The sequence below is a fragment of the Polypterus senegalus genome, chromosome 9 (assembly GCF_016835505.1).
Source record: "Polypterus senegalus isolate Bchr_013 chromosome 9, ASM1683550v1, whole genome shotgun sequence".
Classification (NCBI taxonomy): domain Eukaryota; kingdom Metazoa; phylum Chordata; class Cladistia; order Polypteriformes; family Polypteridae; genus Polypterus; species Polypterus senegalus.
In genome coordinates this window covers 122,219,299-122,291,387 of record NC_053162.1, presented here as the reverse complement: position 1 = coordinate 122,291,387, position 72,089 = coordinate 122,219,299, and the positions used below count along the sequence as shown (strand labels likewise).

Genomic DNA, 72,089 nt, shown 5'->3' with positions numbered 1-72,089 from the left:
GAACTCTGAAAAAATGGCTGAACTGACTTCTGATATTTGTAAAAGTAGGTTTGGCGCTATTGTATCTCTGGCAAGAGATATAAAGGGGCTTAAAGAAACATAGGGTTTTGGGGAACTTTAGCAGAGAAAAAAAATTCTGTTAGTATTGGGAAGTGGCTTTCTATATTGTTTATTCAAGAGTTATTTATGATGCCACTAGCAAAAAAATAGCACAATATGACTGCACTAATTGATTCACAGAAAATTGTATTCGCTTCTTTCTTCTTCACCAGTCAAACATTTGAAAATTACCACTTAACTTTAGTCCGTGAATACTCTCGATTGATGGGACACACATTTCAGAGGGGTACTGGAATGTGTCTCATCACCAATTTCAGTTGAGTTGGGGCACCACATTATAAATCTGCTATGTTTTGCTAAACTCACTCATTCCACAGTGTTTTTTGGGCGTCTGTTGATTGAGAAAACATAATTTTCATACCGATTAGTAAAAGGGCGATATTGTTCCTTTAAGCACATTTTTATAAGACCCTTGCTTCCATGTGATTTCTCAGATATTAATATCTTACCTCTGTACCTCTGCATTGTAATGCCTAGTAGCAATTGCATAGAAAACAGCAAGAAAAAGATACTGCTTCCTTAAAGGGCCCTGACTCTGAAACACCACCTGATCTCATTGCAGCTATTTCTTCTGTATGTATAGGATGTTTCAAGAGAGCTGTTATGGTATATAAAATCTGTACATTTTGGTTTCCATTATATTTTGTTCAAGACAAGACAACAGATGAACTAAGAAAAATTAAAGCAGGTTTTCTTCCCTTACACCTTACTTTTTGTTCATAGCTTAGTGTTAATTTGGTTTACAGCCTGGGAAAGAATGCTGAGCTGATACATCAGGCTATTGATTACTTTATGGATGCACATCTGGAACAACAGTTTGGTTTACAGCCTGGGACAGGAAGAACTACTGATACCTCAGAGTACATCAAAGGTTTTGTTGTGTGGGAAAACGGACAGTGAATTAATTCATCAATCATTATGACAGCCAGCCAATCAGGTGAATGTGTTGTGAAACCAAGGCATGACATTTCATAATAAATATGCCTTGGTTTGAAAGGGTTGGCACCCTGCAAAGGATTGGTTCCTGCCTTGTGCCCTGTGTTGGCTGGGATTGGCTCCAGCAGACCCCCGTGACCCTGTATTCGGATTCAGCGGGTTGGAAAATGGATGGATGGATGGATGGATGGTTTGAAAAGCAAGTTAGAGAGAAGTAAAGAAGAAGAGGAACGGACGAAGACGGCCCTGGTCGTCAGAAAGGCATCATGAAGATCGATTGCTAAATCAAATGCCTCCCTGGGACATTCATCCTTGTCATCTGTAACTTTTTCGTAAGCTTTTTCTAAAGACTATATATATTCAGACTTTCCTATCAGTACCTATTTTCTAGTATTCTTTGTTCTTGTGGTATTATTATTATTCTTGTAATAAATGCCATGCTGCTTTTAACTTTCAATGCTTTGTCTTAATGTCTAGAGTGATTGAAGTAATAAGTTAGATTTCTTTGAGCACCTGGTGACAGCCGGATTTTTGCCATTATTTCTGTGCTGCAAGGTTTATAAGGCTGAGAGTGAGAGCGTTATACTCAATAGAAGGGACAAATACGTGAAAGAAGGTATTCTTGGCTGATGAAAGTCAAGTCAAGAGTGCCGAGTCTTTGTATGTTTAAATGTATTCTTGTAGACCAAAAGTAATATTTAGGTCTGAGATATCACTAAAACATTGTATTGTTGTTTGTGCCGAAAATAAGTAAGTCTCTTGAAGTGCTGAATGACAGGCTGTAAAGTGCTAAGGGTTAATCAGCGTGTGTGTGTCATTCATGGGGCACTGTTGTGGTTAGGGTCTGTGTGTGTGTTTATTTATGTGTGTGTGTGTTCATCTTAAAGTGCAACAGTAGACCAACCCGATAACGAACTTGATGAGAACACTTACCCTTGAGGAAACAGGTAAAAGGGCAAGTAGAGGGAAATACCACGATAATACAAGAGCTGTGTGAGATTTTGTGCTAGTGGGATTATTGCAGATTTTCTAAATGTACCAACATGTTCACATGTGGTTTCCTTCTGGCTGCTGCACATTACACTGGAATCTAAAAGTGGAATATGGTAAGAATGGATGCATGGCATAGAGCAGTGGAAGTCCAAGGCTGCAGAAGAGATTCTGAAGTTCAACAGTTCAGGTAAGTTGCAGAGACAGGCAATTTAACAATGATTCACTCTTGGTTTTTAGAAGAAGATCCTCGATATCCTGTCAATGTAGTAATCCAAATAAAATTGTATCCAGCTTTTGCCATTTCTGCATATGGTTCCTGTATGGTGAGAAACACGTGCAACAACCATAATCAAAGAGTTGAAGATGGGTGATGAGAACCTGTCAATCAGCCATAGGACTGCGAGGCACAAGTGGTGGCCATTTGAGAAAGGGCACTGATGCCCCAAGAAGCATTCCGTGTTTTTTATGGATAGGGGCAGGAGAACACCTTCAAGTGTCATTATGACAAGAGGTGCTGCAGTACAGTGAGAACATTTGATGGCAGTTGTTCATGGTTGGCTTATTATGCCCATTTCAGGTTGCTTGCTGCTAATAAGAAGTGGGGACCAAAGCAGCCAGTATTTTTTGCCCGCATTGAAAGGAAAGGCCTTAGTGATCCTGGTTGATGTTGTAAAACTTAATTAACACGGGTTTTGGTATTAATTGTGGCTGTATCCTTCTTTAAAGGAACCAGGACAGAGCTGGATTTCTGCAGTGGTACTCTGAAAGTTGGAGAGGGTCTGATGCTTCCACTGTTAGGCCAAAATCATTCACCAAAGGCCACTGCTGTCAAGAAGGCATTCTCACTCTGCTCCTCATCTTATATCACATCCTCAGCAGAAAACCTGAACAAAACAGTTCTTTCCAATTGCAACAGTTTAAATTTGTCCCAGCAACAGCTAATAAAGAAACTCCTATAAGAGTGCAGTGACTAGTTTGCCACTTGCCCTGAGAATGCCGGACCGACCCTGATTGTGCAACAGTATGTGAGTTCAGCATCAAGGATGCTCATCCCATCAAGCAATGCCCATTTCATTCCTCTGGCTTGTCAAGCTATGGCAGAGAAAATCAGCCAGGAAATGAATCTAGAAATTATTGAACCATCGGAGTCTTTCTGATCTTCCCTTGCTGTCCTTGTCCCAAAAAAGAATGCAGAATAAAGATTTTGTGTGGACTATTGAAGTCTTAATGTCATTAATTAGAAGTACTCAAATCAATGAATCCCTGGACTTGGTTACCTGTTAAAGCTGGTTCTACTTTCTTGATCTGAAAGTGGTTACTGGAAGGCGGCTCTGGCTTGGGATGCAAAGGCTAAGACGGCATTCACTAGTGGAAGTGGCCTCTGACAGTTCAGGGCAATGCCTTTTAGGCTGTGCAATACCCCCGGCAACATCTGATCATCTGATGGACAAGGTACTAGCCAGCATGTCTCACTCCTGCTGCCTTGATCTTAATACATGATTGGTCTTCTAAAAGGTGCGCTGAATTTGCTGAGATATGTCCTGCAAAGATTTAGAGATGCCTACCTGTAGCTTCACCCTGGTAAGTGTCATTTACTGTGCTGAGATACATCTTTTTTGGGGCTACGGAGTGAATGGACATGGCATCCAAATAGAGGAGGGCTAAATTACTGTGGGGGTATAAATGGCCAGTCTTGCAGAGTCAGTAATAGGTGTGACAGATTTTGCAAAAGAAGTACTAGAGAAGATTTGTAACAAATTTTGCAACTATTACAGCTCACTTGTATTAGATACTGTGCCACAAAAAAAATTTCTACTGCGACACTCAAGAGGCAGTTCCCCAAAGGCTGAAACATGTCCTATGCAATCCACCAGTTCTTAGTTCACCAGATACCACCCTACCCTTTCTACTTAATACAGATAGCAGAATGTGGACATTGGGGTAGAATTGTCCCAATAATATTCAGAGGGGGAGAGTGTATTGGCTTACAACAGATGAGACCTTAGTAATGCTGAGCAGAACTACTGAATAACCCGGAGAGAGCCGTTGACAATAGTAGAAGTGGTGAGGCATTTTTGTCACTACCTCTGTGGTCTTCTGTATGTAATGTTTGTGATCCACAGTGGGGTAATTACTCTCTATCAAATAACCAGATGTTCAGATTGCCAGGAGAAAAACAAGACAAAGCATACTCATTTTTGAAGAGATCCTGTACAGAGCATGGGTGCCAGTATTGTGTGCAACTGAAGGTAAGGGAGAAGGAGTAACACTAGGATGCTGAACCATATTGTCATGCTGTGGAGGTGCTGGAGAACTGCAGTGGATAGTATGTTTCTCAAGAGGTTTTTTTGTCCAACTTGGCAAGATGTTCCACCAGTCACTGCTAATTAAATCCTCTAGTCTGAGTGGGACAGCCTTGCTATTCATAATGGGGTCTTGAACCATAAATAGCATGATCCAACAACTTGAAAAGTAAGCTGTCAGATTGTAGTTCCCAGAACCCGGAGGATAAAGTATTGCAGCAACAGTCTTTGATGTCGCTTAGGCAGTAAAGCAGTAAAGCAAGGGTTTTACGAGGCTTAAGCCCCTCATATATTTTGGCATGCCCCTGAAATTTGCATCTGATTTTTATTTATCTATTTAGTAAATTTGGGGAATCTTCATCACTCATAGAGGGGTTTAAAGACTCTTATACCATCAAATCTTAGAAACACCATGACAGTTACTGTGGGTGCTGTCCTGTGAAGGAAGAACCCTAGGGTCAGTCTGCGGTACTACTGCAGCAATATTTGGTGGGGGTGCCAATAGAGCAAGTGGGCATCAATATACTTATCCCTTTACCCAAATTCAGAAGAGAAGACTGTTATGTATTGGTAGCTATAGACTACTTCACCAATGGCCAGAGGCATATATGCTGCAAGACCAAGAAGCATAGACTGTGACCGAGGTAATGATCCATTGACTTGTCTTTTGATTTGGGGTGCCTTCTGACTAAGGCCAACATTTTGAGTCAGGTGATGCAATACACGTGTGAACAACTCAGCATATGGAAGACCAGAACCACACCCTTGCAGAGCGATGGTCTTGTAGAAAGGTTGATTCCAACCTTTACTACTCAGCTTGCTCTTGTTGCAAGCCAGGACCAGAAGGATTGGGACCTATAATAACTCCTGATCCTACATTTCTGGAATCCACATACTGCACTACTACCTTGTTGTTATTAGGGCATTAGCAAGACCATTTGGAAGTGCCCCATCCCTTTGCAAGAGACTGCTTGGACACTACTGTCATGGCACAAAGTGGCATTATGACCTGTAAGTAAGAGGCAGCCACTACCAAACTGGAGATCAAGTGTTGTTTATGGACCAAATAGAAAAAGGGAATAGTTCTCAAAGTTAGAAGGCTCCTGGATGGGTCCCTGGCATGTGTTGGAAGTGCTATACTAGAAACACCTGTTATTGGCTGTAGAGTGTTCTTACATCAGGACCTCCTGGCACCATATGTTGCCTGTACCTGTTCTGAAGGAGGCTCCAAAGTCTTTTCGCAGTGATCATCTCTGAAGAGTGTACTGTAAATTCCTTAACTGCTATCCCTACTCCATACAGCCTGATAGTGGTCCAGACAGATTTATTGGTTTCTAACCACCCTCCTAAAATTCCCAGATGGTCTTCTTGGCAACACAACCTATCCAGGTATCTACAAGATTTCCTGTTTACTCAGGAGGCAAGGAAGGGGCAGTATAATGTATGGTGGTAGCCGCATACAAAATGGCAAGAAAAGACATTGCATCCTTAAGGAGCCCTTCCTCCAAAATGTCACCTGTTGTCATTGCAATGGTTTCTTTTCTATTCCTAAGTGGAAAGACGTCAAAAGAGAGGACTTTAATGGTGAGGGAAAGAGGGCATTTTGAATGGGTTTTAGGAGTACTGTGAAAGATTTTATGAGAGTGAGATTAGGGCAGAGTTTTAGAATAAAAAGTGCCAACAGGCATATCAAACTTACTGAAAATTCTTTGAGTGGTCCTCCTCTATCTACTGCACATTGAAACATCATGAATAGTATTGATCAGCAAATTTTGACAAAGCATTATTTTCAGTGAATTTGCCACATTTGTGTTTGCTCTTGTTCATTGAATTATTTACTGATAATTCAACCGGTTTAGGAATTTTTTTTAATAGCGGCTCCCCCTAACCCCCCCCACCCGGTATATAATGCTGATCATTTGTATTGCAGACTCTGTGTGACGAGTTTTCTGTGCTTACAGCCAAATGCGCAGGTCATTCTTTGAGTTCTACATCAATATAAGAGAAGAAGGTGCATGGCCTATGCATGCATAATAATTAACCACGTGGCACGGCGAGAGTAAAAACAAAACATGAAGGAGTCTGACAAACAGAGGAGGCTCTGTGAAATAATAATAACAAAAAATTATTAATATTTGCAATACCTTTGTATCTATCTGATTGATTAAAAAGTACAAAGCATCAGCACAGACAGTTTAGAGAGCCTTCAGCATGACTTCAGAAAACAGAACAAGCCAGCAGTTTCAATCATGATACACCACTTTGAATTTCCTGCCTTTAAAAGACCTACACCATTTTTCTGACTTTTGACTACCATTTTGGCATTTCTGCTTTGTTTTATTGAATTATATGTTTGCATGTCTCTGACTGCGTTCTTTTTTCTTTGATCTCACAGAGGCACAGAGGAACATGGTTGGCACAACTGTCGCACAGCTCAGGTCACCTTTAATAATGAAAAATATACAGCATAAATAATGAGTTATCTGCTTGTAAAGTTGTAATGTATTAAAATAAACTGTTATGATTTTAAAATATTTTATATTGTGTCAATTGCAAGTATCCAAAATGCTTGGATAGACCACTGCATAGAGTAGGTCCAACTACTTTTTTAGTCACAACTGACGTCTTTAACTTGCCAGCTATCAGCAGGGTTTGTGAGCAACTGTGAAGATGGTTTTAAATGGGCCTGACATCATCATATACTAGACAGTAAAACCATTTGACTGAGACATGTTAAAAACCATTAAGCAAATACAAGTTGTTACCAGAACCAAAAGGCTAAAACCATAACTCAAGTTGATAAATGGAATGCTAAGAGTCATTAACCAGAAAGTTTGTTCAAGGTTTTTTGCCAATGTGCAATTTGATCTTTGAGTGGTACATTAATATGAGAGAAGGAGGTGCCCTGTGCATGCATAATAATTAGCAACATGCAGATATAAAACAAACCTTGAAGGAATCTCTATGAAGGATTCTATGAAATAATAATAATAAAAAAGAGTTTATTACTATTTACAAGACATTTCTATCTTATTGGTAGAAGAAAAAGTGAAAAACATCAGAACAGACAGTTTGGAAAGCCTTCAATGTGACTTCTAAAAAATAGAACAAGCCAGCAGCTTCAATCATGACATGCCACTTTGAATTTTCTGCCTTTAAAAGACCTACATATTTTTTCAGATTTTTGACTACAATTTCAACATTTCTGCTTTGTTTCAATGAAATCTATGATTGCTGACTGTATTTTCTTCTTTGATATCACGGAGGAATGGTGGTGCATTGGTTTGAACTGCGGCTACACAGCTCAGGTCACCTTTTTGGCCACAATATTTGGAACAGTATAGTTGGCAAACATTTCCCTATACCTCTGGGACACTTTAAAGACAACTGCACCATTATAATCCAGTCAAATATAATTCAGTTAGTCCTTCCCCATTGACTTTGATGCAGCTTGCCAAACAGCGAATAACGCAAACATTTCTGTGATTTCAGGGAACTCATTGTGAAGTGAACTTGGCAATGTTTGCTCATTACTAATCATGAATTTCATGATTTTAGCAATTGTAATTAGCCCTATACAGGAAATATACAGCAATTGCTCAATTGAATTACTACTTGACACCCATTACCTAAAAAAAGTTTTTTGCCCTTTCTAAAACTGAGATGGAGACAAAGGAAAATTGTACTGAAGATAACTTGAAAAATGGCAACATAATTGGAGGCCATCACACTACTTCTATTGACTAAGGATTTTTTTGTAGAAAATAAATAAGGATTCAATGCCTCGCCATTGATTATCGAGAATTAAACCTGATAACTTTTTAAAACAACTTTCTTCTTCCACTTTTTTCATCTGTACTTAATCAAGTTACTGTTCCACCATTTTCAATAAGCTTGCTCTTCGGAGTATGCATAATTTAATTAGAATTAGGGAAGGTAAACAATGGAAGACAGAATTTAATACAGCTAATGGTCATTACGAACACAGAATAATGCCATATGGTTTAACATATGCACTATAATAAGCCGAGTTTGCAGACAGTTTTAATGTAGCATTTAGTATAGCCATTTCTAGCTTTTCATGGTCAAATAATTTATAGAGTTAAAAGTTACTTACCTGTTATTTTAGCACTCTAGTGAGGCAGAACATGGTGACAGGGAAATAGCATACCTGTGTTTGGTGTCCCCTTCCAAGTCGTCCCAGTGACTTCAAGGCCTGTGAGTCAGAAGGCTTCTCCAGGCTTGAACAGGCTCTACGCCAAGGCATGTGTCTGATGACACTATATTTTTGACAAACATGGTTTCAAATTGAAGCGATCCATAAAAGCAAAGCATGTGCCCAAAGGCGGTGTGGGAAGGAAGAATCAGTGTGCTGAGCTTAAGAGGTCGGTGGCAGAGAGAATATGTGTGTAAAGAAAGAAAGGACTGAGTGAAAATACATGTGAAAGTTCACTGTGTAATGTATCTGCAGAGGTGAACAATCAGCTGGTGTGATGTACACGCATGGAGAAAGGTGGACATTCAAAACAATGACACAGCACCTAATCAGAGTAGGATGTTGGGTGCATGACTCACCATCTCTTGGTATTGGGGGACCTGAAAAGATATGAGTAGTGATTGACTAGGCAAAAGGGCTGGCATTATAAAACTGAAATCCAGACTGCCAGGGTCATCTAATGAAGCAGCAGGAGGAAGGAGAGGCTTTTGTCTATGATTTTTGGATTTTTTTTATCATCACTTTTTGCTTTGGAGTCACTGTAATTGTATGTAACACCTGCATTTGTTTTTCTTATTTTTGTTAATATTCTTGCATTGGACTGTGTATATATTTGGAAGACATTACTGTAAATGGTTACTGGCCCATCTTGATTGAACCAGAACTCTGTTTTATTGAAAAGTTATCATTGCCTGTGTCTCAGTTCTCCCATCCCCTTGTTGTTTGGCTATAGCTTCAGCTGCTTGCAGTCTGAAACTGCACAGTGGTGCCAACACATGGGGCACCACATGCATCAGTAGTAATCCAAGACTTTGTTAATATATATTTCATGATTATGTGTTTTTTCTTCAGCGCTCTTTGGAGCTCTTCCTTGTTTTCTACGTACTCCGTTCACAGTCAGTTCACGTGATTACGTGGGTGGCGTGATGATACGACACGAAACTCCGCCTCCCGTGGCCATCAAGCTGCAGTCTATTATATTATATGGATAAAAATAGGTTCAAGTTATGACCATTACGCGTAGAATTTCGAAACGAAACCTGCCCAACTTTTGTAAGTAAGCTGTAAGGAATGAGCCTGCCAAATTTCAGCCTTCTACCTTCACGGGAAGTTGGAGAATTAGTGATGAATGAATGAATGAGTGAGTGAGTGAGTGAGTGAGTGAGTAAGCCAGTGAGGGCTTTGCCTTTTATTAGTATAGATTGATTGTAAGTAGGGAGTCTCTTTCAAGAATCTCATGTTCCACATCATCGCAAGACGGTTCTGGGTCAATCTCTTGGCACAAAGTCTCATGTTTAAGGTCCTTGCAAGATGCTCTGTGGCCAATCTCTTTCATTTCACAGTTTCTTTTAATTGTCTTCCGTGATCTCCATGTGAAGAACACGTCATGACGTCCTAGTGTTTCTCTCCAGGATTGTTTTTTTTATAATAGAGAGATATACTTGTTATTGTTGATTGCTTTTCAAAATATGCCCATTTTGCACCTTTAAGAAGTAGCCTTCCACAAAAAAATTAGCAGATGTTTTTCAAAAAAACATATTTAACACATAATTAAACTTTATTATTCAAGCTAGTATTGAGAAAAAGTTTCTATGTGGAAGTGCCCCTATTAATATGTCACCTGCTGAATATGGCCTATTTTAAGAATGAACTGCTGTTTGCATCACATGCCAGCATTATTAGCAACATTAAACAGTGACCATGAAACCACTGCAACAGACTTGACACAGAAAAAACACCATAGCACAGCAAACTATAAAGAGGCAGCAGCACACAATACTTAACAATAAATAATTAGCTTAATAAATTAAATTGTTGTGCTAGTTATGAGACTATAGAGGGGCCCAACAATACTCTAACAACAGAGGTATCTACCTTGATTATGAATTGTTTAGTGTGATCCAGGTGCCATTGTAGTAATTAATCTGTCTCGTTATGATATTTTTTAATAGTTGTGAAATTTGGTTTTTATATCTTAAAGTAATTAAGCACATTTAGCAATGATCACTGTATAATGTAAAGGTGTTTCCAAGTAACTTAGGACAGCTGAAACGTGATGCAAGCAGACTACATTGGGCTGTCGGCAGGAAACTATATGTTTATTTACTGTATGAAAAAGGCAGCTGCCTTCAGCTTCTGTGCTAATAAAGAAAAGAGCTAAAAATGGCAAAGCAAACACGCCATGCTGGACATTGATGATCTACATGTTTTTGCTGACTGTGTTAAGTTATAATTTAGAATGGTTCATTATGCCCTGTGTTCAACTAGCAACTGGAAGCAGCCAGTGATGATGATAAACTTTGTAAGTGATTTAATTCTGTACCTTTTACTTGAATATAAAAAAGACGAGGAGGTTCAAAATCCGCATATTAAGTAAGAGAAAGTTTGTCACACCCGGAAATAAATTAGTCGACTGGAATGCAAAATTCAGACTTGAGGATCTTATATCAGCTGTTGACAGAAGGGGAAAAATATTAGTCGACTGGAATAAGATATAAGGAGCTCCTGGATAAAAAGAACAACAGGTTGGGAACCTTGGGTGAAACAAATAGTCTCACGGGAAAAGGACATCCTGGGGTAATGTTTTAAAGGCTGGGTTTGTGAGTGTGTCTGTATATAGTGATTGGCCGGCAGTGTGTTTGAAAAAAAAAATTTGTAAATATGATATTGTGCATGGCACCAGCATTGTGTGAAAAATAAATAGATAAATAAGTATATAAAATGAAATTATACACATATATATATATGTATATTTGTATATCAGTGTGGATACTGTATATATACACAGTGGGTACAGAAAGTATTCAGACCCCCTTCAATTTTTCACTCTTTTTTTCCTCATTAATGTACACACAGCACCCCATATTGACAGACAAAAAAAAGAATTTTTGAAATTGTTGCAGATTTATTAAAAAAGAAAAACTGAATTATCACATGGTCCTAATTATTCAGACCCTTTGCTCAGTATTTAGTAGAAGCACCCTTTTGAGCTAATACAGCCATGAGTCTTCTTGGGAAAGATGCAACAAGTTTTTCACACCTGGATTTGGGGATCCTCTGCCATTCCTCCTTGCAGATCCTCTCTAGTTCTGTCAGGTTGGATGGTAAACGTTGGTGGACAGCCATTTTTAGGTCTCTCAAAGATGCTCAATTGGGTTTAAGTCAGGGCCCTGGATGGACCATTCAAGAACAGTCACAGAGTTGTTGTGAAGCCACTTCTTCGTTATTTTAGCTGTGTGCTTAGGGTCATTGTCTTGTTGGAAGGTAAACCTTCGGCCCAGTCTGAGGTCCTTAGCACTCTGGAGAAGGTTTTTGTCCAGGATATCCCTGTACTTGGCCGCATTCATCTTTCCCTCGATTGCAACCAGTCGTCCTGTCCCTGCAGCTGAAAAACACCCCCACAGCATGATGCTGCCACCGCCATGCTTCACTGTGGGACTGTATTGGACAAGTGATGAGCAGTGCCTGGTTGTCTCCACACATACCGCTTAGAATTAAGGCCAAAAAGTTCTATCTTGGTCTCGTCAGACCAGAGAATCTTATTTCTCACCATCTCAAAGTCCTTCAGGTGTCTTTTAGCAAATTCCATGCGTGTTGTCATGTGTCTTGCCTCTACTCAGTGTGTGGAGACAACCAGGCACCACTCATCACTTGTCCAATACAGTCCCCGCAGTGAAGCATGGCGGTGGCAGCATCATGCTGTGAGGGTGTTTTTCAGCTGCAGGGACAGGACGACTGGTTGCAATCAAGGGAAAGATGAATGTGGCCAAGTACAGGGATATCCTAGATAAAAACCTTCTCCAGAGTGCTAAGGACCTCAGACTGGGCCGAAGGTTTACCTTCCAACAAGACAATGACCCTAAGCACACAGCTAAAATAACGAAGGAGTGGCTTCACAACAACTTTGTGACTGTTCTTGAATGGCCCAGCCAGAGCCCTGACTTAAACCCATATGAGGATCTCTGGAGAGACCTAAATATGGCTGTCCACCAACGTTTACCATCCAACCTGACAGAACTAGAGAGGATCTGCAAGGACGAATGGCAGAGGATCCTCAAATCCAGGTGTGAAAGACTTGTTGCATCTTTCCCAAGAAGACTCATGGCTGTATTAGCTCAAAAGGGTGCTTCTACTAAATACTGAGCAAAGGGTCTGAATACTTAGGACCATGTGATATTTCAGTTTTTCTTTTTTAATAAATCTGCAACAATTTCAAAAATTGTTTTTTTTGTCGGTCAATATGGGGTGCTGTGTGTATATTAATGAGGAAAAAAATTATTTAAATGATTTTAGCAAATGGCTGCAATATAACAAAGAGTGAAAAATTGAAGGGGGTCTGAATACTTTCCGTACCCACTGTATATATATATATATATATAGGCGGAACGGTGGCGCAGTGGTAGCGCTGCTGCCTCCTAGTTAGGAGACCTGGGTTCGCTTCCGGGGTTCTCCCAGCGTGGAGTTTGCATGTTCTACCCGTGTCTGTGTGGGTTTCCTCCCACAATCCAAAGACTTGCAGGTTAGGTGGATTGGTGATTCTAAATTGGTGTGTGGGTGTGTTTATGTGTGTCCTGTGGTGGGTTGGCATCCTGCCCAGGATTGGTTTGTGCCTTGTGCCCTGTGTTGGCTGAGATTGGCTCCAGCAGACCCCTATGGCCCTGTATTCGGATTCAGTGTGTTAGAAAATGGATGGATGGATATAGATATATATATAGGACAAGATAAATATATGTAAGTATGTTATGATTTAAGGGTGATATTCAAAATCTGTTATGGAAGGAGTGGTGTGTGACTTCCGGAATTATTATAGGTACCTAGGAACAACCACATGTTGGCAAAATTTGATATTTGGAGGTATTCTAATATAGCTGTGGGTCCCAGTTAGGCATGATTGGAATAATATAAATGGTCAGAAAAGGCCGAGATATCAGTTTAAAGAAACCTGGGTGGTGTGAAAGAGCGAAGTATATGCATTGTGGTTGACCAACAGGTATGTTTTAATAAATAAGGTTTGCTGAGAATGGAATGGGTAGGTGAGTCTGAGAAGGGAAAATACATTTACATTATAATCTACTGAACTTTGTTCCACTAGTGATAATAATGGAATATATTATTAGGGTTCAAGTATTTGACTGGATGGAAAGTGAAGGAATGTTGGTTATGAGCATAATAAAGGAAGGACAGATGTTTATAGAACAATGTGTCTGTGAGTTAGTAGGAGTTTGGAACTATACATACCAAGGTGACATGTTAAGGTTGAGGGTTATTAGATGGAGAAGTGAGGACTAACCTGACAAATGAATATGTACAGTGTCCCTGTGGTGACTCATTACTGCTGAAGAACAAGATGACAGCCGTGACTGAGTTTGTGGAGGAGGCTTTACAAGGCTTCTTGGGGAAAGATGTGGACATAGAAGTGATCACAGGGTCTACACTAGTCCCATTACGGGGCCACTAATTATCTGTTGCTAGTAGAAAGAAGTGTGTCATTTGTGATTTTTGCTGAGTTCTTCAGAAAGACTGTGTCTGTCTCAATGTCTTCCTCCCTGACAACGTGCATGCCTCCTTATCCAGTGACCCCTGCCTCAAAACTCTTTTAAAAATTTGCTGGCGATTGTCTCAGCTGTGGACCTGATCTCCTTTTCCAACCACTGTACTATGCTGGACACTTTTTTTGCATCGTACCAAACGAGACTGTGCCACATCTGGATTTGCTCCACTCTCCAGATATGATAAGCCTGCTCGGGTCTAATGTTGCATGTCTAATAGGGTAAAGAGTTATTTAGACATAGTGGAAGGATCCAGGTATGTGGGCAGTAGGTTATGCATGTTATATTAGGTGTGAAGGACAAGCTAAAGAATAAAACAAGAAACTTCATTAGGGCTAGTTTGCTCCAATGTACATTACAAGTGGGGGTACTTCTGAGGTTGTTGACTTTTCATCTGTGGCTTAATTCCCTAGTCCACTTGTTCTGTTCTCTGGTAAATTAATAATAATAATAATACAATTCCCCTATATTATACGTTATTACATGTTATCAAGTGTGTTAATTCTCAGCATTATATACATGATTTGCAGAAGGTGAAGGATACAATTCACTCCCAGGTCGCTTATTGTGCCGTATGTCGCAACCCTCCTGTCCTCCATTCCATCTGCAGTAAACCAGTTATCTGTTACTGAAATTGAGTTTTTTCTTCCATTGTCTTTTGATTTCTGATTTTGCTCATTACTTCACTTTACATTTCTTTATGCGTGTCAAGTCCCTTTCGTGTGTGATATTGTAGTGTTCTTATTTAGTATGTAGATAATCTGTTGCTTTGCTGTGATTCAAAGAATTACAAAAAGGACACTAAAACTTTTTACTTTTCCTTCTCGCACATAATTGTCAAAGTTTCTTGTTCTAAATTCCATCTGGTTACTTGAAAGGGAGAACAGCCGCTTTTCTACTACCGTATCGAGGTTAAGATTTATACCTCATCCTTAAATTAAGCAATAGTTGCTATCTTTTTTCACCATGATTGGCTAATGCCAACAGTGTATCTTAAAAAAGAAAAGAACAAGCACTGACGTCAGCCCCTACATTTGTATTAAACTGAATTTTTAAGTAATTGGCTAAAAATATATTGTGCACACAAAATGTAGAAATATCTGATATCAATCTCTAGATCTCTGAATTAATTTTGGGTTACAATGAGTTTTGACTGTGTGATACTTAGTAAAGGGAAATGTCTCCACTTTGCTTATAAAAATGCTTATACACGTACATATTTCCTTCGAACGCTGATGAAGTAAAAATCTTCTTTTAATAGTGATAAAATACAACTGAGACAATTTCTTTCAAGAATAAAATTCTACTTGTGATCCTTTTGAGAAATATAGAATATATTTTGAGCATGGATGAATGTAAAAACACTGTTAAGACATGGAAGTATGGTAATGCAGCGATTAGCACTGCTGCCTAACAATAGGAACGAATATTCGGCTTATATACTCTCTGTGTGGAGTAAGATGTGAGTGTTTTTACAGTTTAAGTGCCTTTGAGTAAGCTTTCCATTATGTTGAAGAGAATGCATGAAAATATGTGTAGTTTGAATGAATGACACTATTGATAAAACTATGCATGACATTGAGAATATATACAGTGGAACCTCAGTTTGCGAGTAACTTGGTTTATGAGTGTTTTGCAAGACAAGCTAAAATTTTTAATAAATTTTGACTTGATAAACGAGTGATGTCTTGCAATACGAGTAGTGTGGATATGCTTTGTCTGCTGAGGGTCATGTGATCACAACTGAGCTGATGTGTCTTCTCGCGTGCATGGGTGTGTGTGTCTCTCTCTCTCTCTGCACGCGTGTGTGTGTGTGTCTCTCTCGCGTGCGTGTGTTGTGTGTGTCTCCTTGCGCATGCGTGTGTGTGTGTCTCTGCTACAGCACTGGGAGACTGCGATTGCTTTGGGACGCTCTTCCGCGTGTCGTCCCATTGGGTGGAATCCCACAAGAGTTTAGAAACTCACTCACACCAGCCATGATTCTTTTCAAAGGTAAAGTGTAGGTTATTTTGTTTTATGTATTTTTACTTTTTATTTTGTATTAATCATTTTTATATAAATAGTTTTGGGTTGTGGAACGAATCGTCTGAGTTTTCATTATTTCTTATGAGGAAATTCACTTTTACATACAAGTGCTTTGGACTGCGAGCACGTTTCCGGAACGAATTATGCTCGCAAACCGAGGTTGCACTGTATTGTTGAAATTGAGAGATCTCTGAATTCAAGCTGAAAATAATATAATTAGGTGTAACTATCTGTGTAGCTATTTACACAGATTCTTGATACACCTTTGCATGTTATGACCACGGTTTTTGTGGAAAAAATGAAGGTTCAAGACCAGTACTGGCAAACCAATTCAGCAGCATACTTTGGTGAATAATTGCTTGATGCGATTATGGAACCCAGTCAAATTGTTGCAGTAAAATGCCAGGCACATATGAATAACCAATGTCGAGTGAGCAGAGGGAATGCGCAAGTGGATTATTGTGCCAAAAATACTGCATGGAGGCCCAAAGCACCTGTTTACCATGTAATGCTGCTACAACATGTACCCGCCGTGCCTGCTGTGCCAGTGACTGAATTTTTTCCTTATAGCCCAGTGCAATACCCACATATATTCAGACTTAGAAATAAGAAGGAGCTGTCTAGGATGAGGATGATATATGACTCCTCCATCAGATCAATAAACATTTTCTGCCTAAGTCTTTTTTCCAGGCTTTGGAATGTTTGCTCGTGGAATAGATCATGCAGCTAAAGACACGATGATGTCACATGAGGTAAGCTTTTGAAGAACTCCAGTGTTCTCACTTAATGCCACAGCGTACTGTCAGAAGTGTGTGGTACATATGAAACATAGCAAAGGAAAAGGACTGAACGTAGGATAATTTGTCATATCTTTACCAGATGGCCCTTTTGATCATTTGCAGGTGGATTTCATTTAGATGGCACCCTCAAAGAGGTATACATTTTACTTTCTTATAAAACTCGTGTGTTTTATGGATGGGTAGAAGGGTTTCTCTATAGACATGCTAATGCAAAATCAGTGGCAAAGGCCTTGGTGCGTATCATCCAAAGAGCATTGGAATGGGGGAAAGGGCCAATTCAATGTTGAAAACTGAAATTGGCTAAAGTACATGGCCAGATGCCCCTCCACTTGTCCTGGCTGCAATGCGTAGCAGGACCTACCACCAAATAGGACTGTCACCCTTCAAAGTGCTGATGGGACAGCCAATGCAGGTCCTAAAACCTGAAGGGCGGGTTGAACTGGAAACTGTTGATTGGGATTTCTCTCATTTCTTTCAGGCCTCCAAAGAATGCTAAAAGGTGTGCACTCCCAAGGGAAAAGAGTCCTGGAGAGTGGCCCTTTCCACTGAGATACCTGATGAGAGGATCCATCCTGGAAACTGGGTTTTGTTCCAAGGCAACCGGCGAAAGAATTGGCACCAGCCTTGGTGGCAAGGCACATTTTAAGTCCTGTTGGTTACCCTGCATATAGTAAAGGTAGAAGACTCCTGGATCCACCAAGTGCATTGTAAGAAGACCGCCTTTCGAAACTGAAATGAGAATCAAGGTCCTATTCGCAGTTTGAGCAGTGTTCTTTGCTTTTTGGACTTATCTGTATTGGCTACAGACTAAGAACAGCGTATCCAAGGTTGACAGGTGCGCTCTTGAGACAGCCATTTGGAAGCTTGCATAGATTGAAAGTGGGACCTGATGAACTTTTCTGTTACTTCAATACACACTGAATCTTGTTATGTTTGTTCAAAACCTAAACTCTCTCTGCCTCCTAATTCATCTTCCTATAATCAATCTACCTGTTTTACTTCTATCGTAAATATGTCTTGTGTGTTTGTTAATCAGATGTTTCTGAATTGTGTCCTCCTTCCCTCCAGGGATGTCCTTGATGAAAATGTTTTTTTGCGAGCATTTTAAATGCTGAAAAGGGGGAAGTGTGGTAATTAATTTGTCTTATGATATTTTTAAATAGTTGTGAAGTTTGGATTTACATCATACAGAAATTAAGCACATTTAGCAAATTTCACTATATAACGTAAAAGCATTTCCAGGTAACTTAGGGCAGCTGAAACGGGATACAAGCAGACTACATTGGGCTGTCAGCAGGAAACTATGTGTTTATTTACTGTATGAGAAAGGCAGCTGCCTTCAGCTTCTGTGCTAATAAAGAAAAGACCTGAAAATGGCAAAGCAAATATGTGATGATGTAATGATCTATGTGTTTTTGCTGGCTAGCAACTGGAACTAACCAATGATAATGATAAACTTTGTATGATGTAAGTGATCTAATTCTGCCCCTTTTACTTGTGTATAAAAAAAGACCTCATCTAGCAGAAAAGGTGTGCATCTTGTTACAGAATGCTGTGTGCATTTAATTACAGTGCCATGTAATAGGAGAGCACCCTCTTGGAAGAGAAGAAATGGTTATTGGCTTAAACTTCCTCCTACCTGTTTTCTCTTAAAGGTTTTGGGTCACCTAGTGGGTAACGGTCATTACTATCACACCATAAAATTGGAGCAGAAGTGAACAATTGTTTAAGTGTATCAAAACACTTGGTAAGCAGGAAAACAACCTGCAGTAGTTTACAAAGCTCACAGATATCTTTACCTAATTCACACTCTTTGGTGGTTCCAATATTAGACTGCTAATATCTTTATTTTGTCCATTCTCAGACAAAATCAGGATATCTCCTAACCCATAAACAGCACAGTGTCCATATGAAACTTTTAATGTTCAAGATTCATGTAAAATTTGTTTTATTGTAGTCTTTCCAACAGTTCTGTAATGTGAGAAATATGTTCATTAACATTATTAGATAATATCAAGATGTTATCAACATAAAGTAAAAGTGTAATGCCTGATAAGTTATGTGTAATGTCATTGGAATACTTTTAAAAAATTGCCAGGGCATTAGCCAGCCCATATGCCATTACCTTACATTCATATTGTTCTGATATTGTGTTAAAAGCATCCTTCCACTCATTCGCCTCATCACAGAACCTTTGACTTGATACAGTAATGAAGAAATGAATGCAAGTAAATCTCTGCAAGATCTTTAGTTCAAAAATGGGTGATACACCTGTCAGTTTTTGAATACTTGATTTTGATTGGCTGGGCGATAATTTAACACAGCATACCTCATATACTACTCTTCTATGTACATACAGCACTGAATCCAATCCAACTAACTATCAATGAAAAAACAAACACATTCACTACCACAGGCACAGAAGCGTGTGAGCTGCACCTCCTACTTTCAAAACTAAGAGATCGACAAATAGTCTAGCCCATCCCCTTGAAGTTTCCTCGCACACATGCACATACACACACGCACACACACACGCACATATAACGAAGAATCGCTTTTGTTCAGAAACAATAAATTTAAGCAGCCCTTGAGAATAATACAGAACAGACAGGAAGAACCTAAACACATTTTACCTGATAAGACTGTGCTCAGTTTTATTAAGTTAATATGGACCAGAGGTAGCTACGGAGCCATTTAATTTATTGAAATTTATTACTTTATATACTTACTATTGCATATTTATAGCTTTTTAGATGAATTAATAATCATCTAAGAATTGGATTTTTAACCTCTAAATATGCACCTGATTTGCAGTTTTTTGCTGTAAATGTATCAGTAGTACTTAAGAAGAAAGTATACCTTGTTTTCTTATTTTATGAAATTTTGAATTACCTCAAAATTACCTAAAAGCACAAACATTATAACTGCTATGAGGGTGTTTCTGAGTTTGCTGATTTGCCTTATGGTACTCTTGTACTTCAATGCATCTTCAGAGGTAAGAACCATTAGTTTCTGTCTCTTCTTTGTATGTGCGTTCTTGCTGCATATACCTTGTTGCAGCATGGTGCTCAGCCTTGTTTTATTGCACTGCTCAAAAGTAGTTAAAATGATATTCCAGGTAACGTGATTTTTTTAAAATCAGCCCTAGCCCGGTTTCAGTATGCAACACTTTGAGAATGGTTGGCTGTAAAGACAATTTAATTAATGCTGGCATCTATTTATCTATTTAGCTCTAGTTTAATCTTGATTTTTTTGTAGCAAATATATTGGAAACACTGCCTATTAATTAATTTCTTCAGTCTTAATCTGCAGACACTTATGTACAGTAATTCAATTTCCATTTTCAGGGGCTTGAACCTATTTAATCACAATTAAATTCAAAGAAGATTAAGTCCTGGACAGATTGTCATGCATGACTATACAAAGGCAACTTGGTTGGAATGGTTGTCTTGCACCTGTAGTAGAAACTGTTCAAATGCCAGCCCAGTCACATTGCAAATTCTTCATATTCCTGTGCTGATTTCTCTCTGAATACACTTCTTATCCTCCCATATCCCAAACAAACAGTATGGGAATTATGCTGAATGACAATTTTAAACTGCATTTGAGTGCCATTTTTGACAGCATGTTGCCTTCTCCAGGGTTCATCCCTGACTTGTGCTGATGCTGCCAGAATTGACTTTGGTAACTCCATAATATGATATGAGAAAAGTAGGTTAAGAAAATAAATAAATAAAAAAATAAAATTTTAAACTTTGCTAATATAATGGATGAATGGAAGGATTGATAGATGAATGAAAGAATATTGCAGATATAATTTATGATTGCAATATTTTACTTTGTAAAATGATATAACTTTTAAAAGATAGTGAAACTAAACCTTCCTAGTGTAACCTAGTACAGTGCTGATAGAAACTTCAGTTTTAGTTTGTATCAGCCAAGCGATAAGCTACTATCATGGTTAAGCAAGCTGCTGCCGGAAATCTGTTTGAGTGTTACATGCATGCCAGGTAAGAAGGAAATAAAATCTTGTGGCTTTTTTTTTCATTGTGCAAGTGCACAGAAATGTATATATTCATGGTTATTTTTACGAGAATAGGCTGTATTAGCATATTGCTTGTGACGGCAGTTCACTTTTATATTTAAATTGGCTGAAGAAATGAGATCTGGAGTCTTGCAGTTCTGGTCAAAAGAGGTTGAAGGGAAGGAAGGATGGGTGATGGGGGTCACATTAGCTGAAAATGATGAATGCAGTTTCTGTAAGCCCAGAGGATGTTCCTAAAGTGGAAAGTCTGGGTTTAACAAATATTGTTGACTGGTCTGAGTGTGAGTCAATGTTTTCTTTTTAAAATTAGCAGTTAAAGTTGTATGAATCACAACAGGTGAAAGATTATTTTCCTCTTGAATAAGCAGATTAACAAAGTGTAAAAAATACAGACAATAACATTTCATTTTAAAAACCAAACAGCAACAATTGATCAGCTAAAAGCTATTTAAATTGCAAATGGTTAATGCCTCTGCTCAAATGAAAATATAAGGGTGCTTTTAAAATGTGTGGCCTCTGTTACTTGTGATGCCTTTAAAATTTGTTATACATTGCCCAGAAAATGCCTCCTGTGGCTGATTCCCATATAGCTGCTAAAAATAGCAAGTGTTTCTGCCTTACTGATAATGAAAAGAAATCCTGCAATATCCCATCAGTGTCTTATCAGGTATGAAATCAATGGATTGCACTTGACACTGTTTTCTCTTTCTATGGATGAGTGATTGAGAGTTAATTCAATTAATTCTAGAAAGGACTAGCATAAAAATTTTGTATTAATTGCTTTTTAAACATTTTTTTTAATTTCAGATATGTAATGTTTCAAGTTCAGAAAAGTCCTACTTTGATAAAAGCCTAAGGCGGTGCTGCTCACAATGTCCTCCAGGTAATATTGAATCTATTGAACAAGGTCATCTTCTTCTGTTCAGTCAATAGTTATTATTGCTGTAGTGCTGTTCTATAAAGAGTGCGGTATCAAAGATAAATTATTCTGTGACTGATTAATGGTTTTAATAAAAGTTGATACAGGACTTTCAATTAGGTAGAAAATAATTTTTAATACATCCGTCCATCCATTATCCAACCCGCTATATCCTAACTACAGGGTCATGGGGGTCTGCTGGAGCCAATCCCAGCCAACACAGGGCGCAAGGCAAGAAACAAACTCGGGGCAGGGCATCAGCCCACCGCAGGGCATTTTTAATACATGTAAGGTTTTATTTTGCATTATGAGATCAGTTATCAGTTACATCCATCCATGCATTAATTTGTTATCTCAATCGACTTAAATAAGTTCTAGAGTTGTGGGTGGCGGGAGCCTATCCTTATATAGCTCCACACCTCAAGTAATTTTGTTTTTTCTCAGCTTCCTTCAAACAAACAGCCAAGTGAGAAAATACAAACCAGTATGCAATAAAATTAGCCCTCTCTGTCACCGGTGGCCTTTTAATACCTGGCACTAGCCCTGGGCAGAATGCTAATGCATATGGAACACCTACTGTAAGCCCAGTTTTTCAGGTGAATTTCCAGTAAACCTCTTTTAGTTTAATATGTGAAAAGAGAGGAGGTGTCGCAAAATATAAGACCAGGAAGAACATATATAGCCCACACAGATTAGGGATAGAGCCCAGTTTTCAACAAAATCAAATGAAAACCATATGGCAGCAATCGCAAACAGTACACAGTCATATTGTACATAACTGCCACCTTAAAAACAAATAAAAAAATGAATTGGGGACAAAAGGTGCGGCTGCTTGTTTTATTGTAGGATATCTGAATTAGTGTAAATAATAAATGCATTCATCCATATAAAGGGTCTAACTCAAAGTAATGACCAGACTGTCATTATCCAGAAAAGTCTGGCAATATTTAAATGTAAAATACAAACAAATACTTCCTTTTATTGTCTCAACACAAAAAAGAGATACCTGTAAGGGCACTAGTTGTGCCATATGAAGGGTAAAGCACTTTAAAGCCTAAAACAGAGATGAAGTGGTTACCTGTGAACTGCTTCACTCATCAGAGAAAATCAGTGCTTGGGAATACGAAGTGAGGCTGTCTGATTATGCACAGTGCAAACCGTGTTCTGGACCAAGGCAATTTTCACACTTCGCGAGAATGAGCATTTTGTAAATAAATAAACTTTCAATTTAAGCTTTTTCTTAAAGACTATTAAGAATTTTTACTTTTTTACTTTTATTTTAGTGATTCATTTTGCTTGATACTAGTTTATATTGCTTCTGTCTTGTGTTGCATTTAATGATGTCACACACCTTCATGTGTCCAACTGGTCAATTGGAATGCCCTGCCATTGCCTGGTTGGTGGGACACTCAACAATTCTTGACATACTCATATTATTTATGGTGGATTCTGTTATTGCCTCTTATATGAACTTTAAAGGAAAGACTCATTATGATGTAAGGAATAAATGCTTTTAAAAATCCTAGATTTCAGCTTTGATTGATCGATTAAATTCAGTTTATATAGCACTCTGCTCTGAGTGCATGCTCAGAATGTTGTAACAAGTTCACAGGTAATTGCAGTTACAAACTTTATAAATAACTAATTAGGAAATGAATAGACATAGAAGTTTAACACAGGAAGAAAAAGCAGCACCAAACTGATTAATATACCTGTAAATGGAACCTGACAATGCCAGTTCATTCATGTAAGTTGAACTATGGCCAGTTGACAACAGAGGAGAGAAAAAAAAACACCAGTTAGCAGTATCCCTGACATGGAGTTTTGGTTTAACCCAATATTTTGTCTTATATGGTTCTAAGTTGGCCCTATTTTCCCCTTTATGTTCTTTATTCTGTTGACCAAAATGCCTCAAACCTCATGCATTTACCACTCAGTGGTTAGATACATTAGTTCAGTTCAGCACTTCCTCCCCCCTTCCCTTCTTTATCTATAACCTCAGGCAATTAGAAAGAGCTACACTTTTAACTATGTATTATAGGTAATACATTTTATTATATCTAGTGCCATACAAGCAAGCAAAATGTGGCTTTGTAAACCAAGACCATACAACCTGAAAATACTAGATGTGTGATTTCAGGAGGTGTAATAACCTCATAATTGCATTCCATTCTTCCTGGTCACCTCATCATCTGCAGAGACCCAGGTAGCCTGCTGTTATCATGTCATCATCTGGTTTGCTTTCATCTGGATGAAACATGGCAGGTTTCAAGTTCAAGGAGATCATGCCTTTACAAGCATCTCTCTTTACTGTTCTTGTGAAACTCATGACAAACACACACCTTGCTGGTCCATTCACCAATTAAATAGCTCAGGCATAGCGCCACACCTCAAGTATTTTTCTTTTTCTCAGTGTCCTTCGAACAAATAACCAAGAAAGAAAATACAAGCCATTATGCAATACAATTAGCCCTCTCTGTCGCTGGTGGCCAGGAATTTAGTCATTAAAGCTAGCATTCCTAAAGCTTTGGGGGCAGAGAAAAAAAAACCTGGTTTGTCCATCTTCCTAGCACTTTAAACATTACAACAAGTATAATGTTAATTCTACAAATAAAGACATACAAAATATTTATTGACCTATATGCCACATATCACTTCACCACACTTGACTAATGAAAGTTTGAAAATTCCTGCATCTTTTGGTTATTGATTTTTGGCTTAACAATGTCAAACCTCTGCCACAGGGCTTTTTTACTGAGTACTTTTACTGAGGCAAGACACTTTCACATAACACATAAACAAAGGAATTTAGACTAGATTTATATGAAGTGATTTCCTATTCATAATAGTATTGATATAAACACATTGATCAGTACTTTTGGTTTGCAGTTTCCAAACTTGCTTTTTCCTTTATTGAGTCATGGAGACATCTATAATATACTTTAGCTTTAGGTGTAAGACTGGAACCAGCTATGTAGGAGAAGCTAGTCAGCCTGAATTAATCATACAGAATGAAAATCAACCTACTGTAACTTACACAGCTTTGGAATGAGTGAAAAGACCAGAGTCTTAGGGAAAACCCATGACAATATTTGTAGAATGTATAAACTCCACCCAAGCTATGACAGAGAATGGATTTGAACAAAGCCACCTGGAGCTGTGTGACGGCAGAATTAATCTCGGGCCCACCCTTTCATCATTTGATAAATATCAGTACACATAAAGGTATAAAAGCTAGATTGTCTGGAGTCTAGGAAACCTTTGCAGTACTGTAGTTGAGGTGTGTAATTGAAATGCTTGCAATGTAAGACTGCAACTGTAATTGTAGGATAAATTCTGCATTGTAACCTGCATTGCTAATTAATGCTTGCCTGTTTGGAAACATGTGCAGATGTGGTATTTGTGGGAAGCTAAACAAAAGTTAGGAATACATTTTTTTTTATAGAGAAATTAATTAATTAAATAAATAATTCACCAAAGAACTGGTGTGCTTTATACTGTAGGCTTGAAGTACAACAGGATGTGGCTAAGTCAGGTTTCTAAGCAGCGGGCCTTGCTCGTTAGTGGTATTTATTAAAAAAGGTTTCGGGTATAGATGATGACATAGCTTATCCTGTTTTTCAGACTGGAAATGTTTTTGTGAGAGAATTTTTTCAACAGTAGCCCTGTTCATTAAAACATGGGTTCCAACAAGTGTCATTCTGCATGACACAAATTACCCCTACTTGCACAGTCCAGTAAAGAGCTTTGAAACTGAAAGTCTGGTATTCCTATACAGAACTGATATTAAAATGAGTGTTTTATTCGCTGGCATGATCACCAGTGCATTGCAAGGAAAACCACGCCAGACCAGTTTATAGTTAACAGTTACACTAAATGGATAATTGCAGAATCACTGGGAATATCAAACTACTTATCACTTTTAGTTTTGGTAGTGTGGTGAAGTATAGTATATACTTCTCTGTTTCTGCAATTGCTTGATCTGATTCAGGGCTCAAGGAAAATAATAAGTGCAGAGCAGGAATAGGTGTGTTATTAAGCCATCTAACATAAAACTGACACTTTATATTATATGAGGCAAGTCAGATCAGTTCAGCTGATGTCAGCTTTGAGGTGTTTGCTTAAATATAAGAGCAAACAACAGTTATTGATGGATCTGCTGTAAAGATTTTCTTTATGTTGGCCTCTTGGTATCTTTTTCTTATGCACGGCTGTATTTTGTTTTGCAGGAACAAAGGTCAGCAAGGTTTGTACTGCTACCCAAGACACACAATGTGAGGAGTGCCCTCTGGGTCATTTCACAGATATCTGGCATACGTCACTAGACTGTGAGAGATGCAATAATCATTGTGATGAAAGTGAGTAACGTGAGACAACCAATGGATTGGTTTAGCTATATAAGGCCAACCTTTTGGGCAAATTGGTTGATGTGTGCATAGATTCTCCATATGTAGCCAGCAATACCTTAAGTATGTGTTTTGTAGGCTTTTGGCATCAAAGAGTATTATCATTGTTGCTAATTTTAAAAGCAATGACTTTACTGACCGTGGTTAAATGACTAAAATTTTATAGCACCTTTTTAAAGTCGATATACTCCCAAACTTTTTTACAATTATGTATCTATAATGTAGTTTTAACAGATTTTATTTTTTTACAATTAGAGCACAGAAAAGTGGAATTACATACTTAAGGTCACTTTGAAATTCAGAGGCAAGGACTGAATTGATAAACTTGGGATTTACAGTCTAGTGCCTTACTCATTAGATTACACTTCAAGTGATATGTTAGCAAAATAAATTGTAAAGGCTTACCACCAAAACTTTGAAGAGGCATGATTTATTCATAAATATTAACTCTGTTTTATAACATAACTTGACGGTACACCTTACATGTCTCTTTAACATATAATAGATACCACATGAATCCTTAATGCAAAATTGGTTTATTCTAAACTGCTTATTTTTAATATTAAGGGTATAAAAGTAATAAAGGGAAAGTGAAATAAAAAAATACAATCCTGCAGCTCTAATTTACCTGTTCTTTTAGTCTCTGCCTAACAGGTAGGGTTGCTAGTGCTCTTACTAACCAACCAAGAGTAAATTTTCACTTCTCATTTTTCTTTCTATCTTTCTGACTCTGAGCATTTCTGTCATTTCCCTTCTGATGTGAGACTCATTTTGGAGTTAAGCCTTACAGGTTCCTTGAAAGGGTCAACACTACCCAGATCAAAGTATCCTTTGGGGGGATCTTGCACACGTTTTTGCACTGCTTGGATTTATAAGATCCGAGTTTCCACAACAGACATTTCTCTTGAATAGCACCCTGCCAACCTTGTAGTGTTCCACTGCCTTCTTGCATAGCCTCTGTTTCTCTTTTACTATTTATTACTATGTATCTAGGTTGCCTTCCTTCCTAGTTTTAACCCACACTGAGTATGCCTGTAACCTTCTGACATTTTAACCAAATATTGCCAGCTACTTCTCATGTTACTAAGGTCTCTGGACTGGTACTTATCTGCGCACTAGGACATGTTAAATGTTTCTGCTGTTGTCGGTTGTACACACTTTTTTTTGTTAGCCCCCATCAGAATTGACTGCTGTCTGATGTTGTTGTCAGCCATATAAACTCCTTATGGTGATCTCAGCTGACCAGTCAGATCCCACAAATTTGGTAAAATCTATAATCCACTGTCATATTGGTCCATGGTGTAAAAGTAGATATCAAAAGCATATCTGTCTTTTTTCATATTTGAAGGCTTTCTTTTATATAAACTGCAGTCTGACACCTTTTTACCAGCTAGGGAAATGGTTGCTGTGCATTTTTAGAATAATTCTAGTTTGTGATTTAAAAATGCTTCACTGATACTATTAAAGTCATGCCTGTAACTGAGTATCATTGGTTTAAAACAATCATGAGTAGCATTGTGACATGACCATTAAAAAGTGAAAATCAAAACTCGACAGAGTCCCCACAACCCCTTGTGTGTGTGCAGCCCTGTGTGGTTAGGAGGTTCATACTGATGATGTATATGCAAAAAAGGGTTTTGATTGTTTAAAAAGTTTAGATTTTATTTAAATTATTTGCTTTGTCCCTAGTGTCCTTTAACACAGATCAGAATTTTAAATATGTATCGTCATTTTAACTTTGAAAAAGACTATTGCAGCAACATCCGTTTGATAAGCAAGTTGTGCTCATTGGATGTAGGTTTTGCTATAAAACTTGGTTTGTGTATTTTCTGCCTTTTATATATAGGTCTTTAAGCAAGACAGGAGATTTTGGTATCAAAAACATCTGGAAGAAATACTCCTAATTTAACTAAACATATAGCGTAAGGCACTTTCTGTTATAATTTTCTCACTCTACAGTTTATTTAACTGGCAACAGGCACTTTTACACCACACAACTCAAGTACAGTGTAAACATAAGCACTACTAATGTTTAAGCAGTAATATAAAATAACATACTTTTAGCTCCCTGCTCTGTTCAGAGGAGGATCTAACAGGGCAGTAGGTGTAACAGGGTCAGTACCGGCAGTTTGCCATCATTAAAAACTCTGACTTTGTCTGAATATACCATCTGCTAGTTCTCTATAAATGTCCAGATGATAATTGTCACAATATGGTTCCCTATAGTCCTGGCTAGCCCAAAAGAAAATATAGAAGAACATTTATTCCATATAAAGCTCACCAGTCATTTGGAGTCCTACAGTTGTGAGTTAAGGTACCTGGTACAGTGTAAAGTGGAGAGAAATCCTTTGTTAGCTTACACTGTTTAGGTAATGCATTTGAATCCTACCCTTTATAACCATTTTTCCATCTGTTCATTTTTATTTTTATAATTTTCATGAAGCCCAAATGCAGACTGCCAGGTAAGATAGTAAAGCTACTCAGAGCGTGCTTTGCATGAGGGACTCAGTTTATTCTAGTTATATTTTGTCATGTGACCCGACACTGGCTTCTCCTTCCTAATTTGTGAATTATACATTTAGTAATGAGTGTATGGAGTTACTATCCTTCATATTTGGTAGGTATAATGTTCTTATTTTGTCTTTTAAACTTCAGAATATCATTTGAAGTCTAAAAAGAGTCCAGACAGAGGATGTCTTATAGCCTTTGGCCAGAGGAAGGCTGACATAGTGGATATGATCTAAAGTTCACAGCAATGCTTTCTAGATGGAAATCATTTTCACAGTCCAAAATTAGATCTTTCAGTTTGAAGACAACTTTGATCAAGGGCTAAGCATCTGATACAGACAGAAATAATTTATTTTTATTACTTTTAGCATTCAAGATGACTAGAAACAATGTTTTTTTAGGAAAAGCAGAAAAAGGTATTGTAATTAATAGTGTTGATAACTGGAATCACAGAAAGAAGTTAAAACTTGCCAATCATCCTTACTATCTTACTGTATCTGGAATAGAATGATTTAGAAGAATCATCACATACTTGTAAATGGCTAATAAAAGTGTTCAGTAAAATATATTTAGTATACCAGTGTATGTGATGTGTGCATCATGTGCTGTGAGCATAAAGACATGACATAAATAAATTTTGGTTACCACAAAACATTCTGCATACCAAACATGGTGAACAGGGACATATCAAACCCAAAACTTTGACTGATATAGTACACACACACACATTGAAGCTATATTTAGTTATATCCTTTGAGACACTTAGTTACACATACACTCTTCCACTGGTGTTTCTGCACTAAGGACCAGTGGGGTTCAGAGGCACCAGATGATGTAAAAAATAAGTAAGAAGCTTTCTTTAGTAATTTAACTCATTATTAAAATGTTTATAACAACCCTTACCTTTCTCTTCTTAAGCATTTCGTTTTGCTTTTATATGCTCTAGATAATTGTTTTCTTTTCTGAAAAACTACTGCTACTTGTAGCATGAGAAATAGTCTTCATTTTGGATTATACAAGCCTGTTTCTGGTTGAAGTGCTGAATCACCTGGCCCTGCGGTATTCTTTATATCCTTGTGTGTATGTGTTTAGTGATAGGGCTTGAAGGTCATCGACCATTTTAAAAAGAGAAACGACTGTTAGGTTTTTTTTTTTGTAATTGTACCTCTCTACTTTTGATTCAGTCTTTTTCCAGTTATGGTCATGCAATGCTCCTTTAAAGGTGCTGCAGTAATTTAAAAAAAATAAATAAAATGAGAAGATCAATATCAAGATTTCATTATTCACAAGACAATACTCTTCATCTTGGTTTCACCCACTGCTGAGGAGGAGCATTCTAAATTTCTAAATACATTTTCCTGAGCAGCAGGATTCTCACATTGCTTAGTTTTTAAATCTATCTGTATTTTGTCTGATGATGATGCCAGAAGCTATAACAATGATCTGATGCTAGTTCAGATAGACTGGTCACCATGGACAGATTTTATGTGACGTAAAAGGTTCGTGAACATGCATGTTTTGCTGGATATTGGCTAAAGAGGGACATATGTTATTAGTTAGTTAAATTAATGTTTACATTAGAGAAGTCTGCACACAGACACATAGCCTGCACATAGCCTCAACATTGCCGTACTTTTTGACTGAGCTATATTCACTTATCTATTCACTTTTCACATCCTTTTTAGTCTAGTTTTGAGTGCAAAGTGTTCAGAAATATTACAGGACATATATTCATCTTATATTGCATGTCCTTGAGTCAATCCTTAATAAGTAAAGAAAGCCTATTTTAATTTATGGAACATACTGTACAAACTCCACTCAAACTGTGACAGGGCTATGATGTGAGCCCACAATTCTGGAGGTGTAAGGGAGGATTGCTAACCATTGTCATCATGCTACACTTTGACAAACAAGCTTTTTTGGCAATTTCAACTTATTTCTAAAAGCTGTAACTTACTGATGATTTTCAAGTGTATGAATGGAGTAAGCAAAGGGCCATGAAAAAAATATTGTGGCAAGTGTTACATTCATAGCACCTTAACAAGAATGCAAAAAGATTTTAAACATTGTAAGTTAAAAAGACGGAGCTTTAAAAAGGTGAAGAGGATACCTAATGAATATGCAGCCCATATAGGTCATGGAGTAACATGGTTCAAAAAAATCTCACCAGCATCTATATGACTTCACAGATATTAGTAGGAAATATTTACTGTAAATTACAAAGTTGGCAAGGTTGGAACCCATAAACAAAACTTGACAAGCTTTCTTCAGGTATGTTTTATATATGTTTAATTTTCACAGAGTTTAATTATCTTTTCTTTCTTTAAGAAAGAGGCTTATTTCATTGTCATATCTAACTAAGTTTATACATTTTTGGATTCAACTAGCTAATTTTGTATTGGACAGAGAAAAAAGCCTAGTTTTGTATACACATGTTTGTTTGTGTTTAAACTAAGCAAACTTAGCAAATTCAAGATAGCATTGTCTATTTCAAAGGAACAGCATACATTTTCTAACTACACTATCATCTATTGCTTGTGATTGCCTTGTTACTTGGATGTTACCATGCAACTTTGGTTGTGCCTGAAGATGATGGCATGTGCTTGGTTGACAGCCACACATACAGCTCTATGATCTGTGTTCTAGTTTCTGATTTTTCAGTGTTTTCACAAAATATATAGCACATGACAGATGCAGTATGTAATTAATCAATCATTACAGTGTCTAGTTGATTTCAAAAATCACTATCACTCTCCTCCTTGACACTGCTATGTTGTATGAACTAATTAAATTTTAATGAATACAATATGTTTTTCTTTCTGTATGAATCATACCGTTAGTCTTACACATTTGGATGAATTTCACTTACTGTTGGTAGATAAAATCCCCATGTGTGTCTCGTTTAGTGTTACTGCACGTTCTATGTGGAATATACTTGAAATCAATTTTTATATGAAATATACTTATTTTGTGCCACATATACAGTGTCATAGGAAAAAAAATAGTTTTGTAAAATTAAGAATGAAGTTTAACCAATTTTCTATACATTATCATTGTGTTTTTGTAACAAAATTGCATTATCAGCGGTTTCATGTGTTCAAAGTCATATCTCCACTTGCACAGGCTTTAGAGACTTCCCCTTGTGGTTCTTCTTCATAACCTGTACAGTTCACCGTAATTAGTGTGGAAATCAGAGTTTTGTAGAAGACTTTTCAATGGAAGATGACATTACTATCTGATGGACTGAATTTGTTCCTGTCTTCAGTCAGGCCGAAAATATAGATTATCTATTACAACCATTTTCAAACTCCAAGTGAAGAAAAATGTGATATTGGATCAGTTTTGGTCCCACTAAAAAAAGCTCAAATACTCACACTGCATGTTTATTAAAAGTAGTAATCATCCAGTCTGGTTCCCTGTACATATAAGAAGAAATACATTTTTAACTCTGACAATTTATTTTTATATACTGTACAAACAGTTTGACATGATCATTTAAAGCAGACATTCCGGTATGGTATTTCAATATTTAGCTTGTTACTCATTAGATTTAGAAATCTATCAATTTATGCAACCATTTGTATCAGCCACTTAAATCACATTAGTATATGATTAACATATTAATACACATATACGAGGGACGTTCAAAAAGTTCCGGCAGTTTTATATTTTTGTTGGAAATGGTGAAGGTGGGAGGAGTAGTAATTGGGCATTAAATAGTTGATACAACGCTGGGAAAATTGCATTGCAAATGAAGGTGACTATGTTGAAAAGTTATTCGTAATTAGTTTTTGAAATTCTTAATAAATAGAGTTTAAAAAAGTGCAGAAACTTTTTTAACGTCCCTCGAATTAATATATGAAAATAAAAAAACATAATGCATTTGTCACGGTCTGAACCATTTTACAAATAAGTGCAGTAAACTGAAGTTATATCAAGTTGGAGAGCGTGCAATGATACATTGTGTTGCCGCACCCACAACACAACAAAATAGCTCAGGCTCCTGGTTGGCAACCACCCAGGCAGACATGCTGTCCAGTCCCATCATCCAGAAATGACCTTGTATCTGCCACAGCCAGGTGTTATGTGGGTGTCCCCTTGGCCTGGTCCAGCCACTCGTGTCTTCAATAATGAGAATTCTATGAGCCAGATTACCCTTTGGGAAATCACACCACATTGCCGTAGTATTTTAACTGATGTTCCCTTACTAAGGTAACATGCCTCATTTGTGTCTCAGGTCTGAGTCTTCATCTCAGGTCCCTAGATAGCATCCATGTCTTGCAACCATATAGCAAAACATGAAGCATCGAGACTCTAAGGACTTGGACCTTCAGCCTTTTGTAACAATATTGTGAGCACCATACACGCCTTTCCAGTGACCTCAAGACCCCATGCTCTCCCAATCCATCTAATGACTTCATAGGAAGAGTGACCAGGGACCTCTTGACAGGGTCAACACTCTCTCCACAGTCTGACACACTGCAGATGGCTGTGTGCAAGAGGTCATTAATGGCTTGGATCTTGGTTTTTATCCTTGCACTTGCAAACCCAGACACAGACTCATCACTCAGTCTCTCGAGAGCCCCGATCAGAGCCTCCATTGACTCCATGAAGATCACAGCATCGTCAACAAAGTCAAGATCAGTGAATCTTTTTTCAACCACTGCCCCCCCAAGACCCTGCCCAACATCCAGTCCATGCAAGCATTGACCAGAGTAAGAGCAAGAACATATCTCTGACAAACCCCAGAATCAACTAATAAAACCGCAGAGGTTCTGCCTCCACTCTGCACGGCACTCATCATACTGCAAAGTCTTAGGATGACCCACAGGGCAGTTTGATCAATTGAATCGAACACTTTATGAAAATTTAATAAGGCAGCAAAGAAACTCTGTCATTATTCACATTTGTCATTTTCATCATGGTTGTCAGACTTATGGGGACCGACGCAATACTCATAGCCAGCCGTGTCAGTGCCAGTGGTCACACTGAAATCACTCATGACCAGAGAAGTGTCATCTCATGGGCACCATCGGAAGGAACCAATCCTCCACAACAACAGCTACTCCCTGGGTATGACAGCCATCATAGTGACCAGACCAATAAAAGGTCAGCAGAGGAAGATGATCATCATGTCAAAGAGACAAGACGTTCCATGTGCCTACCCGGATGGGCCACCTAAGTTTTGCCATGCAGTGGGTGATGTCTAACCACAGCAGTTCTGATCCCCAACAGGCCTGACCTCATTGGCTATCAGGTGGTTTTGACACACCAGGGGATGAGGCTTCTGAGGGCTTTCCTCCATTTCCTTCATGATACGAGCAGCCTTTGTATGGGCAGCTGAAGCAAAAATACTTCCATCGAGAGCAAAAAGGAGTCCTAGGTATTACATTAGACTGTATCCACCCTTTAAATGTTTTTCCAAATTGCAGGGAAAATTTGGGGGGAGGTTGATAGCAGGATTGCTATCCAGCCACCTTTAAAAACTTCATGCAGTTCTAAAATTACAGTAAATTGACATATAGAATATGTATGATTTATTAACTTCTCATTGGGAAAAAATAACCTCAGCAAATTTGAATACTTAAGATGTCCTTGTGCTGATGGGTGTTATAGAGTTGGGAGTATCATTAGCTGAAAAAAAGGTTAATGGGCTGCACATTTGCCACATATCAAGGTAGTTGGCAATGTTACATGTTAAATCTGAATTTTAGTAAATTTCTATTGATTAGTAAAGGGCCAGGACAGGCTTAGATAACTGGCAGAAGGTCTTATAAAAATTTAGCATGGATGACATTTTGCTTTCTCTTTGGTAAAATTTCTTTAACCAGTATAAAGGTGATGCTGCTGTCTCATGGCTCAATTGATGTGCCTTTGATTTCCAGGTCTGTGTGGAGAATTAAAAACATGTTTTTTTATCGATTTCTTAATTTCTTACACATCACAAAATTGAATGTGATTAAGTAAAATGGCATCACCAAACTGCCGTGTCTCCACTACCAGTTCTACTAAAACAAACTCCTATTCACTGTATAACTATAATAGGATAAAAATATATTCAGAAAATGGATGACTAAATGGAATTGCTCTTTTAAAGGGGATGCAGTCAGACATGAAAAGTAGCCATAACTGAGAGTTACCAGTGGAAAACTTTCTTATGGAACTAACGCCATCTAAAGTTGAAACTCACAAACTCAGTTTTCAAATAATGGTCGATCAACCTCTACAATACAAATTACTAACACGTTAGCAAGTTGAGCAGCCCCGCACCTCTTGCTAAAAAGTCAGTGATGATGGTATATGACTCCTGAATGTAAAAAAATTATACAGATCCATTTCCATGAATTTGATTTGTATTTCTTACGTATGTTATGTAACATGTTGGTTCTTAAATGTATACCTGTCCGATTTCGCCGGAACTCCAGCAGCATAATCCGCATATGGCAGGTAAATATAATCTATAGGTGATTTTTACTCCAATGTGGGAGTTTTGTTTTGTTTTTAGCTCTGGTAATACAGACTGCTGCTCAATGGTGCTTCTAAATATAATCATTCAGTTACAGATAATGACGGGGATCCCCTTGCTGTTTGTCACTTGATTCTTAGTGTGTCACTTTTACCCTTGTGATGCACAATACTATTCAGTTGTGCTTTTAAAGGGAGGTGTCAGTTACAGGCAAAAAAAACATTGAGAATTTTTTTCCTCTTTCAAAATGTTATCTATAAAAAACACCCTTTCTTTTCAATTGAGTCTACTCCATTTTCAGAAACCAATAAACCCATACATGACAAACGCATCAGACAATGAAAGTGTCTACAAATGATCTGGGTCACTCCCTAACCGTGAAGTTACTTTTACTTTTTACATTATGACAGGGCCTGCGAGACGGTTACTAAAATACATCCAAAAATGTTAACTTATTTTTAAGACATAATAGAACAGCAAGAGCCTGTTGCTTGTCCTTTATCTATGAAGTTACTTTACATGCAAGTTTCAGCAAATTAAATCAGTTAATGTTACTAAATTATTTTTTAACCTTTGTCATCAGAACCACACATTGGTCTTAGTCTGTAAGGGTGGGGTAGGGTATACAGTTGATATGTTTAGTGTTAAGGCTGTCTGAAAAGGTTCTTGTTTGGAGGTCTGCAAAGGTCAAAGGAAGGAGAAGGGCTTTCAGGAGCTTCATGACTGAATTAAAGGACTCATCATTTTTTAAAATATAAACCGTGTCTTTTACCTTGTTATTTTCAATTTTAATATAAAATTGTTAGTATTTCAAGAATTGGTAATGCAAAACAACACTATGTACACACATTGAAATTAACCTGTAAGGACACTGAACTCCATTAAGCACTCTAAAGGGAATCGGCTGAAGAAAGCAGAAGTGCAGTACTGCTAGGTGGCCACATGTGGAAATCCATCCATTATCCAACCCGCTATATCCTAACTACAAGGTCACGGGGGTTCACTGGAGCCAATCCCAGCCAACACAGGGTGCAAGGCAGGAAACAAACCCCGGGCAGGGTGCCAGCCCCCTGCAGTGCACATGCAGAAATGCCCTATGTTTAAATAACCTAGCTACTGGTTGTCATTGTACTTTAAGATTTCTGTTTTTAAAGTGTAAAATAAAGACAAAATGAAATACATTTTTTAATTGTGGTAGAATAAAATAATTACTACATGGACCCAGAAAATGTAAGAGAGAAATGTAGACTGGGACAGGCCAAAATCAAAAGCCAAAAAAGTTGTTAAACGAAAACACCAAAGCTCAATACAACAATCAAATATCAAATAGATAAGCAAAGTGAACTTCAACAACCTACAAATGATTCCTGCTAGCTAAACGTATTCAACAGCTTCCACTATATCCAAAAACTCACAAAATGATGGTGCCAGAGATCTAAAATTCCAAACAAAATGGGAGACACTGTAAATCAAGAAACATACTTATGAAAAATAGTAACACAGTCAAAACAAACATCAAAACAAAAGACAAGATTAAAATATAATTGGAAGCACATAAAAATCCCAAAATCATGACAGTGCTTAACATCAAGTAATGTAAATATCTTTAAATCAGAGGTGGTTCTCCTGTTTACATTTATCTTCTGTGGAGATTTGGATGAGCTCACTTTAGTGGATTCGAAAAAAAAGGGAATTACATATTGAACAGGCTTAAAAAGAAAGATAATATATACAGTAATCTTGTCCCATTATCTCTGTATATTATCTACTTCACCCAAATATAGATTACAAGCAGGTAGAGTCTGTTCTAGCAGCAGTGGTGTATAAGGTAGGAGTCAACTCTGATTGAAGTTATAGTTGATCAAAGAGTGCCTTGGTAAATTATTTTTAACCTATTGTCAGGTTATAATTAAAAGTTGTGAGCATACGCTGATAGCGTGTTGCCGCACCCACCACATGCCAAATGAAAGTGTATAAAAGTTTAATGCAGTCTCACAATATGTGTACAGTATACAAAAGGAAGGTATTCAAAAATTATGACATTAACTTCTAATGTTTCACATACATACTCGGAAAAGCAAAATTACATGATCACAGTGTTCAGCAGAACTGCTGGCACTCTGTAAATGCAGCATTTCTAGAACTGATAAATCAAGATATTATTAGAAAGGTACAAAATGGTTTGTACTACTCATACACATTTATTTTATTGCTAAACAAACGAAATGGCTTCAATTTCTAAATAGCATTCTCTGCTTCACAGCCATTGGGTAACACTTCAGCCCCATCTAAGCCTGTTAATACCCAGCCCCACTCACAATTTACAGCAACAGTTGATATGACTAGAGTCATATCTTTAATTTGCAATTGTGTGAATATCATGATGTTTTCTTATTTTAAATTGTTTGCTGAGTGTAAACCACTTCTCACCTTTTCAACATAATTCCTTTTTTTAGCTAAATTAGTTTTTATATAGAACACTACTGTTTTACAAGTTACAAGTTCTATTTACAACCACAAATATAGTTATAACAAAACATGAAATAACATAAAAGTACACAAAAACACCATGAAAGTCGTGTGGTCTACAAAGGTATGTCAGACCACAGTAAAGTCATGCCACTTCTCTGTGCAGTTATCATGTCTTGGGAATTTGTGGTTAATTACTTGTAGGGGTGGGTAGCTATTTATGAAAATAATAATAATTCTTTACAATATATAGTATATAGATTTTCTCACTACTCAAACTGCTTTAGCGAGTCGGGAGCCAATTCAACTACCACTAATGTGCAGCATCCATCTTGATAATGTGATGGCAACAATTTTGCACCAGTAGGCTCACCACACATTAGCTATTAGGTGGTGAAGTGATGAGAGAGATGGCCAAATAGAGACAGGGGATGATTAGGGGGTCAAAATAACTAGGCCATGGAGGACAAATTAGCCTGGACTTTGGATACACCCTACTCTTTACGAAGGATGTCCAGACATCTTTTTATGATCACAGAGAATTAGGACCTTGGTTTTATGTCTCATCCAAAGGATGATGCGATTTTTCCATCGCAGTGTCCCCACCATTGCCCTGAGGCATTGGGATCCACATTCAGACAGAGTAAGTGACCCCATACCAGGGCCTCACCAACACCTTTTCCAACAGCAACCAAAACTTTTCCTAGATGGTCTTCTATTCAAGTACTGGTCGGGCCCAAAACATGATTAGCTTTAGGTGGATGACCTTTTCTGAAGTAAATGTGATATTGCTGCTAGTATGACTGCTTTATGAACATGAAGGCCAGCACAGAGAGCTTGCTTTTGGAATTGTATGATGGAGAATTCAATAATGTGAGTTGGATCATCAAAAAAAGGGGGAAATTGTTTGCCATAAAAATGTCACAGAGCAAAGGCTTTGGTATTTTGGTTTAACAATCATTTATGCTTTTGACGTTTGCTGGTTTCGTGGACCAATTTTTTTGAGATGTGGCACACTTATTCTCCAAAGAAATTAGTCAAGAAAGTCTAATTTTCATTCCGATATCTCAAACAGATTGCACTGTACAAAGCTTTAAAATTGTAAAATTTCCCATTGAAAAGCTTTGGCGAACTTGTAAACTCGTTCATCTTAAAGTAGAGAAATGTGCTGTAAGACTTCAATATTCACTGTTTCAATTTTACCTTGAAAGCAGTTGCTTGAACTTGTAAATTTTGTATATTTTACACTTTTGTTCATGTGACAGTCTCTTGGATGCCTAATGCATGTGAGTCAAATGCCAGGCAGGGTGTGCCGCACAAGCAAACAGCTCACACAACAGTGCCTTCTGTTGATGCTTCAGATGTTAACTAGTAGAGTAAAATAAAGACACCTCCCTGGAAATAAATGGATGGGGAATCAAATTTTTTATGCATATATAAGACTGAATTAATTGGACAATATTATCTGAAGATTATTATTGTAAGGAACCAACATTACCAACTGGAAGCTAAATGGTATTTTAATTAATTAGCTATGCTGGAAAGGTGCAGCTGCCTTAACTGATAAACATAAACAGATAAACATTGATAGAAAGACAGAGAGGGGTTGGGATGGGTTTAAAAATGGACAGTTGCATTGGGAGGTGAGAGGCTTCAGTAGCTTAAGACCCTAATCTCTGCCCCACAGTTCTGATCTTTCAGTCCCAGATATACACAGTTGCAGCAAGCCCCTGACCTTCTTTCCCATTGTCTATTTTTCATATTGCTCTTATAGTCTTATTGTATAATACACTACCATGGCTGTCCCATTGTCTATCCAGGATTTTAAATCACGTGTAGCTTGCAAATCGTTTCCCCTATTGACCTGAAATTTGGCACACATGCATTAAGTGACCTCTACTGTCAGCTTTTGGGGTGATGATTTTTTTTACTCTTTTCATTTTTATTTTATTTTATTGTAAAATCAACTCTTGGCAGCAGGGCGGCCGTGTGGCACATGCGTACGGGTGCCTTTCTTATTCCTACCACCTTCCTCTTCCTTTTCATATTTTAAATCATTCTTGAGGCAGTTTGAACACTTAAGTGCCAGCTTAAGTGAAAAATTAAGAAAAACGTACTAAGTAATTGCAATACGAAAACTGACTTAATCAAGAAAAGAAGAAGTGGGCCGCTAGAGTGTAGAAAATGAGCTACTCACGAAGTAGCAAGTGCATCAACCTCTGAGCAAATGAATGCTAAACGTACAGAGAAAGAGGATGAAAACTACAAGTCAAGTTTATTCACTGCACGTTATTGTGCAGTCCACCATTACTGGTATATAATAAATCAGTTTCTTTCCATGTTCTTACTTATTTATAGAATTTTAATGAATTACTGTTTTTTAGCTAATATTAATAGCTAAATGCAGAACTTATTTCTGTTCCTTTTCTCCTTTCACAGGGGAATATTGATACTCATTTTATGCTACTTTGCCATATTGTATTGTTGAGGTGTTTTTCAATTACTAATTATTGAAAACTAGTCTGTTGGATCCATTTTCAAAAATGGTACGTTCAAGAAAATAGAAAAATTAGTCACAGACACTCCTCCACTAACATATACCGTATATCGATATATGCCATTTTCACATTACTTGAAATGCAGTCTGCTGGGTGTGAAAGCTACAGAGTCACTACAAGCCTATTTGTGCTCTGTTTTAACTCCATTATAATGTGCTGTTAAAAAGCATATATTTGATGAAGTTTGCTAACACATGTATTTAAATTCTGTTATCACTACTTTTGAATATGACTCATTGTTACAAAATTATTTAATAAACAAAGATGTAATAACTGATTAATTTATGAAGTAATTGATAAATGTGAAATGCTCCAAATTTCATATCAGTTAACTTAGTCACTGAACATACCTGAACGTTACACTATGCGTACATTGTCTAACTTGTTTTCTTAAATAAGAGTAGTAAAGTATAAATACTTTGGGCTGTTGCTATTGGCTATTAACTTCATGTGGGATGTATGGTAAAGTTAATATTTGAGGGATAAATAACAGTCAGATTTTCTCAAAATGTGGAGCATGACTGCATTTTAACTTATTCTGCAAAAGGTCACTCTTTGTAAAAATGGGTTTTATAGAATACACATAGTCCAAATGTATTGGAAAGGAAAGCTAAATTTGCATAGAGCTTGGTATCATCTTACATTCAGAACAAAGAATAGGAAGCAGAAAAAAGGAGAAAAATTGTAGGAAACTGAGAATGAAAACTTCTAGACTAAACAGCGGCAAATAACCACACATCCTTTAAATCTTCGAATGTGGTTATAAAGTGAAATGTGCAGCAAAGAAACTGCAAAGTGAACAAGCAGGCTGTTTCCTAAATTTACTTAAAACACAGATTTCATTTGGACTTTAGTACTTTACATTGTTATACTTCATTTGACGTTTTAAACATCTATGGCCTGTACACAAGAGCCAAAACCTGTCAGATGTAACATTTTGCCATTTTATTCACATAGTGTATGGGTTAGTGTTACAGTTAATAGACAACACAGACAAACCAAAAAATGAATAATGTACTCTTGCAGGCATTTCAAGCTAATTGCTACAAAGTGCTCAGGTTAAACATGTAACAGAAACCTGCAAAATCTATTTTCCAATGCCCATTCTTTATAAACCAAGGCACAGTAAAATTTCAGAAACCCTTTCACAACAAAGCCACTTCATTCCTAATTATATTCTGAGCATCAATAACAAGATCTTAATTAAAAAGAAAACAGAAGTGTAATAAATTTATTAGGTATCACTTAATAGTAAAGCAACTTTTTAAAAAAGAATACTCTTATCATCATTATAATCAAATCTCACTTGAAACTTTAACAATTGGGTGACAGAAGAAGAAGCTTAAGTATGACTAGCTGGACTACTTAAGACAACAGAAAATTAAAAATGTCAATGAAAGCAACTTGTTTAAATGATTGATGACCTCCCACCTAGAACAAAGGGTGTGGGGATTTTTGTAAAATGTCACTGCTTTCAAGAGTAATTATTTTGACATATTTTAATTATGTGACTATGACACATGTTTCAGTAAAGATTGTCTGCTTATGAGGCATCTCTGCTTTCAGATGTTTTGTTTGATCAATATGCAATTTATGCCGTTAGGGAAGATGGTATGAAACATGGCAAAAATGAGAAAGCAGCCAATTAGAATAAACAGTGACAGTACTCAATGGATATGCCAGTGTCTGAAGTATTCTCCTTTAGTGATTATGAGACTTTTGTCTGCTTTCATATTCAATAAATTTAATATTTGCAAATGAAGACTACCCGAAACAGTATATCATTTAATATACAACTGCAATGTCAAGGGATAGTTATCCTGGCAAGCATCCTGTTTTTCTTTTTAGAATTATAATAAACATTTTATTAATTCAAATAATTACATTTAATTAAAAAATACAGTCAGTAAGACATAAAGTACATATTACCACATCAGATATCTCCTCCTCATCATCAAGACAGCAAAGAAGGAAAAGGATTCAATATAGGGTTATATGATGATTATTGTGACATATGGAAAGTGAAATTATTACTTACACATGGTAATCAACATGTAACATGTTGCGTTTTTCAGCACAATAATTTCTGAGTATAGCTATAGTAGACCTTACCTCTAAACTTTTCTGTACCTTTGATAAATATGGTTTGGTCAGTTTTACTGTGAATTTAATGACAGAGCATTATTTTGCTCAAAGTGCATTTTCTTTTGTTTGTAGCAGTCACTACATACATTCAATAGGATCTTAGATACTGGATGACTACCAAGTCTTTTGTCCTTGCAAAGGGTAATAAAACCTCACTATTGTATAATTTATTATGAATGGAGATGAAATTTATAAAAGGTTAGTGATGATCCAGCATGCTTTCTTAATTGAAAGCAACATTGGTCAATATTAGACAGATTCTAAAGAACCTTTGAACTATTCCTCATAAGGTGACATTTTTTTTATTTGCTATTACTGTAAGTATTTTCATAGATGCATCAGGGTTTTTTTAAGTTAAGAAAAATAAGATGACTTGTTAGCAGTATAATAGAAGTTATCCCAATAGATTATTCAATAAGCAGTGATATCTCATTGGGTATTAATCAAGACAGAGTTGGTAGAAGTGTAGGATTGTCATAGCTCCATGTCCAAAAAACATGGAAAGACTTTACTTTAATAAGGTCTGGGAAGAGAATATTCCCAAAACTCAGACAACATCACTCACACAATTTTAGATAGTCCAGGTAAAGAAAGATGGAAGCAATGTTCAATTCTGAGCATGACTAGGCAATATCACAAATTGAGGAAGAGAAGATTGCACCCAAAGCTGACCTTCTACAGTGTTCTGAAATAATGATTCATAACTTTTGTTCCTTGTTCCTGTGTAATATTATCTAGACTTATTTGAAAGCATTGGTAAAGTGTGAGGATACTACATATGTCTTTATAGGTTTATAGGATCAGTATTGTCACACAAAACAAGTGCAGTGAAATTCTCACTGGCATGTATTAATTAACGCACTTTGAGTTCATGATTAGTGAATGTAACTACATTATCTCAAAATTTTTTCGTCCTTATCTAATTTCAGAAGACTAAAATCTCTAAATGAACTTTAATAAGAGGGCATTTTTCCCAATAAATTGTCCTGCACATTAGAATCACAGAAATGTTAATTTCTATAACTAAATTGAATAGTTTTCTTTTAGAAAAATTGCTAAGTTATATGTTGCAAAAGATACAGTTTAATGAAAGATTTCATTTAAGGCAAAGTTGTTCAAATCAAATAAAGTTTAGAATCTCTAAGGGTCCCGAGCATATTCCATATGTTAAAAAAATCATGTATCTAAGGATATGGAAACACATGACCAGTATGCCTAGTAACATCAAAGCCTTAAAGTGTCTCCTGCATTGTTATAACAAGTCAGTTGTGGATCACCACATGTCTGTTAGGTTGATGGTGTTTAATGTTAACTGGGTACAGGTCAAAATATGCAATGAGGAATTATTGCAGAAGTACTTTTTCTTGGCTACCAAGCTGGTACAAATTAGTTTTGTCTTTCTTATTTCTTCCTATTTTCTCACAACACACACATTTGCAAAGTAGATGTAAGACAGAAGGTTAGGTAGCAATTTTGCTCATTAGTTTTTTTTTTCTATCCATGGTCTCTTTGTATTCCAACTGAACGAAGCTACAGTCGGTTCTATTTATTTAATTAAAACATATCTATTTTGAGAGAATATTCATTTCAACAATGTTTTTTGTCATAAATGGTGTTAGAGGAAAACATCAGCAGTTAAAACTAACTAACTAGCACATTCCTTCAAGCTAAGGTTTTATATTCTAGAAAAATCTTTAAATCATTGTGTAGTTGTTAACTGCTTTGAGACAATAAATTAAAGTTAAGGTAAAGGGCTAAGCTACTCACAGGAAATATATATGCTTCTTCAAATGAATGTTGAACCCTGAAATTTTGAAGAGCTCTTCCGAGACAATAAATGCATACTATCTGCCAAATGTTTTGCAACCCCCCTTTTCCAGTTTTTCCATTTTTCTTTTTTGTTTCCCCTTCCTCTCCTCACTGGAAAGGTAGTTTCTACTTTTTTTCTGTGCAGAATGTTCATCGGTTCTAACCATATCATGAGTGCACCATTAGATTAAGGAACAGACAAGCTATATTAATTCCATGTGGATAAACATTGAATACAGTTTTTATTTAAGCAGCTCAAGTCTGTTGAATAACCTGAAATTGTACAAAGGCAATCAGTAATCTACCAGAGGTTAAAAATAAAGTTTAGGTGACCAAAATCCAAAAAATACTATACTTTTCATAGCTATACAGAAAGGCCTTTTTCAGGGAACAAGTAAAGGATTAAAAACATTACAGCTTTTCTGTGGCAGTGGAAGTTAATTAAGCCTTGAAAATTAATGTAAACAGTTCCTACAGGTGTCCAAACTTTTGTTGATTACATACAAAGCATCTGTCGCAATCTTGGAACAGACTGTGTTGCTATACCTTCTGAAGCATTTGGACATTATAAGGAACTTGAAAACTGAAGGAAATTCTGATAGGAGCAGGTCTGGTAGACCAAAAGCGACAACCAAATCAAACACAAGTTTTTGGGACTCTACAGCATTGTCGGGCAACCACGCCGTGGAATTTTCTAGTGGCGCCGTGAAAACTTTTGTAAAATATTTAAAATTGCTAGTGTTTTTGAACTTTTGGTTGATTAAAAATTAATGTTTTAAAAAATATATTTTATGTTGGAAAAACAGATAATGGAACATTTACGGAAATGAAGTCTAAGAAAGGCGAGAGACTTCAAATGATCGACAAGGAAATGCGTGTCTGTCTTTCGAAAATTGATCCTTGCATTAATCTCATATGTGCTGAAAAACAATTTCAACGTTCACATTATTTAAATTTAAGATTTATCCTTTGATTCCTTTATTTATAAAATGTCTTAAAAACTTAAAAAAATTAACTGTTTTTATTGGCAGTTGTCCATAGATCGTGCCGTCACGACTTTATTTATGGGCAGTCCCTCATGTGCGCCGCGAAAGAAAATTTTTGGACTTAGTGCGCTGCAATTCGAAAAAGGTTGCCTTTCACTGCTCTACAGCATGTGTGATAAACACCTCAGAGGACAATAGTTGAAGTAAGGAAGTATAACTTTTAGCTGTGAAGAGAAGACATCAAGCTGCAGGTTTGACAGGTCTAGTGGCAGGAAGAATGCCATTACTAAAATTTCAAAATAAGTTAAAGAGGCTTGCCTTATTCAGAAAGCAGTGCCAGTCTAATGATTTTTGTGTTACAGGTTAACAGGTCAGCTTTGGCATGCATTTCCCATCTGAGTTTTGCAGATATACAGTAAACTACCTTTTGTAAGCAACTCTCTGTTTAAACGTTTTCCTGGTTACTGAACCTTGGCTCAGAAATTTTGACTACAATTTTTGATTCACATTTTGATTATGAAGACAAAATCTTTTTCTTCATAGTCACGATGTGGTTTTGTTTTTTCAACTATGATTAACCTACTACTCTAACACCTTTGTAAAACTGCTAGCTCTCCTCCTCTTGCAGAACCAAAGCAATGAACTATAAAGTGTGGGACCACGAGATGGAATGTTTGTCCCTTGGATTTGATTTATTAAAGTTCTATCAATAAGCTCAAAAGGAAATCATTTCAAAACATACCTCTGGCATGTGTTTTGGGGTTTGATGATATAGTGGGTTTGGCAATAGATTTGAAGCAAATAAATTTGGAAACCAAATAGTAGACCTGTAAATAACAGAGGAAAATTATGTTTATGCTGTTTGGTGCAGGCACCTTCTGCTAGTAATGGTAATATGAACATAGGTAACTAAACTTTCGTTAAAAGGTTAGTACAAATACCTGCAGTCAAGGGCATTGAAATAATGGCATTAGTTGACTCAGGGGCTACATTACTCAAAAGTACCTCTCTGTTGCAGACATAAAATCTTCTTTAAGTTGAACTGAAAATTAAACCAAGAGTAGTATCTGTTGATACTAAACCAATTGGTATGGTATCTTAAGTAAAGTGCAGTCTTTCAATCATTTTTAAATTATATCTTTTGTGATGTATTAGAAGTGTATGTTCTTATATACATAGTATTGTCATATTTTCCAAAGACCTTGAGACTCATTTCATATGTTAAAGAAGTTCTGGGATGTTTTGGAGATGATCACTTGTTTGTGAAATTAGAGAAATGTGAATTTCTTTAAGACAAAGAAGTGTGAAATTCCAAAAAAGGTTTGGCGATGGATTAATCAAACAGGCTATTGTTGATTGAAGTACACTTGAAATATAAAGCAAGTTACAAATTTGTCAGACGTGCAAATCATTATTGGTGATTCATAAACAACTTTAATACAGTTGTTTATCCTGTTACATCTATAGTAGGAAAGGTTAATAAGAGATTTGTCTGGACTACTAAGGTTAAATTATCTTTTGATCATCTCCAACGTTTTGTTTACTTCGGCTCTAACACTGCATCATTCTGCCTGGTCTTCACTTTATTTTGGAAGCAAACACATCCAGTATTGGTGTGAGTGCAGTCTTGTCACAAAAATTTCCAAATAAAGGATTACCACATCTGCGATGGGCTGGTGCCCTACCCGGGGTTTGTTCCCTGCCTTGTACCCTGTGTTGGCTGGGATTGGCTCCAGCAGACCCCTGTGACCCTGTAGTTAGGATATAGTGGGTTGGATAATGGATGGATGGATGGATTACTACATAGAGAATTGTAAGCTATTAAATTAGTTCTAGAAGAATGAAGACATTGACTTGAAGGCGCTAAATTTCTGTTTATTGTACTTACAGATCATAAGAACCTTTCATACTTGAAAACAAATTTATTTAAATTCATCAGGATAGAAGAGATTTATTATCCAGTCAGTTTGATTTCACAATTTCTTTCAAATCTGGAAATAAGAATGGGAAAGGTAATGTCCTGTCTTATTTATATGAACCAGATGAGGTTTCTTCAAACACTGAACCCATTCTCTCAATGAACACATTGTCGCTTTTGGATTATTATGGTAATACTCTCTACAGATGAGTTACTGAACCAGGTCAGCACTGCTCAGAATGAGGCACCTAAACCTGATACTATTCCTGCAAAAAGTCTATTTGTTCCTTCTGTGTTAAGGAAGTCTTGGAATGGACCTATCACTCATAAATGTTTGATCTTCCTGGGGCTACCAAACAATGGCCATTCTCCATCAATACTTTTTGGTGGGAAAATACATAAAGAGACACAGGAAATTACCTCAGTTGCAGAGCTAAACCTGTGCAAGGTGTGCCCATAGGTTTTGCTCCAACCTGTTCTGGTTCTACTTCATCTCCATAAATTTTAATACTGAATTACTTCCTTTGAAATGGTTCTCTGCCATACTTGTTGTTATGAATAGATGTTCCAAATAAGCACACTTCATACCATTAAAAGGTTCCCCTTCTGCTAAAGATTTGGCAGACAGATTTTGAATTGATATAGTCTGTCATCTGGTTTTCCATCCTCTATCATTTCAGTCTTTTTTCGGGTTCTGAAAATTCTTTTGCAAATGACATGGATATTCAGTTAATATTACTTTGGGTTGCCACCAAATGGTCATAATAAATGTGTCAAAAGAGACATTGAGAAATTTCTGAAGCTTATAGCCAATTCCAGTCTGGAAAATTGGGCAGACCTCTTACCATTAGCTGAATTCAATAGAAATAGTTTGTATTATTCAGCACTGAAAATTTTGTCTTTTGTGTGCTTCTATGGATTTTAAGCCTAGATCAGGGGTCCTCAATCACGGTCCTGGGGCCGTGCGTAGAACTCGCACTATAACATGGCGTAAGCACAAAAGCCGAAATGTGCTTACGCACAGAAAAATCCAGATGCAGGAATCTGTGCGTACTCCAACTTCCACGTTCTTCCACTACATAAATCCCGATCAGCGTTAAAACTAAGGGCTCATTTATACTTCACGCTCAGAACGCGTACGCGTCCGCATCATGGCTGCCACGCGTTCCCAGCGTTCATTTCACGCGTCCTTTGAGCAGGTCCTCAGAAATTAACGCGACGCGTGCGCGAGTTGCAGTACCAGCAAAAGTCGGGGGGCGCAGTGTGCTAAAAGTCGGAACGTGACGTCAGAGTCTCTGTTTACTATCTACATGTGACAGCAAGCCTCTATGGAGATCCTTCGGGGATCGATGTGCGCGCTTTGCTGTTTGATAAATGGTTCAAAGTGTTGAAGCAAAATGCCGACATACAGATGCATTCGTGGTGCTTTTATATTCAAGCGTCGCATATTCCCGATCGTAATGACACGATACATTTTAAAAGTCTCATATACTATCTTTTGTGCCGTCTATTTTTTATTTTTTTACTTTACCTGCTGTCAGGTACAAGAAGCTCGTAGCGATGAAAAACTGGGATGACGTTTACGATGGTCTGCTTTAATAATAAAGTAAACTACGAGGTTAAAGTGGACATTTCGAGATTAAAGCCGAAATTTCCACTTTAATCATAAAATACACGTTTTCACCGAGTCTTTTATTTTTTTCTCAGTGGCTCAAATACAGCGCTATACATTATGTTGGCGATGTGAAGTTGGAAAAAAAAAAAAAAATAGACGGCACTGAGACTTTTAAAATGTATCGTCACATGTAGATAGTTCCCGAATGTAATGACACGATACAGTTTAAAAGTCTCACATACCAGTGTCTTCTTTTTTAATTTTTTTTATTACCGAATTACATTCGGGAACTATCTACATGTGACGATACATTTTAAAAGTCTCAGTGCCGTCTATTTTTTTTTTCCAACTTCACATCGCCAACATAATGTATAGCGCTGTATTTGAGCCACTGAGAAAAATAAAAGACACGGTGAAAACGTGTATTTTGTGATTAAAGTGGAAATTTCGGCTTTAATCTCGAATTGTCCACTTTAACCTCGTAGTTTACTTTATCATTAAAGCAGACCGTCGTAAACGTCATCCCAGTTTTAATCGCTACGAGCTTCTTGACCTGACAGCTGCGGCAAGCAGCAAAAGATCACCACACAGAACAAATTAAATGTCTGATATTCCAACTCTCTGCACATTTAGAATCTTTAGATTCATACTTGATATCACTTTCATGATGAAATGCATTAAAGTGTGTATGTTACATTTTACATATAATTTCATTTAAATAATGAATACTGTTAATAATTACACACATGGGGGTGACACGGTGGCGGAGCAATGGCACTGCTGTCTCGCAGGGAGTTACGTTGCTGGTATTTCTTGCTTGTATTCCACACTGTGCTCCGGTTTCCTTCCAAAGATATGCAGACTTGGGGATTTGGTGCCACTAAAATGACGCTAGTGTATGTGTGTGCTTGTATTCACCTTTTGATGAGCGGAGACCTCGTCCAGGGATTGTTTCTCAGTCGTGCCCAATGCTTGTTGGAATGGACACATCCCTGGATTGATGGATTTAATCAATAAACATCCTTTTCACAGATATTGCGGTAAGGTGTTATCGGAATTTAATAGGTGTTTTAGGCAATTCACAACACAGAGAAGCCAAACATGTTCTCACCGTGATAATATCTCGCACTGCCACCTGGTGGACTCCTCCAGCTTTACGTAAAGTACGCGCGCAAGTATAAACACTTCAACGCTTGCGTAGCAGGAGCGTCCGCTGCAGCATGCGTCGCGTCGCGTGAAGTATAAATGAGCCCTAACGCTCATGCACGCGCTTTATGTAACGCCCCAACTCCTCCCATAATTACGCCTCTTTGAATATGCAAATCAATATAAATCGCCCTTAAGCTCAGCCTTCTGTGAAAAGACAATGGGAAAAGCACGGGGGAAAATATAAGAATTTCAGCGAATACCAAGTGGTGGCAAAGGAAAAAATATACTATTTGTTTAATTAAACCGTGGTATAATCAACAAAAGGAAATTGTTTGAGTGACATAGCGTGTTGGAGAAACTTGAAAGCTCAGCTATCATTCGCAGTGAAAAGGCGAGTCGTAGCCTACCGTCTGAGTGTCATATGAAAGCTTTTTAGGGTACAGAGAAAAGAAAGGCACACAGTGGGGAAAAAAAGCACGAAATGTCAACTTCAATCTCGAAATTTCCACTTTAATCATGTAGTTTATTTTGTAATTAAAGTAGAACATCATAAACTTCATCTTAAAATCATTTAAGTTTCTCAAATCATATCGTAATTAAAGTAGCTTGATCTTCTATGTGCTCTATGTGTGTGAATCACTACTTGCTTTTTAAACCGGCTCTCTTCCTCCGACTGTACAGAATCCATTACATTCGTGATATTACAGCTCTCTGAATAACTAAAATACTGAGATATATACGTGATATCAATTTCATGATGATAAGAGTTAAAGCACGTTATTAAACATGGGTTTTACAGCGTAACGATTGTGCACTACCATCGATGAAATTATTTATTGCAGTAGTAATCAGGGGCAGCTCTAGGCTTGTGGTGGCCCTGGGCAGAAAAAGAATCGGTGGCTCCTTCACCCGCCAATGTCAATATGATATCTTAGGCACGGCGGATGGCCAAGTCTGTTGCGGACACTGCATAGACGCTTCGTGCTCATGACACAAGCATTTAACTTTTGTCGAAATTTGCCGCTGCGTTTTTAGCTGTGTTGTTATTTTCTCTTTCTGTTTTATATTCAATATATATTGGCGTAGGGCGGCACGGTGGCGCAGTGGTAGCGCTGCTGCCACGCAGTTATGAGACCCAGGTTCGCTTCCCGGTCCTCCCTGCGTGGAGTTTGCATGTTCTCCTCGTGTCTGCGTGGGTTTCCTCCGGGCGCTCCGGTTTCCTCCCACAATCCAAAGACATGCAGGTTAGGTGGATTGGCGATTCTAAATTGGCCCTAGTGTGTGCTTGGTGTGTTTGTGTGTGTCCTGCGGTGGGTTGGCACCCTGCCCAGGATTGGTTCCTGCCTTGTGCCCTGTGTTGGCTGGGATTGGCTCCAGCAGACCCCCGTGACCCTGTATTCGGATTCATCGGGTTAGAAAATGGATGGATTTCTCCAAGTAACCGATTGCCACACAATCAGCTCTGTAATAGATGTTAAGCCATCTGTAAACTTACAGCGCTGATTCTTTAAAAAGTTTAAGGAACATTGAAATATCTTCGTAGTACATGTTTAATTATTCTATCCTTCACGCCAGTCCCAGTGAAGAATATAGATTATTTACATGAAGTTAAAGTTTTACCTGTATAATATATTAAACATATTTTACTGCATTTCATCGTAAAAATGATATTGTCATCATATGTAAATAAGCGCTTTATAAAGTGGCTCAGGTTGTGCAATATTATAACTGTAGTGCAAGTTTACAGTGAGGTGATTGTACTTATAATACAAACAGTTCTAAAGGAGCACTTGATTGACTGTTTATAGTTCTTGGGATGAAACTGTTTCTGAACCGCAATGTCCGCACAGGAAAGGCTTTGAAACGTTTTGCCGTTGCTGAGGTAGCGTGTGCCTGATGCTGTATACCGATAATTCTCTTTCCGATCAGCTGCTGCTGTGATTCACACTCAGATACAGTGATATAAATACTCCGAGTGCTGCAGTGAGAGTAATATGGAAAAAGATGATCCGCTGTGGCAACTCCTAACGGGAGGAGCTGAAAGAAGAAGAAGAAGAAGAAGAAGAAGAAGGTGCAGTGAGAGTAATAACGCTAAAGCAGTTATGGTATTTGGAATACTATGGCTGTTCCCTGGACCATTATATTGTAACAAGTTAATTACAATCAGATGCATTACACTAATAAAAAATATGCGGTTAGTTTCAGTGTATTTATAAAGCCGCGTCAGGAAAATAATGAGTAACCACACAGGAACAGTAGCATTGCTTTGACGCTGGGTGCCGCCAGTATGCAAAACCGAGCGGAGAACTTGCGTACGACAAGGCATGAGGTACCGTGGAAACGTGCGTGGCTTTACGCCAAGTGTAGGTTTTATACATCGCGATTTGAACGTGGAAAAGTTCTTACGTAACATTTCTGTGCGTACGCACCGTTTATACATGAGGCACCTGGAGAGCCGCAGTGGCTGCAGGGTTTTGCTCCAACCCAGTTGCTTAATAAAGAGCACTTATTGCTAAAGTAACACTTCTGCTTCACTTTAAGACAAAATTAAGCAATAAGGGCTCAAAATCACTAAACAGCTATTTTAATTGCTCCTTATTATCAATAACATGCAAATGACAAGAGAGAGCAGCATTTCTCCATTTTGCTTATTTACATTTACACCTGTGTGTATTTATCTGCACTATTGGGTTTAATTAAATACTTGGAAGAAAAATGAAGAGAAAAAAGTGAAGGACTGAGAATTACTCGTCCATTTTAGCCTTCAAATCATTTGCATGATAGAAAGGGAAAGAAAATCTAGGATATGAGAATGACCTGACATAGCAGAGTTAATTTAATTTCATAGCTTGTTAGTGCTTTATTGGCAAGAATTGCTTTCTAATTAAGCAACCAGGTCAGAACAAAAACCTGCAGCCACTGCGGCTCTCCAGGGGCCTCATGTATAAATGAAAGGTGCGACAGAAATGTTGCGTAAGAACTTTTCCACGTTCAAATCGCGATGTATAAAACCTACACTTGGCGTAAAGCCACCATAACTGCTTTAGCGTTGTTACTCTCACGTCTCCTTCTTCTTCTTCTTCTTCTTCTTCTTTCAGCTCCTCCCGTTAGGAGTTGCCACAGCGGATCATCTTTTTCTATATTACTCTTACTGCACGACTCGGAGTATTTATATCACTGTATCTGAGTGTGAATCACAGCAGCAGCTGATCGGAAAGAGAATTATCGGTATACAGCTTTAAGGACACGCTGTCTCAGCCACTGCAAAACGTTTTAAAGTCTTTCCTGTACAGACCTCGCGGTTCAGAAACAGTTTAATCCCAAGAACTTTAAATGCACTCAATCAATTGCTCCTTGTAGAACTGTTTGTACTTATAAGTACAATCACCCCACTGTAAACTTGCACTACAGTTATAATATCTCACAACCTGAGCCACTTTATTCATTTAACGTTTCATGTTTCTCAAGTAAAGCTGTTTGCACATCTCCTCTTGTTGTGTTTCTTGACAGATCTAAGGAGTTTAAGGTTAAATAAATTCTGAATTCTAGGTGACTGGCTTGTCCCACTAAACTGAACTGGTGCATTCAAAGATGGGGTGGGAGCAGGGAGCTATGTTATTAAGTGATTTTTCTATTAATTTTTTACAAGGTTTTGGAATATTTTGCATGGATCTTTCATACCCATAGTGTTTTTACCACGTGGAATTTTGATTTAGTTTTTGATTTCAGCATTTGTAGTGTTGAAAATTATTTGTGCCATTGTCAAAGTCATTTTGTTTTCTCTAGAATTCATCCATTTTGTGAGTTCCGTCATTAAGATGTGTTATTTTTTTTCTTATTTTGTTATTTTGCGCTGTTATTGACACCATTTTGTTTTCTCTTGGAAATGGCCATTTTGAGAATACCATCATTAGGATGTAATTCCTGATTACCAGAGGCATGGCTTTAGAGCTTGCGACTTGTGAAGTTGTTAATGCAGCATGTTAACAGATCAGCTCTAGCATCCATGTCTTATTCAAGCTTTGTAGATAGAAACTGCCTTTCGTTAGTGACTCTCTGCTTAAAAGTTTTCCTGGTTACTGATCTTTGACTCTGTAATTTTGACTGTTTCTGATTCACATTTTGGTTACAACAGCTTTCGTCAGAATCTTTAAACCTGGGTTTATTAGAGAAACGTACATGTAGTATGCACATTCTAGCAGATTTGGAGTCTTTGAGAATTCAGAAATTGACACCAGGTGTAATGTTTAAGGTAGAGGCTTTCCTGTCCTTTTTGATGCAATCACAGTTTTAATATTAATGATCTTAATTGATTTTTTAAAAATAAATTCAATTATATTATTATTTGGTATTGCGGCTATGTATAAATTTAACATCATCTAAGATTCTGGAAAGTGTTAATGCTTTATCAGGCTTGCCCATACATGATTACTGAAGATGTGACATTGTTATTTTAATAAAGAAATGTTCAATTTCACATCATCATCATTACATTTTAATCAGTAAAACATTTGATATTTTATTTATTTCCCTATGTTCTATAACGTTTCTTCAATATGGTCTACAGAGAATATCCTCTGCTGAGAAGTTTAGTGGGTGAAATTGGTCATTTGTTTGAGAATAAAGGACACCCACCTGCTTGTTTAGCCAATTCTATAGGTGTGAATGAAGTGTGCAAAATTAGCAACAACATTATTGGAATATGTTGTATGTGTGTATTTTAAAACTAGTTCTTCCTTGGATCAGTTTGTAAAGAGTTACTGTAATGATTTGCTGCTCAAGCCATGAGACTTAAACCCAAAGGTACAACATAATGTCACTAATAGCTGACACCATCACACTAATTCTAAACATTATGATGGTAAATGTTTACCAAGCTTGCTTCTTCTAATGAAACACTGTAACTCACAATAACTTATCATGGCTAACATTCTTCAGTATCATTCTGGGAAAACAATATACTTTTATCACAACACCGACTCATCCGCCAATAAGTAGATTTCTGGTTCATTGCACTCTCAAATGATTAATGCTTTCTGAATCACACATACCAATCAGTTTCTCTTTCAAAAACAGTTTCATTTTTCATCTTTTAGATAAAGATTTTTCCATTCATTGTATTTTGTTGTATGGCACTGACACTGTGTTTTATGAAGCCGGCAACAAAATGGCATATAATATACTATCAACAAAACCTCAGGTGACAGGCTTCTTTTAAAATTGAATAAATACCACTTCCATTTGTCTGTTTCTTTCCACTGCCTTGTGTCACAGGCACTGAAGCTATACTTCTCTGTAGGTCTTCACAGCCATTTTATCCAATTGCAGTATTGAGAATCTGCTGATATAAATCAACATAAGGCAATATCTTTAAAGCAAAAGAAAGATTTCCGCCAATGTATACAACTCTGATATATGCAATTCATTACGAAAGTGTCAGGAAGTCACAGCACATTTGTGCAGATTCATCTCTTGGGCAATGAAGCCCAGTTTATAGAGGTTGTTTCTGAAACTGGCTTGCACCAATTCTTTGTTAGCTACCAGAGCAAAATACTGTACTATGTTTCTACTTATCTCAATTTTATGTCTGAATGGGTAAATGTGCACAAATGGAGATTAATTGCAGTCCATGCGATGATCATCTTAATCTGCACCCCAGAGCATTTAGATAATCTTATTCTGGAAGCAAATACCAACAAAGACATGATTTAGTCTAAGGGTAGTAGTACCCACTCTTTTTTTGTAAGTAAGATTCTCTGAGCTGCTCAGCTTACTGAACAAATGGTAAACGATATAGTAAAGAATTCACCAAAATAAATTGGAGAGAAGAAATCTTTATATTTTCTCAAAGATAGAAATGTTGATTGAGTGCACATCATTTTGATAGATGCAAATGGGAATTATACAGAATTTGTGGAATATTCAATACCCCAACTTCTCTGTCTATGCCACCAAGTTTACTTATATGGAAGAAAAGAGAATATTAATCTGACATAGCTCACAGATTCTAAGACAAGTGTAGTCATTTATGGATTTTCCCATTTTCTTCTCACCATTCATGTGATAGTTATTCACATGTTTAGTGTTCTTACCTACGAGTTCTCTGTGTTAGTCAAGTTAAGTACCACCTCTAAAATTTCTAATTGAACCAATAATGTAATTCCCTGAACTCTTTGTTCATGATCTTAATTTTCTGTACGGCTAGGAGATCTGTCAATGACCCTGTATTAACCAAAAATTCAGCTTTTGCATTTATACCATCTTCAGTACAATATATTGGGAAACGTCCTTAGATGCATGTTCTATTAAATATCTTCCTACTATTTATGATATGCTACCTTGATTCTTGGAGATCTCTGAGTCATACCATTCAGTGATGTATATTGATTCAAATTCATTGAAACAAAATGACAAATTAAAGTTTCACTCGACTCCCTTCATTATCCTTGATCGATGTGAAATACCTTTGAGTTTCATTTACATTTATAGTTGTTAACAGCAAGGACTGTTCTTGGGTGATTCCTAAATCCAAACAACCCCAAGGAAACCAGGAATACTTATTAGAAACAGACATAGTATAAATAAATAAGGAGGAAACAAATTACTATACAGTTCTGGCACACAGGACTAAGACATCAGGTGCCCCGTGCCCTTTATCATAACAGTATATTCACTATCATGCTTTTAACATTTATCCTGCACTTCTCTGAGTCAAGTCTGGCCTCTCTTCCCATTATTCAAGCTGTTACCAAACCTCTTTCTCCCAAACTGAAAGGTTTTGTGGCTATCTTATTCCAGCTAATCTAGCAAATTTAGCAGGCACATCAATAGTGGACACTTAAGATGTATGTATGTCATAGAAATGGACTAAAAAATATTTCACTTTGCCTAAATGAGTTTTCATATTTGTGTCATCTTTGTTCAAGTTAATAAATATCAGCTTCTAAGAAGTGAGGTCAAATGTACTCTTATCTTTTAAGTATCACTCTGGTTTTAATTTATAACACTAAAATTAGATGAAGCTGTCACAAATCACTTTTCTTCAGAGTCCTGTTTTATATCGCCAGTGGTTATACTTCTGTCTTGTCTTCCACCATGACTCCACTTTTTCTGATATGCAGATATATATTCATCCTTTATCATGCAGTATATATAAATAAACTAGAAATCACACACGATAATAAAAAACATAATTTTAATATCTCATCCCATCTCTTCATCTGAAACCACTTCTTGTGGTGAAGGTCATGGTTTCATTTGAGTATATATTTAAAAATAAGTACATGGCTTTTAAAAAGCTGATAAGAGGTGCATACATTTTCAAGCTGATTTGATGTCATTTGTATATAGAAACAACTGTCATGTATTTATGCTAAACACAGATATGAGTTGTGCAAGATGTGCTTCAAGGTTAGCATTGTCTACATTTTTCTTAAAGTGAAATGTACATCTGACTTCTGTGACTTTTTGAGCAAGGGTTCAAAGGTTCTGGTACCAGCCTGGCAGCCCCATTTAATACAACAAATTAAATAAGACAAAAACTAACAGAAGTGGCAGCTATCACTATTTCTTTTTATATTTAACAACTACAGACTTGTAGAGCTTCTTCCTGATTTTAAGTCGGACACCTAAGTAAACGTCTATTACTAGTTGTTGTGTGAATACATAGGAAGTGCCCCAGATGGGGTGGGGCCTTCATTTTGGAGTGGAGGCATGGTCAGAGATCCTCTGTGGCTTGGCCTTTGAAGTTGCAGAATAAAATAAAGAGGTTGTTAGTGAAAGCGCCCCCTCTCATCCTGTGGTGGATTTGTTTATCTTATCAGCGCCTAGTTGTGTCCTCCAAGCGAACATGTGTGAAAGATGCTAGGCTAAATTGTTACTCTAAACTGGCCCAATATTTGTTATTGTTGCTTGTGTGTGTCAATGAGGCCTGGCATGCAGGTGTAGGTCCTGTATGTGCCTAATTCTGCCTTGCTAAGGTACAGTTCCCTGGTAGTTTATAAAAGCAAGGCATGTTCTGAAAATTAAAAGATTGATAGTTGAGTGGCGTGCTTAATTGTCTTATTTACTTGAAAAGACTTTTATGAGGGCCTAGTTTTTTCCACCTAGGTCTGACTGCCTCTTTGTATTTTTTATTTTAGTTTAGGATCTGCATTTATTACCAGACAAGGTTTTTATAGAAAATGAATAGATGGACTTACATAAGCAATCAGACAAAATTCCTCCATTAGTTGTTTTGATTTTATTATTTAAATAAGTAAATTACTATATGATATTTTATATGGTAAAGACCAGAAGACTAAATAAGCATCATGATAATAATCTTTAAACGTGAATGTGAGTCACTATCGCAGTACCTAAAATTAAACATGTCAAATGGAACAAAAAGAAAACTGAGAGGGAGCTGGTAAATTACTGAAACAGAGACCTAGACCATGTGCCACAAATGAAGAGAACAAATGTACAGTTTACATTAACTGGATCTCATTAGCATTGTGCTTTATACTGCTTCTACCTAGAAGAAGTTGGCAGATTCATTGTCAGAATGACCAATCATCTGCAGTGTATTCTTTCACAAAGTAAAAGGTGTATATTAGGGAGTCCAAGCAAGTTAATATTGTAGATTATGTTGTACTAATGTGTTTCTTTTGTATAAAGTGAGAAGTACTTGTAGTTTTTGCAGGGTATACTTGAGACATGCCTCCATCTGCTGTTTATTATAAAGTGTTCCCTTTTTCCTGCTTCAGTCTTCACAGGGGATACATTTCCATCCAACTTCCCAAGAAAGTAATATAGCCTCAGCACCTAATGTAGCAGCTGAGTCCAACCACAATATTTATCACATGTAATAAACAAGACAAAACAGGTCAAGGTTTGGGGTTTTTGGCCCCGTATACTGTAAATCAAAGGTCCAAATGCTTTTCCAAGAAATCATATGACAAACAAGGGATCGGAAGACGGACAATTTAAAGAGCCAGACCCGGAAATTAGAAACTTGGAATGCTGGGAAGGCGTGATAGTGGATGGGTAGCAGGTGTCATTAGTGTGGGACCAGAGGGAAGAAAGGAACCCGGAAGTGTTGTTGTTTTGGTTGTCCAGGCAGGATTATGGCAGCGGCGCTTCATCTTTTCTACGGGAAGAGAGAGAGAGAGGTTAGTACCCCGCCATTGTCCCTTGGCATGACTTGGCGCGATGCATGTCGGGTCTTTAAGCTGCTTCCGATGTGCTCATGCATGACATGACCCCCCTTCAGCCCAGACCCATCAGGTCGGGTGGCCTGAACTGACAGGTCGTGAACCCAGGAAAGAGCATCAGCGTCGGCTTGGAGGTTACCCCAGCGATAAGTGACAGTAAACTTGTAGGGCTGCAAGTCCAAAAACCACCTAGTGACCCGAGGGTTTGAGTCCCTGTGGAGAGCCATCCACTGGAGAGCAGCATGGTCTGTCACCAGGGCGAATTCTCGACCCAATGGGTAGTACTGCAGGTATGTCACCGCCCACTTAATGGCCAGGGCTTCCCGCTCCACCACCGCATACCTGGTCTCCCGGTCCAACAGTTTCCGGCTGAGGTATATCACGGGGTGCTCGACACCATCGATGCTCTGGCTCAGCATGGCACCTAGGCCTGTGTCCGAAGCATCGTTCTGGAGGAGAAAATGAAGAGAAAAATCAGGTGTTCTCAAAACAGGTGCCGTCGTGAGGGCCATCTTCAAGTCACTGAATGCTCGCTCTGTCACGCTATTCCACACCACATGATAAGGGGCCCGTTTCTTTGTCAAATCTGTCAAGGGTGCAGCCCTCTCAGAAAAGCGAGGCACAAACCGGCGATAGTAACTCGCTAGTCCTAAGATAGCTTACACCTGCTTCTTGACTGAAGGCCAAGGCCATTCTAAGATGTCTTTGACTTTGGACCACTGTGGCTTCACCGTTCCCCCTCCAACCAGGTAGCCCAAGTTTTTGGCCTCGTTCAAGCCAAAAAAACACTTTTGCGGGTTGATTCAAAGCCCGGCTTTCACTAGCATCAGGAGAACAGCTTATAACTGCAATACATGTTCCTCCCAGGTGCCGGAAAAGATGACCACGTCATCCAGGTAGGCGGCACAATAGGACTCTATCTACCAGACGCTGGAAAGTCCCTGGTGCCCCGTGCAGTCCAAATGGAAGGACCTTGTATTGCCAGTGTTCACTAAGGGTGCTAAAGGCTGTTTTCTCTCTCGTAGATGCCGTTAAGGGAATTTGCCAGTATCTCTTTGTCATGTCAAAGTGTTTCGAGGAGCTCATCCACTCGGGGCATAGGATAGGCATCGAACTTGGAGACCTGATTAAAACGTCTAAAGTCATTGCAGAATCTCCAGGAGCTGTCCGGCTTAGTTACGAGGACGATAGGTCTAGACCAAGGGCTATGGCTTTCCTCGATGATGTCCATATCCAACATTCGTTGTACCTCTAGCTCCACCTCAGCACATTTCGCCTCCGGGAGACGATAGGGCCGTTCCCTGACTACCACCCCCGGGTCCGTCACAATGTCATGCTGAATCAGCATGGTCCAGCCTGGTGTTTCACTGACCACCTCTGGGACAGACCGGATTGCTCCCTCTAGCTCCTGTCGTTGGTGGGCTGTCAAATTGGAACTGAGGATAAGCTTGGATTTCATCAAGAAAAGGGAGAGGGATGGTTTGGAGGGGTGTGGCTCTTCCCTAACCCTCCAGGGTTCCAGAAGGTTCACGTGGTACACCCTCTCGCTCGGCCGACGATTTGGCTGGAGGACCAAATAGTCCACGAGCCCTTTCCTCTCTTTAACCTCGTAGGGGCCCTGCCAATGAGCCAGTAATTTGGAATGGGAAGTGGGCACAAGCACCATTACACAGTCTCCTGGCTGAAACTCACGTAGGGAGGAATTCCTATTATAATTCCGGGCCTGCGCTGCTTGAGCCCGAGACATGTGCTCCTTTAGGAGGGGCCGGATTTTCTCTAGTCTATCGCGTAACTACGCAATATGTTCTAGGATGTTGGTGGAGGGAAGGGACTCCCCTTCCCAGCCTTCTTTCAAGATATCCAATATGCCCCAGGGTTGGCATCCGTACAAGAGTTCAAAAGGGGAAAACCCTGTGGAGGCCTGTGGCACCTCCCGGTAGGAGAAAAGCACCAGCGGTAAAAGTTGGTCCCAGTTCGTACCGTCCGTGCTGACTACCTTGCGGAGCATCTGTTTCAGGGTCTGATTAAAGCACTCCACCAGCCCATCTGTCTGGGAATGGTACACTGACATCCATAGATGCTTAATATGGAGTAACTTGGCAACTTCCCTGAACGTATCTGAAGTAAAGGGCATCCCTTGGTCCGTAAGGACTTCTTTGGGTATGCCCACCTGGGAAAAAAGTGCTACTAGTTCCCGTGCGGTGTATTTTGAATTGGCAGCTCGCAGGGGAACTGCTTCAGGATATCAAGTTGCATAGTCGACCATCACCAGTATATATTTATGGCCTCGCGTCGAAGGCTCTAGGGGTCCTACTAGATCAACACCGATCCTTTCAAATGGCATGTCTATGATGGGAATCGGGACGAGAGGAGCGCGGCCCCTCTGAGGAATCTGATGCAGTTGACAGACTGGGCAAGACTGACAAAAGCGTGGGAGCTCCTCATTGATCCCGGGCCAGTAAAACCGGAGCTTCACTCTCACCAGCGTTTTTTCGGCCCCGAGGTGGGCGCCTAAGAGGTGTGCATGTGCTAGTTCACACACTTGCTGCCAGTAGTTCCACAGGACTAACAGCAACTTCCGCACCTCACCTTCGTGTTCCGCAACTTGATGCAACAATTCATTGTCTAAAACAAGGTAGGGTCCCGGTGGTGTGGAATCAGCTAACAATATGTCATTTGCGGACACAATAGCATTCCGGGCAAACTTCAGGGACTCATCGTTCCACTGTACTCTTTTAAAGTACGCTGATGTGAACCAAAACTGATTGTCCATGCCAGCGAGTGGATCAGGGATAGCCTCATCTCGACCCAGAACCCCCTCTTGTTGGACTTCTAGGGTGAGGTCCATAGCTGAAAAGGGCTCACCCGGCTCATCCACGTCATCACCAGTCGCCGAAGAGCATGGTGTGGGAGCAGCTGGGAGGGGCACTTACCCGTCCATAATCAGACCCAGCTTGGGTTTTGGAGTGGTAACAGTTCTACCGCATTTACTTTCTGACCAGTCTTGTCCCAGTATCACCAGGAAACGGGGCTCAGGCAGCACAGCGACAAGCATCTCCCTAGGCTCCCTCTCCCAAGTTATGAAGCACCTTGCAGACTTGTATGACCTGGTCTTCCCATGTATACAAGTAACTCTCGTGTTTGGAGCTTTCCACTGTTGCGGTAAAACGTAACAGTGAGCAACAATGGTAATGTTACTCCTGGAATCGGATAACGCCACCACTGAATGCCCATTTATTAACACCACTCCCATATTATTAATCGCCAAGGTATTAGTCAGAGCCCAATACCTCTCGCCCTTGGCCCAGCTGCAGTCCATCAGTTCCTGGTTGATATGCCCCACCTCACCATACTTGGAACAGCGCAGCAGGGCGGGCACCCTGTCCCTTGGTTTAGCCAGAGCCTTTTAGCATGGCAGTTGGGCTCCGAGGTGACCACCCGTCCCTGTCGGACCCCGCGAGCTGGTTTCTCAGACTCCCCGAGTTGGTTCACCACCAGCTGTTGCTCGAGTACCTCCAAAAGGCCATCCATGTCCTTAAACGGATGCCTCCGGACCTGCTGGGCGAGGTAGTCCGGCTTAGCATGTATAAATGCTTCGCACACGACCTGCTCAACTACCTGGCGAGCCTGATTAATGTCTGGCCGTAGCCAGTGACTGTTCTTGCCCCAGAACTCAAAGGCCTTTGCCCTAGCCAGGCCACTGGGGTTGAATTTCCAGTGCCGCCATTCCCTCGCCTGCTGGCTGGAGGTTACACCATAATGTTTATAGATCTCAGCCTTAAGGAGGTTGTATTGGGCGGCTACCCCCTCGGGAAAGTCATGATAGGCTTGTTGCACTGGGCCCTTCAAGTAGGTGGCCAGAATGGACGCCCACTCCAACCGTGGCCACGATTTTCGAGAGGTAGGATTCTATGTCATCCGCCTCTGAGAGAGGAATGATAGGAGGAGGTGGAGGTCGTGCGGGCTCTGGCTTTACCATCTCCGTTGCTGCCAGCCATCTCTTTGTCTCCGCGAGCTCCACCTTTGTGGCCGGCCTGGTCCACCTGGACCGCCTGGAGCTCGTTGGCCATAGTGGTTAGGACCATGTTCAGATCCTGCCCTTCTGACTTTGTTTCTCAGGCTGTATCCTGCCGGCTACGCCACTGTAATAAACAAGACAAAACAGGTCAAGGTTTGGGTTTTTAGCCCCGTACTCTGTAAATCAAAGGTCCAAATGCTTTTCCAAGAAATCATAAGATAAACAAGGGATGGGAGGACAGACAATTTAAAGAGCTGGACTGGAAATTAGAAATGTGGAATGCTGGGAAGGCGTGGTGGTGGATGGGTAGCGGACGTCATCAGTGTGGGACCAGAGGGAAGAAAGGAACCCAGAAGTGTTGTTGTTTTGGTTTTCCGGGCAGGATTATGGTGGCGGCGCTTCGTCTTTTCTACGGGAAGAGAGAGAGAGAGAGATTAGTACCCCACCATTGTCCCCTGGCACGACTTGTCGTGATGTGCGTCGAGTCTTTAAGCTGCTCTCGATGCGCTCATGCATGACACATGAAACGAATTAACACAAGCTGAGGTCCATTTTCTTTCTGCAATTTATAAGGTTACTCAGTCCACAGCAGCAAGCATTGTGCTTCAGATAGTTCTATACTCTACCCAGTTAATCAGTACAATAGGTAATAAATCAAGACAATCACACATTGAAAAGGCAACTCTACAAAGACCTAAAATAGAAAGTTGCATGGCACTACCTAACTTTATTACTGAGTGGCAAATATACAAGCTAATAAGACCTGGAAATTGACACAAATTGATGAATATACACAAGCCTGGTCCGCAATAGAAATAAAATCTTGCTGTACTTCTTTATATATCCTGCTTTGTGCCCCAGTAAATACAAATTATCTTCAGTATATCAATAATCCACTTGTCCATCAATCACTCAGAATATGGAACCAATGCAGGAAGCACTTCAAGGTTAATCACCTTTTTCCACCCTCTCAAGCCTACACAGTATTTAATGTTTGGAAAACATTCTGGATTAAAACTCTTAGAGAATTGTATATAGATAAGGTCTTTGCATTTCATTAACAATTACAATTCAAATTTAGCACCCTATCAACACAATTTTTCCACTACTTTCAAATGTGAAACTTTGCTAAAAGGAACCCGCCCAATTTCATTCCAGAAGAAATGATGATCAGTCTCAATAATATATAAAAAAAAATTAAAATCTCTCCCTTGCAAAGGTCCTAGGTACAGTAGGGAAAAAGATCTATCACTTAATATCTCAGAAAAGGAGAGGAAAGCAGTCATGCATAGAATGTAGTCTAGCTCAAAATACACAAAGTAATCTTTTAACTTAAAATCTTTTATCAATCATATTTATCGTGTTTAAAATTGTCCAAAATGTATTGAGAGCAATATTCAACACGCAAACGTTGCAATCTAGCTCCAGCCTAATTGGGCCAAATATTTTGGAAGTGCACCAAATTAACTTCATTTTGGAGAAAAATCATTAAATGCCTATCAGACAGCCTTGGTGTCACAATCGCAATCATTCCTAACCCAGTAACCCATTAACAGCTGTATTTGGTGTACTCCCAGATGGGTTTAAAGTGGAGAAGGACAAATTGATTGTAATTGCCTATACCACACCACTAGCACAGAGACTTATATTGATACTTAAAAGTATCTGATATTTAATTCATTTCATACAGTTTAATGATAAGTGATGAGTTTCATTAATGTTATGCTGTATAGTTTATTAAAGAAGGCGGTGCACAGGAGCAGCAAGAGATTTTGAAAGCTCTTTTCCTGCATGCCTGTTGGTGAATTAATATGTGCAGCTTCATCTAGTTTTCCTATAATTCACAGCAATTTCTTTTTTTTTTTTTTGTCACTCCTCTTACAGCTTGTTTTGTAGTTCAGCACTTTGTGATCAAGGAGAAGCATGACCTAAGAAAGCATATGACATATGGGTTGAAGGCTGTTTTGTATGTAGGTGTGGGAGTTGAAAAGAAGCACAGGTTTTAGTTAAACATTACTTTATAGATGAAATGTTTCTGTCTGGCAGGTATGCTTTTGTTAATACTTCAGCTGGGTATCTGTTTCTGTTCCAGTCTCAAAAGATATATAGGCATTTTATCCTTGAAGAGCGGGGTATCTACTTTTATAGAGATTTCAAACTAAAGTATTATATTCTGTTAGGTGTGGAAGATAGGGGGCACAATTCAGCAGTTCCCAAAACAGCAAAAAATGGACACACAGTCATACACCTGCATCTTTACTTTTCATTATCTGTTAAAATTGCATTAATTAAATACATTTTTGAAATATGCTGCTTCAGTGTGTGTCTGAAAATGTGAGGCTGGAATTCACACCTCAATATTCTAATGTATTCTGAGAAGCAAGGTTAACTCTTCCTTTTTTCAAAGGAAATACAAAATGTTTTTTTTTTTGTTTTACCAGCATCCTGTTATTTCTGTCCCCCTCATTTTATTTATCATGTTTTTTTTTAATTGCAACACTTCTTGTATTTAATCAATTTGTTTCTTTTTGGTTTTCATTTCTGTATGTCAGTTTTGTATTGCATTCTCATAATCAGAATGCTTCTGTTCATTTCATTTGTGAAACCTTCACAGCAGACTGATGGTTACCTGATCTGATTCAATCAGTGTGGAGACTGTAGCATGTAATAATCTGAGCAAGCCCATTTTTCATATTAAATGTAAAATAACATGCAAAGTTCCTTATTGTTGTGGGTTGTTTGCAGTAAAACCTTTTTAAATCCCAGTCCAGTGAGCTTCAAGCCAAATGTACTAATACACTGGGTGTATTAAAAATACTAAACAAAATACTGATGTTGCAAACATTTTTTTTTGTAATACACAATACAAATAAGTGAACATTACTTTAAAAATTTATAAAATTAACTACCCTGGGGTATACACTAACCACATGTGTATTTTAACAGATAGATAATAAAGAAAAGTTTACAAGTTTAAATGATTTTTTTTCAATGTGCAGTATATTGCTATTGTAAATTCAAACATAAAATTCATTGTGTTAAATGAAAGACAGAGATTATAATTAAACAATTCAATGTAATAAACACTTATATGAACAGTCATTTGGCTAAATTCACATTCACAATTTGCAATGCATTGCAGGAAAATTCCTCAAATATCCACAAAATTAATTAATTGTTCCTTTTGATAAGCAAATGTCACGTGGAAAAAATGAAAGCAATTCGGTTTAGATTTTTTCAACGATTGCAAACATGGAGACTTGCTTGTAAAAGTTTTTTTTTTTTTAGCAACAAATCCTTTTTAAAATTTGAAGTTTGACCTCATCAATCCTACTGATTATTGCAATGTATTCATAAGCAGACCACTTTTGGATTTTATCTTCTTGAGACTTGTTTCACGAACAGTGGGAACAGGATATTTATAAAATCAGTTGGTACTTGCTGAGAGCTGAAGTCCTGGAGAGAATTTGCTTTATAACTCCCTAAAATGAGTTGCCTTAAATACTGTCCTTTGATACTGCTTATTTTCCCTAGTGCTAGACAATCTGATTAAAGAGTGGGAAATCTTTTGAGGCAACTCAGGCCCCTTCTTCAGGCAAGATGTAAACCTTAAGAAGGGGACTGAGCTCCCTCGAAAGCTTGCATATTGTAATCTTTTTAGTTAGCCAATAAAAGCTGTTATTTTGCTTGACTTCTCACTACATTCATAATGGCTAACATGGTACATCACCCTAGTACTGAAGTAGTAAAGAAGCTACAATAGCACTGATATTGAGTCATTCTAAACTATTTTAACTACTTGATATTTGGAGTTTTTAATTTGTTTTAGTATTTATAAAATAGATCATTATCTTCATTAGTTTTTAAATGTCTGCTGGTGCTTTACCATTGTCATTTAATCTGCTTTCTAATATGTCTTTAATATCAGAAGACCTTGATTTGTCAAAAAGCACAACACATGTGGTTTGGCAAACAAAGTCTAACAGCTTCTCCCGCATGCAAGACAGAATGTGCTAGGAGGAAAAAAAAAACTGCTCAATGTTAGCTGCATTTTCCCCTGCTTTGCTCACAGATTTTTTTCTTTGAAGAATAAGGTTTCAGCTTAGAGAATTTGCTAAAAAATAAACTGACCTTTTTGATTTTTGCTGCATTTCAGTGTTACATCTGTCTCACTGAAGACAAGCTGCTGATAAACATGTTATCAAGTCCTTTTTAAATTTAAATAAATTTGATCTGAAACAATGAACTGTGCTTGTGTGTATAATTTGTGGCAGGGTTAGCTAATTATCCAAATGACATGTTCATCTATGTTTAGAGCTTGTTTTTCACTCCAGGGCCATTGTTTTATTGGACATTATAGCCAAGCCACTTTTCTTGATGGGGACAGTCATTAATTACATTTTCTCATGAATGAGTCAAGTTGCACATTAACTGTGCTTTAATCACTGTGAAGGATGTGAAAGGATTCCAAGCATAATTTTTTGTCATCCAGTTATTGGGGCAACCTCTAACAGAAAAATAGTGCTTATTTTTTGTCAGTTCATTGCATGCTGCTGAAAAGATAATTTTGTATTTCACTTTTTTACAGTATGTGTGTTGGTTCCAGGTGTGCATAAGGAACAGTAAATGCAGCCTATATGTTGGCACTTTACTATTTTGTATCGATATTTTTGTCCCATGATCTTTCTGCTCAGTGTCTAGTCTTTTCTTATATTGAAATTATTCTCTCTATTTCTAGAATATAACCTAATCGAGGTACAGCCATGCAGGAACCAGACTCAGAGAAAATGTGACTGCAAGCCGGGGTATATTTGTACCTATTTAATGTCTTCTACTTGCCTTACCTGCACTCCCATCGTCATCCCAGGTAAGGAATAAGGTTTCCTTGAGAGACAAATATCTCTAAAACTAGAACTGGAAAGAATGGTTCTTATTAATATGGGTAAACCAAAAAATACATACACACAAACAGATTCAACACAGACTGACCAAATCATATGTACCCTGAAACTTATACCTGGAGGAAGTGAACACAGAGGCACATTAACACTTCTTAAAGAAAGGCAGTTGGATAAGAAAGAATTTTGACAGATCAGGTGAGTGCAAACATGTTGCTTCTGGCAGGGGTTTGTGGTTTATGACACACTGTAAGATGCACAGCAAAGAAACTGTGATTAACTCAATCTGACAGTAATTTCCCAAATTAAAAGAGTGAAGGGGAGTGGGCTATCTAATAAATCTCACTTCTCCTTGCTGACTGCAAACAAAACACATTACTCTAGCACTCCCTGAGTGGCTCTGTTCTGTGTATCTTCTGTTGCCTATTTAGGCTTTGAATACTCCTACAGGTCATGTTGACGTATGACAGCTGGGGGTCGCAAAGATAAAAGTGACACAGAGATTAACAAACAAAAAAAAAAAAAAGAAAGGGAAATGATGTATGTGTAGGTGTGTGGAAGCTTGGACTTGTAAAATGTTTTGAAATCAAGTTAGCAAGTGTCTTTCATGTGCAGTAACTTTGTACTATGTGTAAAGCTTACATGAGAAAAATTCAAAAAACGTGTTTTATACCTTCAGCTTAGTTTTATCTTATTAGGTTTCCTTATGTATTGGGGATTATTTGCTGTTTTCTATGTTCAGCAGAATAGCATTGCAGATAGTGTCAGTAGTTCTTACTTTGATTTCTTCATGGGCAATAATCTTTATGCATATTTGTATGACATTTTTTTGTGTTTTGAAATATATTGCAATTGTGCACTTTGCAATTTAGTGTTCCTTGCAATCAACTGAGGTCCTTAATATGGCACTAATACCTATTAATATCATGTTATGGTCATAAATACACTGAAACCCTTGCATATTTGTCTTCTAATGCTGTCTCCTGATGATTCTATCTAGAAGTAAATCCCAGTCAAATAAATGAACATGTGGAGAACAGAGTCCTGCTAATATAATTAGTTTCTAAATGTTTTGTGTTCACAATAAAGCTAATTAAATCTTTTGTGCAAAATCTGCTCTGCTCCTTCTGTTCCTTACAATAACAATTCTCTTTATATTCATTTGTCTAGGCCAAAAATATAAAACTCTTTCAGCATTTTCCACCATTTATACCCTTCAAATCTGGAATAAGCCTGGTACCGTAGCTCCTTTCCTTTAATAAATATTTTTTAAGAAGTTATGTATTCTGCAGCTATAAAATATTTTTACAACCTCGCAAGATCTCAGAAAACACTGAAATATCATTTCCACTGTAAAAATCTGTCCTGATTTATACTGCTGAAACACAATTTTGAATTTGCTGTTCATCTTTAATTTCTAATGTTGTGTATAGTTTATTATTAAAGCTACACCTCGAGGACGTGAGGTGTTCCGGGCACGTCAAACTGGGAGGAGGCCCCGGGGAAGATGGCACTATGTCTCTAGGCTGGCCTGGGAATGCCTTTAGGATTACCCAGGAAGAGCTAGTAGAAGTGGCCAGGGAGAGGGAAGTTTGGGCATCTCTGCTCAAGCTGCTGCCCCCGTGACCCGATCTCGGATAAACGAAGAGAATGGATGGATAGATGGATGAAGCTACATCAATCGATCAGCCAGTAATAGGAATAAGATGGTTTTCATTTTTACAAAGCATTTGTTTTCCAACTATATGCTCAAAATATAACCCAAGTGCATGTAAAGTGATAAAATATTGTAATCTTGTGATGTGAAAACCAACTTACATTATATTAGTTGCTGGCAACTTTTGGCACAACCCATGCTAGGTGAGAAAATCTACATTATTGGCTCTTCTTCTTCTTTTGACTGGTCATGTTAGGGGTCGCCACAGCAGATCATCTTCTTCGATATCTTTCTGTCTTCTGCATCTTGTTCTGTTACACCCATCCCCTGCATGTCCTCTCTCACCACATCCATAAACCTTCTCTTAGGCCTTCCTCTTTTTCTCTTGCCTGGCAGCTCCATCAGCATCCTTCTCCTAATATACTGAGCATCTCTGTTCTGCACATGTCGAAATCAACGCAATCTTGCCTCTTTGATTTTGTCTCCCAACCGTCCAACTTGAACTGACCCTCTTTAGCTCTGCTACCTCCAGCTCTGTCTCCTGCTTTCTGTTCAGTGCCACCGTCTCTAACCTATATAACAGAGCTGGTCTCACTACCATCCTGTAGATCTTCCCTTTCACTCTTGCTGATATCCGTCTGTCACAAATCACTTCTGACACTCTTCTCCACCCATTCCACCCTGCCTGCACTCTCTTTTTCACCTCTCTTCCACAATCCCCATTACCCTGTACTGTTGATCCCAAATATTTAAACTCCTCCACCTTCGCCAACTCTACTTCTTGCATCCTCACCATTCCACTGACCTCCCTCTCATTTACACACATGTATTGTCTTGTTCCTACTGACCTTCATTCCCCTCCTCTCTAGAGCATATCTCCACCTCTCCAGGGTCTCCTCAACTTGCTCCCTACTATTGCTACAGATCACAATGTCATCAGCAAACATCATAGTCCACGGGGGCTCCTGTCTAATCTCGCCTGTCAACTCCTTCATCCCTGTGGCAAATAAGAAAGGGCTTGCAGCTGATCCCTGATGTAATCCCACCTCCACCTTGAATACATCCATCACTCCTACCGCAGACCTCACTACGGTCACACTTCCCTCGTACATATCCTGTACAACTCTTACATACTTCTCTGCCACTCTCAACTTTCTCATACAATACCACAACTCCTCTCGAGGCACCCTGTCATATGCTTTCTCCAGGTCCACAAAGACGCATTGCAACTCCTTCTGGCCTTCTCTATACTTCTCCATTAACACCCTCAGAGCAAACATCATATTTGTGGTGCTCTTTCTTAGCATGAAACCATACTGCTGCTAACTAATCATCACCTCCCTTCTTAATCTAGCTTCCACTACTCTTTCCCATAACTTCATGTTGTGACTCATCAATTATATCCCACTGTAGTTACTACAGTCCTGCACATCGCCCTTATTCTTAAATATTGGCAACAGTACACTTCTTCTCCATCCTCAGGCATCCTCTCACTTTCCAAGATTCCATTAAACAATCTGGTTAAAAATTTCACTGCCATTTCTCCTAAACACCTCCATGCTTCCACAGGTATGTCATCTGGACCAACGGCCCATCTATTTTTCATCTTCTTCATAGCTGTCCATACTTCTTCTTTGCTAATCCATTGCATTTCCTGATTCACTATCTCCACATCATCCAACCTCCTCTCTCTCTTTGTCTTCATTCATCAGCCTCTTAAAGTACTCTTTCCATCTGCTCAACACATCCTCCTCGCTTTGTGAGTACGTTTCCATCTTTATCCTTTATTACCCTAACCTGCTGCACATCTTTCCCAGCTCAATCCCTCTGTCTAACCAATCGGTACAGGTCCTTTTCTCCCTCCTTAGTGTCCAACATCTCATACAACTCATCATATGACTTTTCTTTAGCCTTTGCCACCTCTTTCTTCACCTTGCACCTTATCTCCTTGTACTCTTGTCTACTTTCTGCATCTCTCTGTCTATCCCAGTTCTTATTTGCCATCCTCTTCCTCTGTATACTCTCCTGTACTTCCCCATTCCACCACCAGGTTTCCATTTCCTCCCTCCTCTGTCCAGATGTCACGCGAAGCACCCTTCTTGCTGTCACTCTTACTACATCTGCTGTAGTTTCCCAACTGTCTGGTAATTCTTCACTACCACCCAGTGCCTGTCTTACCTTCTCCCTAACAAGGTTATTAAAGTTAAGCCTTTTTATATTGGTTTTTATTTCTAGATTTTTTCTGACCTTACTTGGAAATTCAGTTTAGTTTTAGTTTTCCTTCATTGTGTATTTTTAGTTTTAATTTAGTTTTTATTTTACAAAGACATTTCTATTTTATTATTACATACAGTATCTCACAAAAGTGAGTACACTCCTCACATTTT

The 72,089-nt window shown here is 38.2% G+C and overlaps 1 protein-coding gene across 1 annotated transcript; it reads left to right on the top strand.

Annotated features, from left to right (window-relative positions):
• The first annotated feature begins 19,467 nt into the window (after positions 1-19,467).
• LOC120534988 (tumor necrosis factor receptor superfamily member 1B-like) lies at positions 19,468-68,161 on the top strand. The gene is made up of 4 exons (XM_039762488.1): positions 19,468-19,937; positions 21,795-21,870; positions 26,136-26,264; positions 67,886-68,161. Exons 1-4 carry the CDS (start codon positions 19,872-19,874, stop codon positions 68,023-68,025), a joined length of 411 nt encoding a protein of 136 aa, XP_039618422.1. The 5' UTR covers positions 19,468-19,871; the 3' UTR covers positions 68,026-68,161.
• The last annotated feature ends 3,928 nt before the right edge of the window (positions 68,162-72,089 follow it).

Bases quoted from the DNA above. Each gene is read 5' to 3' on its own strand.
- LOC120534988 (XM_039762488.1), top strand. From the start codon at position 19,872: ATGAGGGTGTTTCTGAGTTTGCTGATTTGCCTTATGGTACTCTTGTAC. The intron at 19,938-21,794 runs GTAAGAACCATT...TTTTAATTTCAG, and splicing joins ACTTCAATGCATCTTCAGAG to ATATGTAATGTTTCAAGTTC. The intron at 26,265-67,885 runs GTGAGTAACGTG...CTCTATTTCTAG, and splicing joins CAATAATCATTGTGATGAAA to AATATAACCTAATCGAGGTA.